Consider the following 72,089-nt stretch of genomic DNA (forward strand, 5'->3'; position numbering starts at 1 on the left):
GATTTCTGAGCAGTCATGGAGGGGGGCGTCTAGGTCTGGGGTTGGTAGCAGGGACGCCGGGTTCAAGGTTGTCAGAGGCAAGAATCCTGAGCGGATTCAGCAGCAGCCCTTGGTAATGGGTGAGCCGTGCATTGCTGATCCAACAGTCAGGCGGCTGCCTGAGAACCCCTTCAATGGCATGGGGTGTGGTGACCCGTAGCTCTTGCCCCATGACGAGTTTGTCTGCATCCTGCACCATCAGGGCAGTTGCTGCAATGATTCGGAGGCAGGGGGGCCATCCTGCGGCTACTGAGTCTAACTTTTTTGACAAATAAGCAACTGGCCTCCGCCAAGGGCCTAAATGCTGAGTCAATACCGCTTTAGCCACACCCTTACTCTCATCCATGTATAAGTGGAAGGGCTTGGTTATATCAGGGAGCCCCAGCGCGGGGGCTGATAGCAAGGCAGTTTTGATCTGTTGGAAGGCTAGCTCAGCCTCCTCCGTCCAATTAAAAGGCTGCTGCTCTTTTGTAGCTTGGTACAGGGGCTTGGCCAGCTCTGCAAACCCGGGTATCCATAGTCTACAGAATCCTGCCGACCCCGGGAATTCTCTTACTTGTCTTGTTGACTGGGGTCTAGGGATGCGTAGGACTGTTTCTTTCCGGGCACTGGTTAGCCAACGTTGCCCCCCCTTTAGCATGTACCCCAGATAGGTTACCTCCAACTTGCAGATCTGGGCCTTTGTCGCCGAGGCTCGGTAGCCAAGCTTCCCTAGGGTTTCCAGAAGGCTCTCGGTTCCCCACACACAGGCTTCCGGGGACTCGGCGGCTATTAAGAGATCATCAACATACTGCAAAAGAGTTATTTCCGAGTGTTGTCGCCTGTACTCACCCAGGTCTTCATGAAGGGCTTCGTCGAACAGAGTCGGCGAGTTCTTGAATCCTTGAGGCAGTCTAGTCCATGTTAGCTGGCCGTTTATACCCCTTTCAGGGTCCGTCCATTCGAATGCAAAGATTTCCTGACTCTTAGGAGCCAGGGGTAAGCTGAAAAATGCATCTTTGAGATCAAGGACAGTGTACCATTGCTTTTCTCGGTTTAAGCTGCTCAAGAGAGTGTATGGGTTAGGTACAGTAGAATGTATGTCCATGGTCCTCTTATTGACTTCTCTTAAATCTTGTACTGGTCTGTAGTCCCTGCTATTAGGTTTTCCGACGGGTAACAAGGGGGTGTTCCATGGTGAGTGGCAGACACGCAGAACTCCCTGGTCTAGGAGCCCGCGGATGTGGGGCATTATTCCTTCCTTTGCCTCTAGGGGCATCTGATACTGTCCGATCCGCACTGGGTCTGCCCCAGGCTTAAGTTCAACCAGTATGGCAGGACGGTGTTTTGCTAGTCCTAGGCCCCCAGTTTCTGCCCAAACCTCCGGGTAACGCTGGAGCCAGGAACAGACTTCTTGGTCGGGGGATACCGGATCCTGATGGAGCCTATATTCATCCTCTAGAGTAACAGTGAGGATGGATATAGGTCTGTCTTGGTAGTCCGTTACTTTGGGGCCTCCTGGCTGAAAGTGGATTTGGGCCCCCATTTTTGTCAATAGATCTCCCCCCAGCAAGGGGCAGGGGCTCTCAGGGATGACCAAGAAGGAGTGTGACACCTTGCCTGCCCCTAAATTCACAGTCCTCTGGGTTGTCCAGGGGCACTTCTTTACTCCTGTGGCTCCCTGTACCCATGATGAATTCTTAGATAGTTTTCCATAAGGTTTGGTCAGGACTGAATGCTGCGCCCCGGTGTCGACTAAAAATTGGACCGGGGACCCCTCCACTTGCAGAGTTACCCTAGGTTCAGGGAGGGGTTCTGAACCCCGTCTCCCCTAGTCAGAGTCCTGGGTAACTAGTATGGGGGTAGGCATTTGCAACCTGGAGTCTGGCTGTCTCTTTTTCTTTGGGCAGTCTTTGATCCAGTGACCGTGTTCCTTACAGTAAGCACACTGATCTTTTTCTAGTTTCTGTTTGGGGCCACGTGTCTGTTTTTTCGAGTTATTTCCTGCCTGAGGGAGGGCGGCCACTAGGATCTTAGTCATCTCTTTAGTTGCCTTTATCTGCCTTTCTTCTGGGGCTTCTCGGTTGTTGTACACTTTATTGGCAATGCGGAGGAGGTCCTGGACCTGTTTTCCTTCTAAATCTTCTAGCTTTTGTAGCTTCCTCTTAATATCTGGTGCTGCCTGGTTCACAAAAGACATCACTACTGCTGCCTGGTTCTCGGGTGCCTTGGGGTCCATAGGGGTGAACTGCTTAAAGGCTTCCATTAGTCTTTCTAAATATTCGGTGGGGCTTTCTGTCTTCCCCTGCAATACTGAGTACACTTTAGCTAGATTTGTGGGCTTGCGGGCCGCTGCCCGGAGACCTGCCATTAGAGTCTGGATAAATGAGCAGCTGTCCCCTACCTTCTGCCATGTTGTAGTCCCATCGCGGTCTGGTCAGGGGGAAGGCGGCCTTAACAAGATCAGGATTAGCGGTTGGCTGGCCGTCATCACCAGGAACTAATTTTCTGGCCTCGACCTGTATTCTTTCCCGTTCCTCCGTGGTAAATGGAGGAGCTGCTGACAATCATCCCAAGTGGGCTGGTGGGTAAACATAACACTGTCCAACAGAGATATTAAATCTTTTCGATTATCCGAGAACCTGGCATTTTGAGATTTCCAATTGTACAAATCACTGGTAGAAAAAGGCCAATACTGGAGTCGGGGAAGCCCAGTATCATCAGGGGGTCCTATTTCTCTAAGGGGTAGTGCTACAGTGGAATCAGGGGGCCGCAAGTTTGTCTCACGTTGGACATGTCCGCGCGTTCGTCCCATGGGTCCCCCTAGGCCGCTTTCGTTTTCCATTTCCGGCGGCGCTGCTGCTGCTTCTCGATTTTCGTGTTCCCTTGGGGGGGCAGCCAGCGGGCCTTGGAGGCGAGGACTGGGGTGTGGGTAAGGCAGGGGTTCTGGGGGTTCTAGTGACAAGGGGTCTTGGCTATCGGGTAGCACGGGGCCGGTGGTGCAGAAGGAACCTTTGGCTTCTGCGAGTGCTCTGTGGGCCACGCGACCAATGCCTTACAAGGCTCGCGTGTCTGCACAAAGGGAACTAGCCAAGGCGGGGGATTTTCTACAAGATCCTGCCACACTAAGATGTCCCGAGCGTCCTGGCAGGAAGACTTTTGCCTTTACTTTAGCTATAATAGGGAGACAAAAAGTACCCTCTGGGGGCCACCCTACACCGAAGGTGGGCCATTCTGAGCAGCAGAAGGTCACCAACTTTCCTTTCCTAAGTTCTACACCAAGGTCGTGGCCCCTGGCCTTCATGTCTTTAAAATTATTTACGAGGAGGGAGAGCGGCGTGCTTTGGGCGCCACCCATCCTTGGGGTTTCTGGAACTAAGAGAAACAAAGATAGAGGGTTGAGAGATTGGTCGGAGACAGAAACAAATTCCGCTGTGCTTTCGTCCAGCGACTCCTGTAAAGTGACAGTGATTAGCAACCAAATAACACTGAGTAACAGATCGCAAGCGCGTCTCGGGTTGTTAGTCCCCAATCAGAGGCAGACAGGCCAACTGGATACAGAGGCCCCAGATGGGCACCAGAGGACGTCTCCTACTGGCCCCCTAGGTGGCTGCCCTATAGCGCGTCCGCCAGGACTCTGCCACCCTTAGTACAGTGCCCACGGGATACAGACAGACAAAGACATAGCCGGCTTACTTACTGAGCAGCGATGATCCGTTGACCCGTGGTCTGGTGGGCTTGGGGGAATCCCAGACGAGCCCCCAGATGTTGTACTCAGTCCGTTTATTCCCCAAAGAAGTCCACCAGAGACTGCAGTCAAAGCCAAGCGGCAAGGATCTTTATTGCAGGTTCGAACCTGGACCCCCGACTGAGCGTGGAGCGAGAGCCCTGAGGAGGGTTAGGAACTGTCTTTTATAGTCAGCAGTAAACAAGTACAGAGTCATAGGGGTCTTTTTGAACGATGCAAGCTTGGGATTGGTTGATATTTGAACAGTGTGAGTTGGCTGTTCTTGATTGGTTCCCGCCATCTCCCGCCATCCGAGCTATTTCAGTTACTCTTCTGACATGTTTATGACCTCTGGCAGGGATTTTCCTAACCGGTTTGTCCTGGCTTCAGTTCCGGGAGCCAACTGTATTGTTCCTCCCACAAACACCACCTGAAGCTGCCAAGGCTTGGGGCTTCCACCCTCTGAAACCACAGCCCAAGCTGCACCTTGGCCCTTTTCAGCCATGGCTGGAGCAGCTGGGACACAGGGCACCAAATCCCTAGGCTGCACACAACACAGGAACCCTGGGCCTGCCCTACAAGACCACTTTTTTCTGCTGGACTTCTGGGCCTGTGATGGGAGGGGCTGCTGTGAAGGTCTCTGCCATGATGTGGAAACATTTCCCCATTGTTTTGGGAATTAACATTAGGTTCCTTGCTACTTATGCAAATTTCTGCAGCCAGCTTGAATTTCGCCTCAAAAAAAAGGTGAGGGGTTTCTTTTCTACTGCATGGTCAGGCTGCACATTTTCTGAATTTTTATGCTCTGTTTTCCTTTTAAAATGGAATGCTTTTAACAGCACCCAATTCAACTTTTGAATGCTTTGCTGCTTAGAAATTTCATCCACCAAATACTGTAAATCATCTCTCTCAAGCTCAAAGTTCCAAAAATCTCTAGGGCAGGGGCAAAATGCTGCTAGTCTCTTTGCTAAAACATAACAAGAGTCACCTTTGCTCCAGTTCCCAACAAGCTTCTCATCTCCATCTGAGACTAGTTCATATCACTATCAGCATTTTTGTCAAAGCGATTCAATAAGTCCCTCGGAGGTTCCAAACTTTCCCACATTTTCCTGTCTTCTGAGCCCTCCAAACTGTTCCAACCTCTGCCTGTTAACCAGTTCCAAAGTCGCTTCTACATTTTCGGATATCTTTTCAGCAACGCCCCACTCTTCTGGTACCAATTTACTGTATTAGTTTGTTTTCACACTGCTGATAAAGACATACCCGAAACTGGGAACAAAAAGAGGTTTAATTGGACTTATAGTTCCACATGGCTGGGGAGGCCTCAGAATCATAGCAGGAGGCAAAAGCCACTTTTTACATGGTGGTGGAAAGAGAAAAATGAGGAAGAAGCAAAAGCAGAGATCCCTGATAACCCCATCAGATCTCATGAGACTTATTTATTTATGATCATCAGAACAGCATGGGAAAGACCAGCCCCCATGATTCAATTACCTGTGAATCCACAATGCCTGGAGTTCTGCAAAAAAGCAAGACAAAGCAAGCACATATTGTGTTAGGCCTACAACTGGGTAAGCAGGGATATTGACAGCTTCAATAGGCAACACTTTTCCTCAACCAGAACTTGTTTAAAATGCAGAAGAAGAAGGAAACTGTGTTTCAAAAAACACAAACAATGAAAGAAACCTATATCCATATATGTCTCTCTATATCCACATAGGTTCCATATATACAGTTATATCTATAGGCCCATCACATCTATATATCCATCAAATAAATCCATATTCATTCTTCCTCCTATTATTTCTAAGTATCAACCAACCTCTTATGCTAAGAGGGAAAGAGAGGGCAGTACATAGTTCCTTTTGATTTTTTCAGTTTTCCTTACTCATCAGTAAGCTAAAGGTAGAGAGTATTGGTAGAAGGTTTGCTCATGAAAAGTGAAATAAAAATGGTTAGTTTTGTGCAGTATTTTTACTATTCTGGTAAGAACAATGTACAGATGAATGTTTGAGCTGCAAAATATAAATTGTGCATTTTGGTGATTCCGCATAACCGTTAAATGTCTTTAAAACTGGCATTTCACAATGTAAAAGTGAATGGAAAGAATCATGCTAATGACTTAAAAGTTTAATGTTTTAATGAAAAGCATTATTAAATAGCAAATAAAAAATACCGTGGCATGTCAAAAGATAGACCATGAAAGAAATAGAAAAATGTTGTATTTAGTAATTTTAATGTCATCTTGTCCTCACTTTTGGAAGAAGGGGCCCCAAATTTCATTTTACACTGAGCTCTGCAAATTATGTATTTGACCCTGGTTTCAGAGCTGTAGATGTGTAGGGAGCTGTCAGAGTTTATGACATGAAAGCTTTGAATTGGTGGTAACATTAAAGTAAGGGTCTCAAAGTATGTCTTGATGAGAAAGCTGTTCATCAGAACAGTCAGAAAAAGCAAGCTGTTAGGCTTGATACGTGAGCCAGTTTAGTTGGTTCTTAGTTCTATTTTTCTGGTACACGTATTTCCCGAAGCAAGCAGCTAAGGTATTTTTTACTGTTCTCATTATTGATGAACATAAGGATAGAAAATGTATTGCTTTTAATTCCTAATGATAATTTAGAGGGAAATGAAAAATTATGGGTTTTGCAGTGAGCATCCACAAAACAAAAATTTCTCTTTTGTGAATGTCTACTTTTACCCAGCAATAGTAACTGGAACACATGTACTCTCCATTTGTTTTTTCTGAAACCAGATCATATTCAATCATAAGCCATCTGTAAATGTTGGGGGCATTTTTTCAGTATAGTATTAGAGGACTCAACTTACAGTGAGCTGAAAGATAGAGGAAAGGTGTAGAAAACATATGTAGGCTGCCTTTCTAACAGTGAGAAGATAGATGGAAGCTAAATATTGGGGAGAAGGAAATAATCATTGAAAGAGAGGATTTCTAACAACTTAGGCCATGGTATTCAGTGGGTCTTCTCATCGATCCTTTACTTTCTAATGGTAAAGGAAATGTAAAAGGACACAATGCAATATAGTCTTTTCGGCACTATTTTTAAGTTTATTAATAGATGCTCAAGAGAAATGCTTCTTTGAATTTTCTACTGCTGTCGTGGAAAACATTGTGTCAATCATCATATGTGTTTCTTTATACCAATATGCAATGTTTTCTTGATTATTACTGGAATCAGAAACTTTCTGAAGGCCTTAAGGCCCAGAAGTTTATTTTATATTTATGCGTGCCATTAATTGTGCTCTACATTCATTGGGGAAAAATACTGAAAGATGTTCCTATTGAAAAGATGACAATTTTAATTACTTTTTATATGTGATGTTTATGAAGTTACAGTAAACACATATTTCTTACTCCTATTAATAATTGGGCATTTTCTAGGGTTAAACTAGAACAGAGAGTGAATCAGTCTTACAGAAAATCAGACAGTGGCAGACAAACTCAGTTATGCAAATTAGTCAAATATGTGAAGAACTAAAAGAGATTATACAGTGTTTACATAAAATTATGCACTAGAGCTGTATATATAATTAAAGAGATTACTTCAATATAGATGAGTGCATGTGATATTCCTTTTGATTATCTCTGCATGAAATTTTTCTAAAAATCCCTGTTTTATTGAGAAACATGAAGAATTTTATACCACACATGTTAGTTCTTTACATACTAGTGATTATACAAATAGCAAAGGAGAAAAATTGTGGTCAAATATTTCTCCCATAAATAATCATTGAATTCCATTACATTATCATTCATGCTTCTTGTGTCCTCTGTCTTTATTTTTTTAAAATAAGCAGATACATGCAGTAGAATGAATATGTGTGTATATGTATGTGTATGTTTGTACATGTGTATATATAAACAGATACATACATACATACATATATATATGTGTCCATATTGCACGGATATACAACCGGTTATTCAAGCAATATTCTCTATTGAGATTACTTTGGTTTTCATTTTGTTTTGCTCTGAAAACATGATACCACATTAATTAATTTTATGTTGATTTCTTCTCACATTATTGAAATTTTATCTTCAAAGTAAATTATTCTGTGCTAGGGTCAAATTAAGTCTCTATATGCAATTCAACACCAAATGTTTTGTGATAATTTTGCTGTTTTGCCACAATTCAGATTAAACAACAAATGTTAAAATTAGACTTACAAGTAATTCACATAATGGAATTGAAGGAGTGAAGACCCAAACAATTATCCTTGAAATTTAACAGAAGGTATTTAAGAAGTTTAAAAATAGAAAAAGATATAATAAAAGTAGGACTTTAAAAAAAAAGACAACACTTAAAAATAAATGTTTAATTAATAAAAATCAAAACTTGGTTGATGAGTTACATTACAGATGAGACAGATTTGAAAAAGTTGTGCAGAAACTAACTGGAAGACAGTCTTAAATAAGTTAAGCAAACTTACCACATAGAGGCATAGAGACAAGAAATAAACATAAGAGTTGAAAATACATGGAGAATGAAATAAGATTTAACTTGTACCTAAATATATTTCAAGATGGAGAAAGTAGATAAAGCTGGAAATAGTTAATATTTGAAGAGATAATGGTTAAGAGATTTTAAGAACTGATGAAAAAATGATTTACAGTAGAATGAATAATAATAATACATATCTTGATATTTTGTGGCCAAATACTGAATACTTAAGACAAGAAGAGACTCTTAAAAGCTGTCAAGGGAAAGATAGTTTATCAACAAAGGCATAACGATTAGAATTCTCAACAGTCAGAATAAAGAAAAAAGTAGGCCAGGTGTGGTGGCTCGTACCTGCAATCCCAGCTCTTTGGGAGGACTAGGAGGATCACTTAAACCCAGGAGTTGGAGACAAGCCTGGGCAATATAGTGAGACCTCATCTCTACAAAAAATTAAAGTAATAGCTAAGCATGATGAGTAATACCTATAGTCTAAGCGACCTGGAGGGCTGAGGTGGGAGGATCGGTTGAGCCCGGGAGGTCCAGGGTTCAATGATCCAAAATCGTACCAGGGCACTCCAGCCTGGGTGACACAGCAACTGTCTTGAAAAAAGAGAAAAAATGTAAGACACTGGAATAGAGTCTTTTAAAAAATAATTTCAACTTTTATCTTAGAATCTTTTCAATACAAGAAAAAAATATATAAACCTTGAATTTTAAATAGAACTAAGCTATCATTCAAAAATAAAAGCTAAATAATTTTACAGACAACAGAAACTTAAGAGAGTTTATCACCTAGTTACTTTCACTGAGGGAATTTTGAAATGCTGTACTTCACAAAGAAGGAAATACCTAGGAAGTAGGACTGAAATTTCAGGAATAGTGGGGGAAACTTGCCAAATATCTAGGTGTAGTTAAAGGGACATTGACTCTCTGTAAAAAAAAAACAGAAGTAATTATGATTAATTTGAAACATAAAAAAACAAAATGAGACTAAATTTCTAAATAATATATCAGAGAAAAGTAATCAGAATGAGTCTTAAGATGCTGGGTTCTGGCTCTCTTTAATAAGAATGGACCAGCCTGGGAAACATGGCAAAACATCATCTCTACAAAAAAAAAAAAAAAAAAATTAGCTAAGCATGGTGGCACACACCTGTGGTCCCAGATACCCAGGAGGCTGAGGTAGGAGGATGAATTCAGCCTGAGGGTGCAAAGCTACACAGAACAGTGATCATGCCACTGCACACCAGCCTGGGTGAGAGTGAAACCCTGTATCAAAAAAAAAAAAAGAATGGCAGGATTAAGGATTTAGTGTAGGCCTTTTAGAAACAAGCACACACATAAATATGTTAAGAGTAACAAATAAAATAGAAGAAATAAAAATTTTAAGCAATCAAAGACAAATGAAAGGAAGACTGAAATAATTTGACTAATTCAACTGAGGACAGGAAAGCAATGGCAAAGCAAAATAAATAGAAGCTAGTATTAAAAAAGCAAACAAGAAGCAAAACAAATAGAAAGTATAAAGTTGCTAGTCACTGACTAAAAGTAATTAATGTAGCATTTTACGAAACTACTATTTCAGGAGGGGGCTGGCAAGATGGCTGAAGAGGAGCAGCTCCAGTTTGCAGCTTCCAGCAAGATCAAGGCAGAAGGCGGGTGATTTCTGCATTTGCAACTGAGGTACCTGGTTCATCTCACTGGGACTGGTTAGAGTGTGTATGTGGCCCACGGAGGGCGAGCAGAAGCACGGTGGGGCACCATCTCACCCGGGAAGTGCAAGGGGTCTGGGAACTCCCTCCCCTAGCCAAGAGAACCCGTGACAGACTGTGCCGTGACAGACTGTGCCATGAGAAACCATGCACTGCAGCCCAGACACTATGCTTTCCCACGGTTTTCGCAACCCTCAGACCAGGAGATTCCCTCGGGTACCTACATGACCAGGACCCTGGGTTTCAAGCACAAAACTGAGTGGCCATTTGGGCAGTCACCAAGCTAGCTGCAGAAGTTGTTTTTTTCATTCCCCAGTGGCGCCTGGAAAGCCATTGAGACAGAACCATTTACTCCCCTGGAAAGGGGGCTGAAGCCAGGGAGACAAGTGGTCTAGCTCAATGGATCCCACCCCCATGGCACCCAGCAAGCTAAGATCCACTGGCTTGAAATTCTTGCTGCCAGCACAGCAGTCTGAAGTCGACCTGGGATGCTTGAGCTTGGTAGGAGGAGGGGAGTCCACCATTACTGAGGCTTCAGTAGGTGGTTTTGCCCTCACAGTGTAAACAAAACCACAGGGAAGTTGGAACTGGGCAGAGCCCGTCGCAGCTCACCAAAGCCACTGTAGCCAGACTGCCTCTCTAGATTCCCCCTCTCTGGGTAGGGCATCTATGAAAGAAAGGCAGCAGCCCCAGTCAGGAGCTTATAGATAAAACTCCCATCTCCCTGGGATAGATCACCTGGGGAAAGGGGCAGCTGTGGGCACAGATTCAACAGACTTAAACATTCCTGCCTGCCAGCTCTGAAGACAGCAGCAGATCTCCCAGGACAGCACTCAAGCTCTGCTAGGGGACAGACTGCCTCCTCAAGTGGGTCCCTGACTCCCATGCCTCCTGACAGGGAAACACCTCCCAGCAAGGGTCGACAGACACCTCATACAGGAGAGCTCTGACTGGCATCTGGCGGATGCCCCTCTATGACAAAGCTTCCAGAGCAAAGAACAAGCAGCAATCTTTAATTGCTTGGGTGATACCCAGGCAAACAGGGTGTGGAGTGGACCTCCAGTAAACTCCAGCAGATATGCAGCAGAGGGGATTGACTGTTAGAAGGAAAGTTAACAGAAAGGAATAACATCAACATCAACGAAAAGGATATCCACACAAAAACCCCATCCGAAGGTCACCAACATCAAAGACCAAAGGTAGATAAATCCACAAAGATGAGGAAAAACTAGTGCAAAAAGGCTAAAAATGTCAAAAACCAGAATGTCTCTTCTCCAAAAAATCACAACTCCTCGCCAGCAAAGGAACAAAATTGGATGGAGAATGAGTTTGAAAAATTGACCAAAGTAGGCTTCAGAAGGTGAGTAGTAACAAACTACTCCAAGCTAAAGGAGCATGTTCTAACCCAAAGCAAGGAAGCTAAGGACCTTGAAAAAAGGTTAGAGGAATTGCTCACTAGAATAACCAGTTTAGAGTAGAATATAAATGCCTGTATGAAGCTGAAAAACACAGCATGAGAACTTCATGAAGCATTCACAAGTATCAGTAGCCGAATCGATCAAGCAGAAGAAAGGATATCACAGATTGAAGATCAACTTCATAAAATAAAGCAGGAAGATAAGATTAGAGAAAAAAAGAATGAAAAGGAACGAACCAAGCCTCCAAGAAATATGGGACTATATGAAAAGACCAAACCTATGTTTGATTGGTGTACCTGAAAGTGACGGGGAGAATGGAACCAAGTTGGAAAACACTCTTCAGTATATTATCCTGGAGAACTTCCCCAACCTAGTAAGATAGGCCAACATTCAAATTCAGGAAATACGGAGAACATCACAAAGATACTCCTTGAGAAAAGCAACCCAAGAAACATAATCATCAGATTCACCAAGGTTGAAATGAAAAAAAAAAAAATGTTAAAGACAACCAGAGAGAAATATCGGGTTACCCACAAAGGGAAGCAGTGGATCTGTCTGCAGAAACCTTGCAAGCCAGAAGATAGTGGGAGCCAATATTCAACTCTCTTAAAGAAAATGATTTTCAACCCAGAATTTCATATCCAGCCAACCAAGCTTCATAAGCAATGGAGAAATAAAACCTTTACAGACAAGCAAATATTGAGAGATTTTGTTACCACCAGGCCTACCTTACAAGACCTCCTGAAGGAAGCACTAAATATGGAAAGGAAAAATGGGTACCAGCCACTGCAAAAACATACCAAATTGTAAAGACCATCAACACCATGAAGAAACTGCATCAAATAATGGGCAGAATAAGCAGCTAGCATCATAGTGACAGGATCCAATTCACACATAACAATATTAACCTTAAATGTAAATGTGCTAAAAGTCCCAGCTAAAAGACACAGATTGGTAAATTGGATAGTCAAGACCCATCGGTGTGCTGTATTCAAGAGACACATCTCATGTGCAAAGACACATATAGGCTCAACATAAAGGGATGGAGGAATATTTACCAAGCAAATGAAAAGCAAAAAAAAGAAAAAAAAAAAAAAAGCAAGGGTTGCAATCCTAGTCTCTGAAAAAGCAGACTTTAAACCAGCAAAGATCCAAAAAGACAAACAAAGGTATTACATAGTAGTAAAGGGATCAATGCAAACAGAAAAGCTAACTATCCTAAATATATGTGCACCCTTTACAGGAGCACCCAGATTCATAAACCAAGTTCTTAGAGACCTACAAAGAAACTTAGACTCCCACACAAAAATAGTGGGATACTTTTTAACACCCCACTGTCAATATTAGACAGATCATCAAGACAGAAAATAAACAAGGATATCCAGGACTTGAACTCAGCTCTGGACCAAGTGGACCTAAAAGAAATCTACAAAGCTCTCCACCCCAAATCAACAGAATACACATTCTTCCCAGCACCTCATCACACTTTGAATTCTAAGACTGACCACATAAATGGAAGTAAAACACTCCTCAGCAAATGCAAAATAATGGAAATTATAACAAATAGTTTCTCAGACCACAGTGCAATCAAATTAGAACTCAGGATTAAGAAACTCAGTCAAAACCGCACAGCTACATGAAAACTGTACAACCTGCTGCTGATTGACTACTGGGTAAATAACAGAATTAAGGCAAAAATAAATAAGTTATTTGAAATCAATGAGAACAAAGATACAACATAACAGAATCTGTGGGACACAGCAAAAGCAGTGTTTTCGGGGAAATTTATAGCACTAAATGCCCACAGGAGAAAGCAGGAAAGATCTAAAATTGACACCCTAACCTCACAATTAAAAGAACTAGAGAAGCAAGAGCAAACAAACTCAATGCATTAAGTTGATCTTCAAACTCTGATATCCTTTCTTCCAATTGATTAATTCAGCTATTGATACTTGGGTATGCTTCATGAAGTCCTAGTGCTGTGTTTTTAGTTCTATAACAAACCCACAGGCAATATACTGAATGGGCAAAAGTGAGAAGCATTCCCTTTGAAAACCGTCACAAGATAAGGATGTCCTCTCTCACCAGTCCTATTCAACATACTACTGGAAGTTCTGGCCAGGAAAATCAGGTAAGAGAAAATAATAATGGGTATTCAGATAGGAAAAGAGGAAGTCAAATTGTCTCTGTTTGCAGATGACATGATTGTATACTTAGAAAACCCATCATCTCATCCCAAAAATCTCCTTAAGCTGATAAGCAAATTCAGTAAAGTCTCAGGATACAAAATCAATGTGGAGAAATCACAAGCATTCCTATACACTAATAATAGACAAACAGAGAGCCAAATCATGAGTAAACTCCCATTCACAATTGCTACTAAGAAAATAAAATAGCTAGGAATACAACTTATTAGGGATGTGAAGGACTTCTTCAAGGAGAACTACAAACCACTGCTCAAGGAAATAAGAAAGGACACAAACAAATGGCAAAGCATTCCATGCTTACAGATAGGAAGAATTGATATTGTGGAAGTGGCCATACTGCCCAAAGTAATTTATAGATTCAATGCTATTCCCATCAAGCTACCATTGACTTTCTTCATAGAATTAGTGGGGGAAAGAAACTACTTTAAATTTCATTTGGATCCAAAAAAGAGACTGTATAGCCAATCCCATTACTGGGAATATACCCAAGCACAAAGAAGAAAGCCAGAGGCATCATGCTACCTGACTTCAAACTATACTACAAGGTTACAGTAACCAAAACAGCATGGTACTGGTACCAAAACAAATATATAGGCCAATGGAACAGAACAGAGGCCTCAGAAATAATGCTACACATCTACAACCATCTGCTCTTTGACAAACCTGAAAAAGAAAACATGCAATTGAGATAGGATTCCCTATTTAACAAATGTTGGGAAAACTGGCTAGTGATAAGCAGAAAATTGAAACTGGACCCTTTCCTTACACTTTATACAAAAATTAACTCGAGATGGAATAAAGACTTAAATGTAAGCCATAAAACCATAAAAACCCTAGAAGAAAATCTATGCAATACTACTTAGGACATAGGCATGGGCAAAGACTGCATGACTAAACCACTAAAAGCAATGGTAATAAAAGCCAAAATTGACAAATGGGATCTAATAAAACTAAAGAGCTTCTGCATAGCAAAAAAAAAAAAAAAAAAAAAAAAAAAAAAAGCTATCATCAGAGTGAACAGGCAACCTACAGAATAAGAGAAAATGTTTCCATCTGATAAAGGGCTAATACCCAGAATCTACAAGGAACTTAAACAAATTTAGAAGAAAAAAAGAACCCCTTCAAAAAGTGAGTGAAGAATATGAACAGACACTTCTCAAAAGAAGACATTTATTTGGCCAACAAACATATGAGAAAAAGCTCATTATCACTGGTCATTAGAGAAATGCAAATCAAAACCACAATGAGATTCCATCTCACACCAGTCAGAATGGCGATCATTGAAAAGTCAGGAAACAACAGATACTAGAGAGAATGTGAAGAAATAGGAACACTTTTATGCTGTTGGTGGAAATGTAAATTAGTTCAACCATTGTGGATGACAGTGTGGCAATTCCTCAAGGATCTAGAATCAGAAATACCATTTTACCAAGCAATCCCATTACTGGGTAAATACTCAAAGGATTACAAATCATTCTACTTTAAAGACACATGCATATGTATGTTTATTGCAGCACTATTCACAATATTGAAGACTTGGAACTGACCCAAATGCCCATCAATGATATACTGGATAAAGAAAATGTGGCACATATTCATCATGGAATACTATGCAGCCAAAAAAAAAAAAGGAGAGTTCATGTCCTTTGCAGGGACATGGATGAACCTGGAAACCATCATTCTCAGCAGGCTAACAGGAACAGAAAACCAAATGCTGCATGTTCTCACTCATAAGTGGGAGCTGAACAATGAGAACACATGGACACAGGGAAGGGAACATCACACACCAGGGCCTGTCGGGGGTTGGGGGCTAGGGGAGGGATAGCATTAGGAGAAATACCTAATGTAGATAATGGGTTGATGAGTGCAGCAAACCACCATGGCACGTGTATACCTATGTAACAAATCTGCACATTCTGCACATGTATCCCAGAACTTAAAGTACAATGAAAAAAATGTAACTTTGCATTTCAGCCTAATTTATCAAATTTCAAGGTGGCCAATTCTGATAGTTGTTAGTGTTTGAATTCAGTATGAGAATTCAGTAATAATGGAGTTGTTCTTTGGGTAGCAGTCACAAATTAATGTCACCAAGAAATAAACCACTTATATCAGTAAAGTTAAGGTTTATACTACTGTGGGTAGGTGTCTATCTTGGCTAGTATTAAGAGGTCTGTTGATGATTTGCACAGATTTTTAGATTCTACAAAATATACAAGAATTCTTGCATTAGTTCCCTGGGGCTACCATATCAAATTAGCACACACTTTGTGGATTGAAGAAAACATAAAGTTTATTTTCTTACAGTTCTAGATTCCAGAAGTCTAAAATCCAGCTGAATTGTACTCCCCACAGGGAGTCCAGGACACAATCTGTTTCTTGCCTCTGCCAGCTTCTAGTTGTTGCTAGCTTGCTTGTCCTAAGGCCAAACTCCAATTTTTGCCTTAATCTTAACGTCAACTTCTTTTCTGTGTCTGTTTATTCTTCTGTGGGTCTTTTGTAAGGACAATTGTCATCGGATTTAGGGCCTACCAAGATAATCCAGGATGATACTTTTATCTCAAGATTCTTGCTTTACTGCATCTGCAAAGACTCTTTTTCCAAGTAAGGTAACATTTGCAGGTTACATTAGAGGATTAGAACATATTTTTTTCAGAGCTACCAGTCAACCCATTGCAGTAGAATCCTGGATTTCCCTGAAGCATCTGAGGTGGCTCTTAGGGACAAGAAAGGTTATGATGCAGTTTGGTTTTAGTTTGATTCTACTTATGATAGCATGCTCATACATGGCGTAGGCAAAAGATGCTTGAGAAACACTGCTCCCTCTTTCCTCTGGTCTCCTGGTACATGATGAATTTAGTTTCAAACAAGACAAGAAATTTGCATCAGGATATAAACATTTATTGACAAAGTCTTTCTAGGAAGAAAATGTCAGCCAAACAAAATAGAATGTTTAGAGATTAAGTAATTTACATTCAGGAATGAGTTCCCTACCTTTCAGCAGGCTAGTAATGATTTACAGAGCAGAAGTTTGTATACCTTTGTTCTAGAGGTTTTCATATTAGGTTTCTTTCTAGTTTTCTTGTCCTCTGAGATATTGCAACTTTGTTTTGAGTAAAGTTGATTAAAAGTCCACATCTTTTACAGTCATTTGACTTTCGAGGTTAATTTGTAGAAAAATTATAAGTTGTGATTTAATTTTTACCTGTTGGGAACACATACACCTGAAGGCTTTGGTTTTACCATAAAAAAATGTTCATCAGTTATACCTAACTTAACATTTTTAATTCAGTATTCCTTTCCCCTTTGGATTTGTCATCCCAAATCATCAACTCCCATCTTGTCTTTCTGTGGATTCTAAATAAAAATAAAATTTTAACATGTGATTATTATTTTTATTATAATTATTTTTAACAATTTGAATATCATGCTTTTTATAGTCTTTTTAGTATGAATAACATTGTCTAAGATTATCTGGCACCATTTGGCTATAAGCTCCCCCCTTTCAAATATTAGAGATATTTTTTATTAGCAGGTTTCTCAGGAAAGGGTTTCTACTTCAAACCCTTTCAAATTCAGTAGGAATTTCTTCATTCATTCATTAAGGCAGCATTTCTTGACATTGTGGATATAAAGCCTTCTTAGGCATATTTTACTCTTAAGAATTAACAGGGCTGGGCGCGGTGGCTCAAGCCTGTAATCCCAGCACTTTGGGAGGCCCAGACCGGCAGATCACGAGGTCAGGAGATCGAGACCATCCTGGCTAACACTGTGAAACTACTAAAAATACAAAAAATTAGCTGAGACCATCCTGGCTAACACTGTGAAACTACTAAAAATACAAAAAATTAGCAGGGCGAGGTGGGGGGCGCCTGTAGTCCCAGCTACTCCGGAGGCTGAGGCAGGAGAATGGCGTAAACCCGGGAGGCGGAGCTTGCAGTGAGCCGAGATCCGGCCACTGCACCCCAGCCTGGGCGACAGAGCGAGACTCCGTCTCAAAAAAAAAAAAAAAAAAAAAAAAAGGAACGGACTGATAATGGATATAAAGAAAAACACACACAGTTATAAAAAATTTGATACTGGATAATTATAAATGTTATGAGAGAACATAGGCGGGATCTCTAATTTAAGTGAAGGATCCAATATTTCCTAGGGGAGGAGACTTCTTGAGGTAGGTACGGAAGGAAAATTAGGAATCCATTCACTGCTGAATTCTCCTCAGCCGCTGTCACTCTAAAGGAATGCTTATTATAGTTGATAAAGAAGAGATAACATTGGCACCTCAGCTTTTTCTACTAAGATCTGGTATGGATTTCGGAACAGACATAAGGCAGCATGGATAGCTCCAGAAGCTAAATAAAGGAGCTGCCAGGTCATAGAAAGAAGATACTTTAGGGTAAGTGAAAAGACACCTCAGTAAGGCTTTACCTTTTTTTATCAAGTATCTTGGTATGTGAAGGCCATTATTCCCATAGTTTCATTTTTAAAAAAAATCTCAAGTGATATTTATGACAGTGTGATTTAGACGGAAGTAGGTAACTTCTAAACTAAGATACATCAAAACTAATTATGATCATTTTTGCTCTTTTCCATTCTTTTCTGCATTTTGCCTTATGGATCACTCTTCAATCACTCTTAGGTGGTTTTCTTCCTTACCAGGGTAAGCAGTAAACTTAGCTTTGTCATATTAATAGGTTGTATTTGTGATATTTGAGAAGCAACCATTTGACAAGGTTAAGCTTGTTGCAAGTGGACAGGCATGATCAGGGCAGGAGAAGGCTGTCCTCACCCGCCCACCATGCATGTCAGGCAATCAGGTGATGATTCAAGGAGTGTCACATTGCCTCTCTGAAAAGAATAATATTTGGTAGCCGGCACCAGGGAGAGACAAGCTCCTGCTTATCCACAGCTGTTAACATTAAAGTGTTAATTGAATGCAGGCATCAGGGAGAGGCAAGAAGGGCTTCCAATAAAATCTCAGGTATTGGGTAAGTAAGTCCAAGCATGTGCATTAAGAGACAGAATGTGGAGTATGAGCTTCCAGGGGCACTCCACCAGAAAAGGGAAGAAAGCCTCAGATGGGCATGCATACGATTTCCTAAACACACTGCTCAGGCTCACTTCCCAAGGACAAGGAGTGCCCTGCCCATACAGGGAGCCCATCCTAAGGTAAGAATCATGGGGAAGGCAGGCAAGACACTGGAGGTGGGCCAGCCTATAAAGTTGTAGGATTAAGGTTAAACAGAGCACTTGCTCTTCAAGTGGACCACTTGGCTCTCTCCCAAGTGCACTTTCCTTTCTTTCCTGCCCTAAAGCCTTTTAATAAACTTCCACTCCTGCTCTGAAACTTGGCCTCAGTCTCTTTCTCTGCCGTATGCCCGTCAGTCGAATTCTTTCTTCTTTCTTCTGAAGTAGGCAAGAATTGAGGTTCTGCAGACCCAGATGGATTCACTACCAGAAACTCAAATACCTTCCACTAGTAACAAACTGATGAAGAAGAACTGACAATCATAGTTTGGCAAATTCATAAGTCAACTGACTTGAGTCTTGGTTTAGACAAAAGATGAGACTCTTTCTCTTTGACTCTTTAAAGTCTCTCTTTTTTTTTTTTTTTTTTTCAGATGGAGTCTCACTCTGTCGCCCAGGCTGGAGTGCAGTGGGGTGATCTTGGCTCACTGCAAACTCTGCCTCCCAGGTTCATGCCATTCTCCTGCCTCAGCCTCCCAAGTAGCTGGGACTACAGGCTCTGAGTCAGTTGAGTGGTGGGCTTTTCTCTGGTATAATCTTTGTGAATGTGCAAAGTAAGATTTGAAACTAATCTCAAAATATCATACAGCTTTTAAGGTTGTTGATGCTGTTATTGGCATAATGATTTACTGATTAAAAGGAGACTGTTGTTCAGGCAGCAGGACTGGCAACTCAGTATGTGGTTTGCTTATAAACCTGTGAACACAGAAATTTCTGCTCCTAATAGGTAAGAATATTATCTTTTCCTAATCATTAAAGATGTGGTTGCATTAGCATATGGAGTGAAATACAAAGGCTCTATCTTAAATAAATGAAACAATTTGTCACTGCATGTGACAAGACTTCCTCCCTGTGATAATGAATACTTGTATAGGAGAGGAAACTGCAAAGAACTGGGAATTGGAATACAAAGTAGGAGCTGAATCTCACCTTACTGAAAACAGAGCTTTTGCTTTTAAGTATAAATCTACCATGTATTATGTCTTCTGTTGAGATAATGGCATTATTCAATGTGTTTTAACTACGACCTTGAAAAATTACAAAGAAATGTATACTGCAAAAGAGAAAAAATTAATTAGGCTTAACACTAAAAGACTTTCTTTTGTTTAAATTATCTAAAGTAAAAAGAATTATTAAGCCTTTGTAAAATGAACTTTGACTCCTTTTCTAATTATCAAGTGAAAATTTCCATAACTAATTATTTGTTTTACAAAGATAAATTTCCAAATCCATATTGCACTTGGAAGAAGATTCATTAAATTACATAATTGTATGCTGAAACTACATCTTAGATTTATGGAAAGGAAATTTTCACAACTGTTTCCATAAATAAATAGCATACACTGTGAATAACCATACTTTGAAGGAATCTGATAAATGTAAAAATAGAACAATGCCTTAATTTTATATTGTACAGAATCTTGCAAACCAACATGTAAGACTCTGAGACATTCATTATTGTTTATAAAATAATTGCAACAATAGAGTTTAAATGAGAAAATGTATCTGCCATGAGAATTACAAATTATAGATTTATTGTAAGGATAAAGTCTTATGTAATTGTGGGAGAGACTGAGGAGAAAAAAATCTAAGGGAGATTTGGGAGATCAGGGAAAAGTCACAAATCAGTCCTACAAAATAATGATTTACGCAAAAAAGTCAGGAGTTGCAGGGGATTCTGGGAAGCCAGTAATGTAGAGCTGCCAAATAAAATGGAAACATCAGAGAAGTAAAGGGAAAATATTAGGAGAAATTGTCCACATTGCATAAATCCTGCTTTTAAAGGTGTTCAGCAAAACATCTGATTGTGGGCTTCGGTTTCTTTTCAGCCTCAGGGCTGGCAGTGAGAAGAGCTGAACACACGGTAACACAAGACAGTACCAACAATCTTTTTGTCTGTCACAGCATTTAATTCAATCACCTTCAAAGAGTAATGGTAGCTGCTTAACTTCTGTCTTCTAAATGTGAAACAATTTCTTATTTTGGCTAACTCTATTCACAGTGACAGGAGGCAGTGAAATGCCTAGGCAAATAGGGACGGGTCCCCAGTGAAACCCCAACTCCAAAGAAGACAGTTTAAAGCCTGAAAGCCAAGCTGTGAGTCAAATCCACAGACTGGATTAAGAATCTGTCTTGCCATTTGGCAGTCTTTCCTTTGATTGATCCCCACTCTTAGCCTCTTTTACATATACCTACCCTTTCCTAATTGGTTTTCTACAGTTGCGCCCACCTTTACACCGTGTCTTCTCTTTAACCTTTTTTGCATACTCAAATCCAATCTGCATGCCCTCCCCATTCTGAGTCCATAAAATTCCTGGATACAGCCACACTAGAGGAGAAACCCATCTGAGTATGGGGGTGAGGAAACACTCCCGTGTCCCGTCTCCACTGAGAGCTGTTCTGTCACTCAATAAAATTCTTCCCCACCCTCCTCACTCTGAATTGTCAGTGTATCCTCATTTTGCTTGGATGTGGGACATGAGCATGGGAACCACCGAATGCAAGTACAAGTTATACCACAGGCAGACCAAATGGGTGGGGTGTCTCCTGTGGCAAGGCCTGGCCTGAGGGAGGCCTGGGTAGCAGGGAGGCGTTGCTAATTGTGGAGGTTCCTGGTTGGCAAAGTGGCTGAGAAAAATCCTGCATCACTAGGCTGGAGGATATGAAATATGAAATTTAGGACAACAGTTTTAACATAACTAAGTTGACAGAGTACATACTGCTACATAGTTGAATATAAATTATATACACTTCCAAGTAATGGCTAAGAAAAATAATTGAGACAAGTGCATAGAAACTAATCTAGTAACAACCATATCAATTTTGCTTTTACCATTATAGAAAGCGTAAGTTTATAGAAGACAGAAATGTGTATTATGGTAATAAATTAAAATTGCAGAGACTTTTGGACTAAATTTAGTAGCATCTGAGAAAAAAACTCAGATAATGGTAGGTAAACATGAAAAAATTTACTCTGAGGTTGAAAAGAACAAGCTCATTGATGGTCTGAGTGTTTTTGATATGGAAAAATATTACAGTTAATAGAAAATAGAAATATTTTAAATTGTTAGCAAAATTGTTATAGAAATCTCTCCAAAAATATCTTACATAAACTTAGTGAGGTCATTCTGAATGGAAAATGAATGAGGGTAATATGAAGATTTCACCCATGCAAATCACATCTTCTTTTACATGGATAGACCTTCCTATACGGGAATTCACTGGAACCTCAAAATCAGAATTTCAGGACAGTTTTGTCTTATGTGGGAACAGGGAGCAAAAGAAGGTAAGCAGGAAAAAAAAATAAGAGGTGACAAAATATTTTTATCTTGTTTCATCTTCAATTTTTCCCAACAATACATTTTTTAAAAATTTTAATCCTATAGAACTTTATAGTACACAACCGTACACCTTTTACTCAGGTTGACAAAATGCTAAGAGTGTGCAATTGTTTTGCCTATAAATACATAGATGGATGAATATGTAGATGGATGGATGGATGGATGGATGGATGGATGGATGGATGGATAGACAGAGGTAAAGTGTGTTTAAAATACTTTCTAGCTTCTCGTATCAATGGCAAGGTTGGTATCCCAACAGCCTGAATCTGGGATGGTCTTTTGTCTTGCTTTAATCCATGGAATGCAGCAGAAGTGACATCATGTGAGTCCTCAATCTAGGTCATGAAGCTACCTCTCTCCTCCTATTGGAAATCTGCTACAATAGGAATATGCTCCAGCTAACCTTCACAAAGTCCAAGTAGAGCATAATTAAGGTGCTCAAACCAATAGCTGACAAAGCACTAGGCATGTGAATACAGTGATCCCAGATCATCCACTCCCAGAAGGACTGTCAGGTGACTGACTCCATTATGATTGAGTTCAGGAAGATGAGCAGCATCATCCATCTGAACCTTTTCCATATTGGCAACCAGAAATATGTGAGTTAATAATTGATTGTTACACTAAGCCATTAAGTTTGGGGTCTTTTGGAACAGAAAAGTCTAAGCAATACAATCGATAAATGATTACTTTAGCCATTACTCAGTGAGTAACAGACCTAAAACTTGTTTGTTGTTAAGTACTTCAGCATATAACTTCCAAGAATATATAATTTCAGTGTAATTTTCATATTCAAGTAACTTAACTGATTAATATTATCTAATATGCGTACTGAAGTTTTCTTAGTTCAGTAATGTTATTATATCATTTTCAGTTTTTATCTGGTATAATCAAGGATCAAAATTAAATTTATTAGTCATGCCTCTTTAATACCCTTTAATCTAAAAGCATATCTTTAATTTATGGTATTTTCATTTTTTAGAATCCTTGCCAATTTTTTTGCAGAATATTTCTCAATATAGATTTTTCAAATTATTTAGCTATGATTGGATGTAAGTAAAGCATTTTTGATAGATAAGACCTATATGATGCCATCTACTTCGCAGTGTATTACGTTAAAAGGCACATGATTTCAGTTTGTACTGAAATTGGTACAAAATTGATTATGCTAATTTTGATCATGGGGTTTAAGTGGAGTCCGATTTTATCATTTTTTTTTTTTGGTACATCTTGATTTTTAATTACAGTAAGAAAGTCATTACCCATTTCCAGGTCCCAGGTGAATCTACCCATGCTGTGTATATATGCATTCTTTTGATTCTTTATGATTTGAGGTACAGATCCGATTTTACATTTTCTTAAATGGCTACTCAACTGAATTATACCATTTATTAAATATTATTATAGCATTGGCTTGATATTTTATCTTTATCACAAATTAAATATCCGTATTACTGGGTGGGTCAGTCTATTTTGACTTTCTATTTTGTGCCTCTCTCTACTCTTGAAGCAATATTGCTTAATATAGAAGCTCTAGGGCAATACAATCCAGTAGACTTTCAGAGATAATAGAAATGTTTAATAGCTGCATTGTGCAAAATGAGAGCCACTTGAAATATGGCTAATATGACTGATAAACTGAGGTTTTATTTTATTTACTTTTAGTTAGTTTAAATTTTAACTTACAAAGACATTTGTGGCTAGTGGCTACTGTACCAGAGAGTATACTATCAAGGGTGTTTTATATTTGTCAGGTGTCAACTGTCCTCATTACTTTCATTTTTGATAGTTTTTCTAGAATTTATCGAATATCCATTTTCTCATACATAATTTAGAACTGACTGTTCCCTAATCCCAGATAAAGAATGTTGATATTTTATTGGCATTATATCAAAACATATAAATTAATTTAGAAAAAAATAGCATATATGTTTCCATAGTAAACAATTCAACCTTGTCCCAAAAGAGGTCTGACCTTTGCCTTCGAATTCTAGGATGTGACTTAGGGTGAGGGCATTGGGTCATGCAATATCAGGTTGAACTGCAGACGGGATAGAGACTGAGGTCAACCTTCAATAAAAATCCTGGACACCAAGATTCAGGTGAACTTCCTTGGCTGTCAACGTTTAATGCCTATTGTAACACAGTGTTAATGTCGTACATGACTTTACTGGAAAAGGACACCTGAAAACTATATTTGGAGCTTTCCTGTACTCTGCTTTGTGGGTCTCTTCCCTCAGCTGATTTTAATGCATGCCCTTTCACTGTAATAAATGATAACTATGAGTATTGACAGGTTTCTGTGAGTTTTGTGAGTCCTTCTAGTCAATTATCAAAGCTGAATGTAGTCTTGAGTACCCCAATACCTGCAACTGATGTGCGAAGTAAGAGTGGTCTTGAGGACTAACTCTTCAGTTGGTGTCTGAATTAGAGTGATCTTTTGGACTGTTTTCTAACCTCACAATATGACAATGCATTTCATCCAAAGATGCATTTTCAGTTGCTTAAAGCTATTTTTATATGATTTGAATTTTTTATGGTTTTTCTTATATAGATTTTGCACTTTTTTTTCTAATTTTATTGCTAAAAGTTTCTTTCTTTCTTTTGTTTTTGGAATACTGCTAGTGTTAGAAGAGTTTTCCCTTCTGGCTTAACTCCTAACTACTTTTTGTTTGAGTATATGAAGGCTACTATGCTAATTGTATGTTTGGTTACTTTGGGAATTATTTGCCTTTAGTTCTATGATTATCAGATATTCTTCAGGTACATTATTAGTTCTTGTGGAAATAGGGATCATTTTATTTTTTCCTAATTTCTGCCTCAAATTCTTATCTCTTTTCTAATTGTATTCGATAAATTGAATAGACACATCTGCAAACAGGGACAATTTGACTTCTTCTTTTCCTAACTGAATACCCTTGATTTCTTTCTCTTGCCTAATTGCCCTAGCCAGAACTTCCAACGCTATGTTGAATAGGAGTGGTGAGAGAGGGCATCCCTGTCTTGTGCCAGTTTTCAAAGGGAATTTTTCCAGTTTTTGCCCATTCAGTATATTGGCTGTGGGTTTGTCATAAATAGCTCTTATTATTTTGAGGTACGTTCCATCAATACTGAATTTATTGAGCGTTTTTAGCATGAAGGTCAGCCCCATTTGAATCAAACTTTGGAATGTGTGGTAAGATATAAGGGAAAGTTTTACCATTGCAGAGTCCAGATTTTGCTGACTAGAACTCTGCCACAGTACCTCCTGATTCAGAAAAGAATAAACAGTGTATAAACCAAACTCTGCTGAAATAATCATTTTCATTAGCTCGATTTTCATCTGACCCTGAATTGACCCTGGAGCTCTAATTATACTTAAACTTTAAGTATAATTGTGAACATACGGTAAATGAAGAATACGTGAACCTGAGTAAATTTACAAAGTCAGCTATGTAAAAACAGATTCTTAGAGGTCAAACTAAACTAATATGTAAATCCATAATGGTTTTCACCTCCAGAAATAGAGGTTATTCTTTCCTTCAAAATAATTACTATCATTCTAGCTTTATAAGTATGCATTGTTATTGCTTTGTAAGACAAGCTGATTTCAAATCTTACTTTTCCTCTATTTTTGAATCCTTATTATAGTATTTTTATGTTGCTCTATTCTCCTTTTAAAATGTTTCTATTTCCTTAATGCAGAAACAATTGATCTTGATGGAACAATCTTGTTTTTATATAAAATTTCAAGCTGGTGATGACACGTATAAAAGGAAAAGTGCTGCAAGCAGTAAATTCTGTTCAGTTTTCATTCCATTACATCAGCATATCTAAATGATCCTCTTTAGCCCAGTAAGTACCTATCCTGTGCTTACTCTTTCCAAAATGTTTTCCATTTCTTTAAAATCCAAGTTGATGATAATTCTTTCATAAGGCAGAATTCAAGTAAATATTGGAAAGGAAAAAAGACTTTGCAATGACCTTTTTATATGTGATTATACAATGTAATCCCAAAATATTTGAAGAGCTAAAGATTAGGCACTAAGCTGGGAGTTGAATGAGGAGACCTAAATCAACGATGATAATTTACATTTTATTTTTTAATGTAGAAAATATTTGAAGTATCATGTATATTTTTCTCTCTGTTATTATTTAATACTAACGAGACTTGGCTGTGACTAATTTATTTTTTGACTGGCAATTTAATTATGAATAAGCCAACAAGATTATCTCATACTTCAAAGAAATAGTCATTTTCCTAACAGTCTTTGTATTATCTGATGTATATTTAGGAAAATTATCACACTAACTTACCACCAATTATAGTATTATTGATATAAAAAATGAAGACCACATACAGAATGATTACAGAAAACTAACTACAAGACATTTGAGGTTAGTTTTCATGGAATTATTAAATGAAAACCAAAGAAAGCATTTGATTTAGATCAGGCAAATAGAATCTTCTCAACTCAAAGCTCCAACATCTTTTTATTTGATATTAAAGCATTAAAGTAACTAATTAGTAGTTCCAAACACGTTTGCTACAAATCCAGTCATGTTTACCTTTTAACGAAACTATGGCCTCCATGCTCTTCCAGATTTGACGTCCAAATACTTTATGCAACTCCTCAATTATCTAGCAAAGCAATGGACAACAAATCAAGACAAGGTATAGGAGACTATAACACAATTGGAGAGCACATGCAGTTTTGAGATAGAGAAATAGAATGTTAAGACTAATAAGACATCTGGCATTGTTCTTGGAACAGTGGGTGACAGATTGTTTGTTACTTGATTGTAAGATTGATGCAATGACAATGTATGAACGACTGACTCCACTTGGCTAACTAGGATAACCCCACATGTAACGCAAACACATTCAATCACAGTGTTACTATAAAGCCCAGTACCAAGGCAAAAACACAAATTAGAAAGACATATGAGCAGCATGTGAATTATAATGTTAAAGATTTCACTTTTGAGTTATTTCATTTATTGAAGAATGAATAGGTTTATTCACGTCTGGATTTATTTTGCCTACTAGCTTAGCCACAGATACCCATAATGCTTGTCAATCAACTATGCTGGTTCTCTGTGGCCATCACAGTGAATATTTTTATAAAAAGTACTGTGGAACAGATGCACACACAATAGGAATGTAACAGTAGGAAAACCATTTCTGCCACCTAAAAAGTACTCTACAGAGAGATTCTTAACTTTTAATGACATAAAGAGAAAGGATTCCATGAGCTGTAAGTCATATAGTATTTATAGCTTATTCATACTTACAAAAGGGATTATATTGAGTATTTAAAATTCTTATATAAGATTATAATGTTTCTATAAGCATTGCATTTTGAATTCTATCCTGAATAGATATTTGCAAACAGTGATGTCTCATATTAAACTGTAATTTGTATTTTTTCCAATTTTCCATTATGAATTCTCCTTGTAACTTATTCTAATGCCTTAAAATGTCCTAAGTGAAGATCATTATTATACAATGTAATAAAGATTTTCTGCTTCAGATGAAACTAGTCTCTTTTTTTTTTTCTGAATGTAGAATATCTGGTCATTATTCTTTATAATATATGCTTAAATTCTTTTGTTTGGTGAATGTTATTAAGTACCACATTAGTCCTATATCTACAGCATCTGTAAATAAATGTTTGAGAAATTAATGAGATTCTTATTTAAAGCAATTTTTTCTTTCATTTGAGTTTTGCATTTTCTACCTATAGTGTTCTTGTGCAATTATGATACTTCTCTTACTAGATTTGTTTTCTTATTTAATTTGTTTTCAGTGATCTTCTTTCTGATTTAACAATTTGGATAGAAATTAGGAGAATGATAAGATGGTGGCCTGATAATTTATGATAATTCCATATTCCTTGCGGAAAATTTAAAGAACAATTGAACATGGTTGGCACAGAGTAGGTACGTCGGGAGCGTCTAAAACTCTGCATTCTTTTTTGTTCTTGAAGTTTTTATTTTTTTAAAGTTAAAAATGAACTCTAATCACGATTTTGTGCATACTAACTTTTTAAAGTATCTAAAAAATTTATCAGTTTGCCTCACTAAGATTACACCATTACTCACCCATTCATTTATCACTCAATTTTTACTTGTCTTCAGCCTTATTCTTTTGACTGTATTTTATTACTAATAAAGTTCTTAATATTTACTCTTTATTTAAAGAGAATTCCTGTAGATAAAAAGAGCCCTGAAGTACTGAAAATAAGCAATTTCAGAAAAATATATATCAAAATTTATTAAGTTCAGCAACAGTAATACCGATTAAATTAATATTTAGGAGAAATCCTGTCAAATTGATAGAAATTATAGGTAAATATATAGCAACAAGTACTATAAAAATGCATTTTGAAAATTAACGCAATTTAAAAAATTAATGAACACTAAAACAAATTAAAAGAAAATTTAACAGCACTTAATGTTGATAAAATGAAATATTGCTTAAATTGGTCCCAAAACAAAGATGAATTTTTGGTGCTTGTTCTTTCCAAAAAAAAAGTAAAATATTACACAAATGTCGAGTAATAATAATCACGGGGAATTAAAAAAAGAAAACAAAAAAAATAGGAATAAAAAAGGAAACAAAATTATAATAGAGTAGAAATTGAAATATATGTGAAACAAAAACCAGGATAAATTGTGTGCCAATACATTCAAAGACTTAAATGTAACTGATAGTTTTACAGGATTATATTAATTAATAATTTTAACTCATGAATTTGTAGCAAACAAAATATAGTCATTAAATAAATTGAATTTGTAGTAAAACAGTTTTATAAAGGACAATTTTTATTGGTATGTTTACCAGTCCAAGAAGCAGTTAGTTCCTATTTTACACAAAATATTTTACACAAAGTAGGAAAGGTATCCAACTTGATTTTATACCAAAATTGGAAAGAATACAAGAAATTTGCAAACATTTTTTCAGTTAAAAATTTGAATACAAAATATTTTCAGACAAAATGAAGCAGAGTACCAGAATTTATATATCAGGATAAAGTAGTACAAATACCATGAATATAATGTCATTCACCATCACATAAATTTATCAATATAATTTACCTCATGAACATAAAAATTATTTTGCCAAATGCAACAACTCTTCTTAATTTAAGAAAAAAAGACAGGCAAAGCAAAAAACTTGGTGAATTAAGTGTAGATGAAATATATTATCTGCTGAAAATTGTAGCAAATATACTTTTTATATATTTGGTATATTTGTACTTACTGTTTTCTTTTTTAACTAATTTATATATTTTTAAAATTACAATATTGATTTTTAAATCACAGATTTTTAAATGATAGATGTGTTTGTGTGTCTATGTGCCCATGAGTGTCTGTATGTGCATACACATATATTTGTGGGTTTGTGTGTGTGTGACAGAAATAAAAAATAAGAGAGAGAGAAAGTACCCAAAACTGGCTACCTCTAGAATACATACTGAGATTGGCAAGAGAGAAAGGTGTGTTGGAATTTTCTTATTTTATTGTGTACAATATTTAGTGTTTGTATATTTATACAATATACGTATTTTTTTTATTTTGTTTCGGAAACTTGTGAGTTATTTCTGGACTATTTCTTTTTTCAAAACTTTTATTTTAAGTTGAAGAGTACAAGTGCAGGTTTGTTACATAGGTATCATGTGTGTTTGTTGTACAGATTATTTCATCACTCAGGGATTAAGCCTAGTACTCATTAGTTATTGTTTTGATCTTTTCCCTCCTGCTACCTTCCACTTTCCAATAGGCTACTGTGTTTGCTGTTTCCCTCTATATGTCCATGAGTTCTCATCATTTATTAGGTTGGTGCAAAATCAATTGCAGTTTTTGTCATTAAGAGTTCCCACTTATAAATGAGAACATGCGGTATTTGGCTTTCTGTTCCTGCATTTGTTTGCTAAAGATAATGGCCTCCAGCTCCATCTGTGTTCCTGAAAGGATGTGATCTCATTCATTTTTTATGGCTGCATAGTATTCCATGATATATACGTACCACAAATTTCTTTTCAAGTCCATAATTGATGGGCATGTAGGTTGATTACATGTCTTTACTATTGTGAATAGTGCAGCAATAAATATGTGCATGCATGTGTCTTTATAATAGAATGATTTATATTCCTTTGGGTATATACCTGTAATGGGATTACTGGGTCAAATAATATTTCTGTCTTTTGGTCATTGAGGAATCGCCACACTGTCTTCCACAATGGCTGAAGAAGACATTCATGTGGCCAACAATCATATGGGGGAAAAAAAGAGCAATATCACTGATTAGTAGAGAAATACAAATCAAAACCACAATGAGATACCATCTAACACCACCAGAATGCCTACTATTAAACATCAAAAAAATAAAAGATGCTGGCAAGATTGTGGAGAAGTGACACTGTTGGTGGGAGTGTAAACTAGAAAAGTCTATTTCTGATGTATTGACAAATCATTACTTAGACTATGGCAGTCAGAAAGCCAGTCCCTGTATTACAGTAAATTTATCATGGAAACGCCTTTCTAGGAAGAGTCTTGGGAGGCGACATGATAGCCTTCTCTTGGTGATATCTGACTTGACTGCTGGGTGCACATGACTTTTCTTCTGTGATTTCACATTTGATATTTGATATTTAATAAATATGACAGAATGGTGAAATTTTGCTTTGTACAATAAAATATATTGAGAAACTATGGTGTTCAGCAATAAATTAACATGTCTATTTCTCCTACATTCAAAAAACTTAATTGCTCTGAAGTGCTTAAATGTGAAAATAAATTGGCTAGATGAAAATGCATGTGAAAATTTGCCTCATCTCTGGATGAAAATCACTTTCAGGGCATAAAAGTAACAAAATAGGGTTGAGCGCGGTAGTTCACACCTGTAATCCCAGCACTTTAGGAGGGCAAGGCAGACAGATTGCTTGAGCTCAAGAGTTTGAGACAGCCTGGGCAACATAGTGAAACCCTATCACTACTAAAAATACAAGAAATTAGCTGGGCATGGTGGTGCATGGCTGTAGTCCCAGTTACTCGGGAGTTTGTGGTGGAAGAATCACCTGAGCCTGGGGAGGCAGAGGTTGCAGTGAACCTAGATCCTGTCACTGCACTCCAGTCTGGGTGACAGAAGTGAAACCCTGTCTCAATAATAATAATAATAATAAAATATTTTTTTAAAGTTAGTAGATTTTACTTCAACACATTACAATTTTATCTTAATATCAAAAAGTTAAAACTACAGCTGAAAAACAACCATTAACTATTAAAAAATAAGGAAAAAAGATAATATCTATAGTAAATTAACATTCAAAAGAAAATATCAGGTCAGGTGCTGTGGCTCAGGCTGTAATCCCAGCACTTTGGGAGGCTGAGGCAGGAGGATCACTTGAGGTCAGGAGTTTGAGACCAGCCTGGCAAACATGGTGAAGCCCTGTCTCTAATAAAAATACAAAAATTAGCCAGGTGTGGTGGCGGGCAAATGCAATGCCAACTAATTGGGAGGCAGAGGCATGAGAGTCACTTGAACCTGGAAAATGGAGATTGCAGTGAGCGAAGATTGCACCACAGCACTCCAGCCTGGGCAACAGTGTGAGACCCTGTCTCCAAAAAAAATAAAAATAAAAAGTCAAAACCCACTCTTAATAGACAAAGACTGTAAAGAGACAATTCACAAAGGAGGAAATATATAGGATTAATAAAATTATAAAAATGTGCCCAATGTAGTAGTAAAATAAACACAACACAAAAATGAAATATCTTAACTGTCAAATTAGAAACAACAACAATATTAATATTTAAAGATTGAATGACACAGGTAAAGTCTGATACTACCATTTGGAAAGTAAAATAACAAACTTTTAAAGAAGCAATTTGTTGATATTTACTTAATTCTGTTGATCCATTCTTTATAAGGAAAAAAAAAAATTGAATTATATGTCCTGCAGGAAAAACAGTTGCAATCTCAGGCAGCCATCCCAAAAAATACAAAAAATAAAGAGCAATATTAAACATGCAAATTTGTGTTGCTAATATTTTGTTGGTACTAGTACCTCTGAAGTTATCGCCAAGCTACTTTCAGAATAAGTCTGGAGGCAAATCTCACCTAATCTCCCTCTCCCTCTCCCTCTCTGTCTTTGGTGGTGATAATGATGAATGAGAGGTAAGAAACTAGTTCTCTAAGTGGAATACACACACAGGGAGTGCATGCACACACACACATGTTGCAGTTTGGATTCTTTGGGACAATTGGAGGCCATGTCTACATGTCTAGGTTTTTGAGAGTGTGCTCTAGAGAATAATTAATTTTCTTAATGACTTCTCTTATTCGTGCTCTCTTAGTTTTTTTCTTCTTTCTTCTGTTCTGATCAATTCATTGTAGCACATAGCACATTCTCATAACCAAATACCAAACAAGATTTTGGCAAGAGAAATTAAAGTATTTGAGTCTTAACATACATTATTATAATTCTTCCTTAGAGATAATTTCTTCTGGAATTACTATACTCGTGGTATTTGCCAAGGGCATGCCCATGGGGAACATGAAATAAGGCAGCAGATTTAACTTTAGGTGACTGTAGAAGTAACTAGTAACTTTTATGCTACATGAAATATCTACATGGTTAAAACAAGCTCTCTCATATCAAGTGTTAGGCCTCTGTGTGGGCATTCCTAGAACATGTGGATTCCTCATTTCTTAAGGGTTTCATCTCCCGAAAGAAAAAATATTGTACATGTTTATATAAGAATTTAGACCTATTAGCGTGCATCTTTTGGGATCCTTAAGAGGATTGGCTCCAGGACTGCTTGAAGATAGCAAAATTTACAGATGCTCAAATTTCTTATATACTTATCTCTATCCTGGGACTGCAAGAAAAATGGAGTAAGCAGAGCATTGATTGGAATGACTGTGAGACCATATGTGACAAGGCATGTACAATAAGGATACTTTTAATGTGACATTCAATCATTAAGAACTCCATCTTTGAAGACTTAATAAGTTTCAGAATCTATTCAAGGAGTTCAATATGTATTGACTTGTTTTATCCTCACAACACCACAAAGATAAAGGTAAATTTATTATCCTTATTTTAAAGCTAAGAAGATTGAGTTACAGAGAGTTTTGCTTGACAAGTTCACCCAGATCTTAAGTGACAAAGCAGGATTCAAATCCAAAAACTGTGTTTAATATACTGATCTCTGACTTCATTTCAGTGAAGGTATGTGCACATCTATCCAACTTATCCAACTGCATTTAATTTGGCATTTATTTTTAAGCAAAGATTTTGTAAAATTTATTATCTGGTTGATTATAAGAACAATTGACAAATCACTATTTTAAAATCTTCATAGGTTCCATAAATAAGCTAATTTCCTTTAGTTGCTTTATTCTGGAGATTTTATAGAAGGCAAAGAGTTGCCAGTGAAGCACCCTCTTTTATGTGTACTTAACCCAGAATGTAGGACAAGTTTGAAGATCAAGGTGCTCAGAGTGCGTTTCTGGAACTTCTTCACGGATCAGCTTCTGTGTATGGAAGTGCTGTGACCTGAAAAACAGGAGTATCTGTGATAGAGAGAGGCTGTGTAAACCTTTCCCTTTTGTGTCTGGACATAAAACCAGGCCTTGTTTGCCAGTAGATGTTGACACTGGTGAGTGAGATAACAAGGAGGGAGTCACGCCTCACTCCTGCCCTCCTCCAGTATCTCATCTGTAACGTGATTATTATAGCAGTTCTCTAAAATTCTTTCCAGCTAGAAAATTTACGCACTTAAGTAGCTGTGAACATTCTCACTAAATCTCTAACTTTCCTAGTCAGAAACTTTTAAAAGGCAATCCCTTAGCACTCCAAGATTGTTAAATTCAATAGAATGCTTACCATGAATTCTAAAAGTGTTGCCAATGTGTCATTCAGATATTTACAAAATTTTCTCTTGACTTGAATAGAAAATACCTTACTTCTAAATTGAGATCCTTTGCTTTTGCTATCAGAAAAATTATGTTAATGGGAATTAAGAAGGTAGTAAGAGGGGAGGGGAAGAGAGAAGAAGAGAGAGAGATAGGGAAAAAGGGAGCTGGAGAGATAGTGCAGGTTTGTAGCACTGCAGAACAAAGCTAAATGCTAACTATGACAGAGTAAGGTTTATATGGCTATCACTTCCCATTGAAGTTACAGGTTTCATTTATTCAAAATGTTTTTAAAGCAGTCAGTTATTTAGCTAGCCCCCCCCCCCAAAAAAAACTTATATCTTCCTCAAAGAATGTATTCAATTCTGATTAATGAATAGCAGAGAACTAGCTAATTTTATTTTTATACTAAATTGCACAGCATTGAATACTCTTGATAGAAAAATCAATCATGTAAAATACCTCCTGTCTTCAGGAATGGAATATTTAAAGTGCTTCTGAAGAGAAAGGCATTAGATTTTAAATAATTGAAAACAATTTTTTCAGGAAATTTATCTTCCTTCAGAATTGTTTACTGAATAAAGGCTTAGAATAAAAATGACATTACATGTGAGAATTACCTTTCCAGGAAAGGTTCTTTTCAGGAAAGAATCAAGGAGAGAATACAAAAGGGTAGCATAGGAGGGATTTGAAACTGTCATTATGATGACAGATAGGACAAAATTTAGATAGGAGAAAATGTGTAGTCATTGATACTGTTTGGTTTCTGTTTGTTTGAAAATATGGAGAGGTAGACATGTTTGGAAGTGATTATAATACAACTTGGAGATAATTTGATAATGAAGGAAAAAGAGCTAGGCAATAAGAATGATGGGTATGATCAAACGAACAAGAATTATTATTGTCTCAGAAAAGAAGAGGGAAGAGTGAAAAGAAAGGCAGAAAAGTAATTTGAGTGGTTTTAATATCAATTTTAAAAAATAAGTTTATATTTTCAGGAGTGAAAATAAAGGAGATACGACTTTGGGAACCTTCTCATAACTGTTCCTTCTGGTTCTGCTGTAAAATAATCATATTTAACCATATTTCTGTCTAATAGCAATAGTGAGGGCAGTGACCCATGCCTAACACCAAACTGTAAACTATGAAAGTTCAGCAAATACTTGATTAAATCACAGAAGTCTATTAGGAATACTTATTGCAAATTATTTGAAACTGGACCAGATTTTAATAAAAAGCATAAAAATAGATTATATTACTTGAATTTGTTGATTTCTAAGTATTTTAATTCCTTAAATTATTTTATATCCTAATTAATTTAAGAATATAATTTGATGTTATAATTTCTAAATTCCAACTCAGATGCACATGAAATATGGCAGTATGACAAACTTCAGTATTGTAAGAAACTCAGCTACATCTTTATGACATTTAAATTGTTCTGAGCATATTCTGGAAGCATTTTCTCTGAAAAAAATTAACATTTTAGTTATCAACAAAAACATTCATTTCAATATATAGAAAAGTAGACAATATTATTCAAGTGATTTTTTCATTCTTATTGATAGCAGGAGTATAATGATAGCTTTGTTAATAAAATCACTGTAACAAACTTATTTCTTAAAGTTGTAGAAACTACAAATAAAGTATCATATGTAAAGTTCCTGGTACAGTACTTGGTATAGCATAATTATTTAATGATTGGTTGATAAATAATTATTTAATATTAGCCTCATTGTATTCATTCATCTACTTATCTATGCACAATTTACATACATGATATACAAAGCATATATAATGTAAATATATGCATATATATGTATGTGTGTAGGCACACATATGTAGATTATTTTAATTTGAACCTGTGAAAGGGCACTGAATAATTCTGTTGCATATATTTTTTCTGTGTCAAATTTCTTTGTAGGAAAATATTTAGGTTCTAAATATCAAGGGCTGCAACCATTGGCTCTATGAGCTCTCTGTCCCAAGTGCCTGACACATAGTACATGCTCTATCGATATTTATGGATTGAATTTGAAAATGAATGCAGTGTTTTGAAAAAGCACACTTCCTTGAGGTATCTTAATATTCTTCATATGTGCTTAATACCATGGTGCCTTACTGGCTTTCCTCTGTCTTTCCCATGATCTTATCAATGCATGTCCCATATATTACAGCCACACTCATCATGTTTTTGCAGATACGGCTTTTCTGTCTGAGGTTTTGTCATCTGTTTGTTCATAGGGTCTTCATTTTCTATAAATTTTTGTCACCTAAAAGCTGCCACACTCTTTCTCATTACTTATATTGCATTAGCTTCCTTCCGTATAATTATTTAACTTTTGGGGTAATTATCTCCAATTTCTTAATAGACTTTGAAATTAAGAGCAAATACTGTGACCCATATTCCTTTATTACAATTTATATTATTATTTATTGCATTTATTTTTATTTTCTCCAACAAGAGCTCAATAAATATTTAATGTCTTGGGAAGTTTCCCAAAGCAGAAAATTATTTCTCAATAATATACAATGGTGTGGGGAAATTGTCACTCTCATGTACTGCTTGTGGAAGTAAACTTAGTTTAGTTAAATAAATATCATTAGCTAGGCCTCTGTGAAAACCTCTGCCCCTTTTCACCTCAGCCACTATGAGAAGTTCCTCCATTTGTTCTTATGGCAAAGAATGCACAATCCTAGCACTTAACTGTGTCTCTTAATACTCTGAAATTTCTTTGAAAATGAGGACAGGGAAATGTTCTTGTTGTTCAGTCCAATCCCTATATAGCACTCACTGAATTAACGTCTGTTAAATGGATTCTAAAGTTATAGAATTTTTCTGCTTTTTTTAAATTATCTGCTATTACATTAACAAGAAATATTCTAAGATCATATGATGTTATCATGGAGTGATCAAAATAGTTATTTTCTAACAAATGGATTTTTTTGTTAACCTCATTATTCCTTATTTTATGTAGTAAAAATAATCTGAATTTATATGATTTTTTCTTTGTTTTGGGGAAAAAATTCTACCCTAAATTCAACTTTCTATGTCTTCCTATGACTAGTAAGTGTAAGATAATGAACTTTTTATCCTGATTAGAAGAAATAATTTTATGCCAATCTAAATACAGCCCCCATCCAGAGGGGGCAAACTGATATCCTCACATATAGCAACACTGCCTGCCAGCAAAAAGTTTAGTTCCAATCTGTCAACATGTTTATCAAAAAACAGTATCTGTATAATTATTTGTGCATTTTGCTGCATTTTCTTAATAAAAATGATTAACAGTAGTGACAAGAAGCATATCTCATAAACTGAATGCAAATTAAACAAAAATAATTTTTTTTTTTTTGGTGCTTCTCAAAATGGCTAGCCCTAGTTAGAAGGGGCTTGAGATTTAATTCCTCCATCTGTGAAGGAAAAGAAACGAATTGTTAAATGTGTGTGAAGTATTATGCTAAAGAACTATTATCAATAATTGTGTCTAAAGTTAAGTTTAATTAAGGTGGTTGTAACATTTTAAGCTCTTTTGAAAACAAAACCATGTTCATAGCTTCCAATTCAGTTGTTCAATGTTAACTATTCTTTCAAGAAGAATTTCAAGAACCCAATAATATTGAAACTGACTATACAAATCCAGATTATTACCTTAGTCTAGCCTCGAGTTAAAAGTAAACTCTGGGCAGCACCTTAGCATACAACTAAATAATACTCAGAATATTATTCAGAATGAATAAATGTGGAGTAGACAACTAAATAAATATTTGACTATGAAAATAAATTATCGAGAAAATAAAAATAACAAATAAAAGTCTGGCTTTTCTAGAAAACATGAAGAGCTTGCTCTTATTTTGATATATACAAACTTATATGTACCCCCACTTTAGCATATATTAGCTTAAATTTAACTGTTTTCAAGTCTTTTTTTTCCCTTTTTTTCAAGACTATGGATATTTTGTGAGAAGAGCCAACTCTGTATTTCTTTTTTATTTTTCATTATAACTTTTATTTTAGGTTCAGAGGTGTACGTGCGGGTTTGTCATATACGTAAACTGCATGTCCTAGGGATTTGATGTACAGAGTATTTCATCACTCAGATAGTAAGTATGGTATCCAGCAGGTATTTTTCTAACCCTCTCCCTCTTACCTGCCTTCACCCTCAAGTAGGCCTTGTTGTCTGTTGTTCTGCTCTTCGTGTCTATGTTTTCTTGTTGTTTAGCTTCCACTTATAAGTGAGAACATGCGATATTTCATTTTCTGTTTCTGCATTAGCTTGCTTGAGACAATGGCCTCCAGTTCCATCCATGTTACTGCAAAGAACATGATCTCATTCTTTTTTTCTGGTGGTGTAGTATTCCATGGTATATATCTACCACATTTTTTTTAATCTAGTCTACCATTGATGGGTATTTAGGTTGATTCCATGTCTTTGCTGTTGTGAATAGTGCTACAATGGACATATGCTTGCATGTGTCTTTATGGCAGAGCAATATATATTCTTTTGGGTATATATCCAGTAATGTGATTGCTGGGTCAAATGGTAATTCTGTTTCAGGTTCTTTGAGAAATTGTCACACTGCTTTTCAGAGTAGCTGGACTAATTTACAGTCCCACCAGCAATGTATAAGGGTTCCCTTTTCTCTGCAACCTTACCAGCATCTGCTATTTTTTGACTTTTTAACAGCAGTCATTCTAACTGTTATGAGATGGTGTCTCACTGTGGTTTTGATTTGCAGTTCTCTAATAATTAGTGATATCCAGCATTTTTCATAACTTTGCATTTCTTTATGAATTCTTATCACCTAAAAGATACCACACATTTAGCAGGTGTTCAGAAAAAATGTGTATTGAAAGAGAGAGATAAAAGAAAAAAGTTAAAGCAAATAAAGGAAGATCCAAGAAGCTTATTAACGGTAATATTTTCACATATTTGCTGTGAAGTATGAGACAAAGGTTAGGGAATAAAAACAGCTCTTACTACGCAGCAAAAGTATGTATAGATGTTGATACTTTTTCCTTCACCTCTGTCGGTATAATTGCAAAACTTTTAAGTAGTTCGATAGGGAATTCAGGTTTACTATATACTTTGTTGGGAGAAAAAAATATGAGATAGTTTATTTGTAGCTTTGTCTGGATAAATTATATATTCTACTCTTGATACTGATTATTGCAAAATAATCCTTATGCTATAGTGTGCTAAAATATTAGTTGGAAACTAATTGCTGTGAACTTTTTATCTGCAACCGATGAGCTTCCTACGAATTATTAAAAGGCTAATCAGGGCAAAATTGTTTCGTTAGCAAATTAATCTATAATGCATAAAACGCAAGCTTCTGCAAAGCTCAACCTTTTGGCTAAAGATTTTAGGTCACCACATTCCATATTTTGATCTCCATGACATTCAGATAACTGGTTTAAATGTTAAAAATTCAGTCAATGCTGAAGTTGTTTATGCCTACCTCATGCCAAACATCTAGTTTGACATTTTGTACTGAATTGCTAGAATTGATCATTTGTCTTGACATCAGGTGATTACAGTGATACACCTCAGATACACACATGCATGTAACACACACGCACAAACACGTACACAAACAGTGATGGCTTTTCTGCTTTATAGTAAGTTTTATTCATTGTAGGAAGTTACAAAATCCAGGTAATTGTGAATGTAACTGGTTTTTGGCATGAGTCGGCCTTCTTAGGTTGCAGGCAGAAAGTAATTTTATAGTTTTCTGTTAATTTCAGTTTCTGAAATAAAATGCTAGGGTAATCCCATGTTTTTAAGATAATGTTTAGTAAGTACAAATTATTTTGGTCACTATTAGTTGCAAAAACATGCTCCTTTCACTAAGTAAATCCCCATCTACCACAAAAATGAAAATTCCAAATTCACATCTTTCTTGGAACGTTCTCATCCCCCATGTGCCAGCCTGCCTCTGAGTGGACAGTGAATCCTGAAGCAAAGGCAGAACTGGCTTCTGTCTTGCTCCGACTTCTCTCCTAGCTTGCAACTGCTTCTGACACCTACATAATTAGGCTAGAACAGCAAGTGAAAAAAACAAGCTTTTCATTAGTTGAATCATTTGCAGTCTGGGATCTGGTTTGTGTGTGTGTCAAATGGACAATTCCTAGCTCTTTGTTTCATGGGAAAGGGACTGCTGTGATGTCTTTGATGTGGGTCTGCCTCCCCTGAGGGCGGTAGCTTAGCCCTCTCCTCGCAGAGCTACTTCTGTTGTGCTCTCTTTAGTACCAGTAGTCATTGTTGTTAGTGTCACTTATAAAGTGATTACAGACAGCCTGTCTGTTGCTGGGTCCACATTTGGACCCTGGAAAACATTGGCCATTGTCTACACATCAGTGGAAGTGCAACACTCATCTAGGTCAGCACTTCACAGTTGTTTCTTCCCAGACACGAGAAGTGCCAGCCACGTAACCTTTCCTCCTGCTTGCTAAAGGGTGAGTCAAATGGCAGTCCCTATGTCCTGCAAATTCTAGGATCACTGATCAAACTCTCTGAGTGATCTTGTTGAAATTCCCTTCACCTGAGGCAAAAGGAAGCCACCTCCATGTGCGGAGCACACAAAGTCTCTCAAAATATTTCCTTTTCCCTGCCTCCTAAACGTCAATCTCTTTCATGAGCCATATCTCAATGACAGGCCAGTTCTAGCTGAACTCGATTTGGACTACATCTTTTGCAAATCCTGGAAAAGAGGTGCAGCAACTCCTCAAGATGCAAGGTTTGTAGAATTGATTGGTTGTTCATTTTAGACTCTAGAGTCTCTCTGAAAACGCTGAACAAAGAAGACAATTCACATTTAGTATCCAATTGCATAAAGAATAACACAAAAATTACTATCCAAGTACAAATGTTACTTATTTTTCATTCTTTTTCTCTCCTTTAATATAAACAGAATTGAATTCATATTGTAGGTAGGGTTATATATATCATTTGTTGTTACTCATTATTGTTTATGAGGTCATGAGCATTTCTCCACGTTGCTAAATACTCATCCAAAATGGAAATATTTAAATAATTGAATAGAATTATTGGATAGAGTTATTGAATAGAGTTATTGGATAACTTCTTTCTAGTTCATAATTGCTGGGCTGCATGGAGCCATGTCTTGACCTGTTAAAGAGGATATGTCTACAATCTGAAGTTCCTGAGCGTTGACTGAGCTGGGCCAGTGACTGCTGGCTCTCTGCATTGGCTCACTTGGGAAGGAAATGAGTGGTTTTTAAGTATAGTTGGGAGAATGAAATGGAAATGTAGGCTATTTCTCTTTTCTTCTGATAAGAAACAAAATTACATTTTTGAGCCTCTTTAAAAGGTAGATACAGCCATGGGAGTAAGACGTGGGTAACAGATGTAGGCAGTGTGTCCCATAAAAACCTCCTCAATGATCTCTACTCTCTTGTTTTCTCCACTCATGTTAGAGTTCCAAGCTTAGAGCTGTATTAGATGACTTTGTGTTGAGGATAGTAGATTTTTTTTAAACCTTTTTATAGCAGGCTCCTGTTACAGACCAAATAGGCTCATAGCCCAGTGCTCACAGAAATTAATACCTATGGTTCTGGCTTTTGAGAAAAGAAAAGGTGTATTGCAGAAACAGCCTGTTGAAAGGCTATTGTTGAGCTTAAATATATCTATCCAATTTGAAGTGTGGGGCACATTTTAAGATATCAGAGGGCAAGAGAAAGGATTTAGGAATGTTGACTTGGCAGGGTCTGATTGGAGGGCTTCAAATTTGACCACTTACAGTAAGGTATGTTGAAGCAGATTTTACCTCAGATCTTCTGGTCCAACAGACTCCTCACTTCTGAGAAAGTTCTGCCATTCTGGCTCCAGTTGTGCATCAATCTTCTTGGCTCTGAGAGGAAGAATCATTTATTCCAGGTGTTGTTAGAAGTCAAAGCTTTTGCTATTGTGCATGCCCAGGCTGTATAACACAGTTTTTGGGTCTGTCTTATTGAATGATAATTTTTTTTTTTTTTTTGTATTTGAAAATAATCCAACCCTAAATCAACAGAGATCTCCAAATGAAGAAAGCAATAGTTTTCCATCAATTTACCTTTGCACTACTTCTTAGTAGACTTCGTTTCCTAGAATTCTTATAAATAAGCAGGAATATATTGTGACATACTGGCACTGTGAATTACCAATCATTATAGTTAAGAGCATATTCTAACAATAAAATGTAAAAATAATTGGTCGGGTAAAATAAATGTAGGATTTTTTTAAACTAAAGTAAAAAAGTAAGACATTTGTTTTAGAGATTTATCTATGTTAAAAAACCAAGGGTGGCATATAATATAATTTTGGAATAATAACTTTTAAAATTTGAATGTGGCACTTAAAAATAGGTATGTTAGCAATATTTGAACTTTTGCCAATCTCCAATGATGATTTTGTAAGTCTAATTTTTTAAAATTAAGAAATTTACTTAAAAAGAATTTATTTTGTTTTATGTGGAAGCTACAAGAATTTTTATTTGAATCCAAATTTAGCCTAGTAGATTGTCATTCAGTTAATTGTTGGAATACATTTGTGAGCTATGGGAGAGTTCTTGGATTAAAATAGAGATTCTATACTACTGACCTACTGACTGAACAATTATAACTCTTGGTTGGGGGTCAGAGATCTAACAAGAAGTGAACTTAACTTTATCAACAATTTAAAGCTAAGTTAAATAGTAACAATTTATATTTTTCAAAATTCTTATTGTCTTGCTGATAAAAATTATAGAACTATCAGAATGAATTTTCCATGTCAGCCATAAGAATGACCTTCTGGCATATAAGACACTTCTTACCATGTAATGCTAGGGAAAAAAAAGTTCAGGTAAGGGGGTTCTCCCTAGAAACCACATAATCTCTGTCACTTCCACTTTCTGTTTTGAAGGAGTTCTTATATGTAAATTACCTGGTATTTCGCAATGTGACATTGCCACATCTCATTGGTATGGGCGGCCAAGTCTACTCTGACAGGTGAACAAAGATTCTATACTAGCTAGTGACTGAAATAACTAAATTGCCTCTGTTGGGGGTCAGGGATTGAATGTTGACATAGAGATCTAACCAGAAGTGAACTAACACAGACTTAAAGAAACCAAGAGACAGAGGGTAAAAATGGAAGCTGTGAAACCATAGAAACCATGGGTAAGCAAAAGTCACAAAGGGGATCAATAGGGGAGAGAAAGTAGGTGATCATTGAAAGTGTCAGTAGACATAAAAGCAGAAACAGAATAATTGAATCACCGTAATGGGAACTATAGAGCTCTAAGCATTGAACACCTGCTGGTGAGGTGAGAACATGATTACTAGGTGGTTAGAACTGAATACAACCTGAGAAGAATTATAACTTCATTACACATGAAGCCATGCAGCCATTGAGGCTTTATAGTTCTTTCTTACTTCTCTGGTGGTGCGGAGGTGGCTTTAAAACAATGCCTCATTAGCTGCATTTATGTACACATATCTCTTTTACTCAGAACCCATCTTACAATTCTAACACAAATGGCTAGAATGCTATTGAGTAGTCGTTTTTTATTTCATGATAAAGAATTGTAATTATACTCATTCGTTCTTGATTATAACAAGTCAGAACATTTGTGTTGTTTCAATTGTTTTATTATTCTGTCTTGTGAAAATTTTTATATTTCTTTCATAGATGAGATAATAGAGATAGAGAAGTCAAATACCTTGCCCAAATAGCTCTGACGAGTAAATGGAGAATAAGGATAAATGCGTGAATATAAGTGCATATGATTTTTGCAAAAAATGAGAACATACCCCACAATTTGTTCCATAAATTGCTATTTTACCAATTATGTTAGATAGTTATTCCTCCGTGTAAGCATACATATTTCTTCCTCAATCTTGTTAACTATTGAATAGTATTTCATAGCATTGGAATGCTGGAATTTGTTTAATCATTTCTCTACTTATGGCTTATTTATTTCCAGTTTTTTATTCCTAGAAATGTAGCAAGATATCAAGTGATGGCTTATTTATTTGCTGTTTTTCATTCATGGAAATGTAGCATGATATCAAGTGAGACTTTTCTCATGCCTGGATACAAATCTGAGGACAACAGAGCTAAGTAAGTCACAATCTATGGAAAACTACAGAAACCTGAGACTAGTCTTCCTCTTAAAATGATTTAGAGGTGGCCCAGTCCTTCCTTAGAATGAGTACTAAATAGGAGGAGAAGGAAAGAATATTGTAATGTGAGTTGTCAGCCTGCCAGAGAATACTGAAACTTTTCCTTCATAAATTGGGAGTATGCTTGTATGCTTCTGCTTACCCATGGTTTCTGTGATTTCACACCTTCCATTTCGCCCCCTCTCTTTGGTGTCTTTGAATCAGCATTAGTTCACTTGCTGTTAGATCTCTATGTCAACATTCAATCCAAGTTGAGTAAGAAAAGTCCAACATTTGATCCACGTTGAGGGAAAAAAAGGTCCAAAAGTCCAGGTTGATTCTCTGAATTTGAAGATGCCTGAGGAAGGGAAAATCAGCATCCCATTCACAGCTATACATCTGCAAACATTCAGGTCCTCAAGCCCACTCCTTGCCAGTATCCCTCTTCTTTATAAACCAGGATGGTAAAAAGAGTTTGCCCTGACAAACATACTTGGCAACAGTGGTTGATTTAAAGATTCCAATGGCCATCCAGGATAAGAAAGAAAATAACCAATAAGGAGGGATGAGTAAATGCCAATAAAATACAAATATTTTATCAATATTTTGTCTTTTTCAATAGTTTACCCTGCTACATTACCAGAAAAGAGGACTGTAAAGGGGACTTAAAGAGTAGTTCATTCCCCTCCACCATCTGAGTACCTCAAGCCATAATTTAACCTGTTCTGAGAGAGGGAAGGACATAGTCTTATAATTGGATTTGAGATATTGACATTCAGTGTGATAATATAACCCCTCATTCAGATCATCTTTCCCACTGAGAGCAACTACAAACTCCAGATAAAACAAGACAAAAACAGCTACCTAAGTGTTCAGTGATTCAGTGGAGTCAAACTTAGAAAAATGACAAAAAACAAGTTGTCAGTTTCCCATTTTCTTGTAGTTTTTCCCTGCAGGCTGCCCACGGACGCAGAGCAGCTCATCACAGGCAACTAATTTTGATAAAAACCTCACTTACTTTCTGATATAGAAAAAAGGAAAAGGATCCAGGACAACCATGGCCAGCTGTCAGAAAGTGAGGGGAATTCTCGCAGGGGAGAAAAAATGGAGGATGAGATCCCATGATTCTGGGTATGCACTCAATCTCCGATTGATCCATAAACCACGTCAGTGGGGATGAACTCAAATCACTTCAGCAAAGGCTTAAGTAATAGGATGGAGATTTGAACAAGCATCCACAGAAGATGAGACTGAGCTAACAGAATAACTTGAAAAGATGAATTATTAGCTAAAACAAAAGCATCAATATAGAGGAATATAAGAGATCCTGGATTGAACACAACATACTATCCACAGTGCCACAGTCCAAAATTATCAACATTAAAACAAAATGAAAGCATATGTCATGACAAAGATTTGGAAACAAGTGTTTATAGCCCTTTCATGTACAATAACAAAAATTGGAGATAACCCAAATATCTATCAACATGTGAACATAAAATCAAAGAATATTCAATAGAATGCTGAAAAAGTCTGACTGTGCCAAGTGTTGGTAAAGATGTAGAGCAACTGGAACTCTTGTATACGGCTGGTGGGAATGTAAAAGAGCCCAGCTACTTTGGAAAACAGCTTGGCAATTTTATGTAAATTTAAACATATGCTTATTATATGTTTATATGAAACCCAGGCATTCCACTGCTAGGAATTTATCCAAGAGAGATGAAGTCATATATCTCCATCAATATTTGTAGATAAATGTTTACAGCTACATTATTTGTAAAAGCTCAGAACTGGAAATAACCCAAACATTGATCCACAAATAAATGTATCAAAACGTTTTCCATAGAATGAAATACTACTTGGCAATAAAAAATGAATTATCAACACATGTTGAATCACAAAATAATTATGCTAAATGAAATAAGTCAGACACAGAAAGCACACATGATATATGATTGCATTTACAAGAATTTCTAGAAAATGCAATCTAACCTGTGTAGATCGGTAATTGGCTGGGGATGGGAGCGATGGGAAGATCAGTTTGATTGCAAAGAAAAACGTGGAAAATTTGGGGGAATGAAAGAAGTGTACACTGTCTTGATTGCAGTTATTTCACAAGTGTATCACATATTCCAAAACTTACCCAATTATGTGCTTGACATATATAGTTTATTGTACATAAAATATAGTTCAATTGAATAATATAAAAATATAGATTTGAGATAAAATTTAAACTGTAACTGGAAAGTTCTGGACATGTCCTGGTTGTAATGAAAGGGACTGCTACTCAGCTGGCAAAAGAAATTCAGTGCAGTGTGATTAGAAGTAGTAAAGAAAAATAATACTGTTTGATGATAGTAGCCCACAAATTTCAAACTGCTACATGCCCTAGATATCCAAATAATTCATTCATGACCTTTATTCATTTTGTATCTTGATAAATACTGCCAAATAGCCCTTCCAAACAGTTAAACTAATTTTAAAGTCTGACAAGAAATGCTTGTGACTGCTCATTTCCCCCTCTGCATCATCATTAATACTAAATAGCTACAATCTCTTTATGGAGTGAGATGATCAATGAAAACCTTAAAATAAAATGCAATGCAGGAGCCAAAAGGACTAGAGAAATCCAAAACTTGAAAGGTCCTAAGAGAGGGAGGAAAAGTGGGGGAGAGACGCTTTCCAAAGGATCAGTGTGAATAATGTCAAATGCTGTAGAGAAGTCAAAGTTTCTATTTTATTTAAGAACACGTAAGCTGTCAATGGTTTAGTTGAAAGCAATTTCAGGTTATCATGGTGAGAACAGAAAGTGATTATCATTGTTGAGGGGTAAATGAGGTGAATGAGAGAAAACATAATCAGTTTTACTGTTTTTTTGTTTCTGGAGGATTTTTTTAAAAAGAATTTTACTGTGAAGGGAGAAGATAGTCACTATAGCATAAATGTTATTTTTTTGTTTATTTAAATTTTTGGAAGTGGTTTTACTTTGCATATGACAGATACTTGAGTATGTTACAACATTCACTAGAAACTTAATGGCAAGGTCATTTTCGTAAGAGGCAATAAGAGAAATTTGATATAATGAGATTCCAAGTGAATGAGATTCAATATGATTATATGTATAATGTTAGGATAAATGCTGTGGCTATTTTAGTATTTGAGAGGAAGGCAAGCATTTATGTAAATGCAATAAATTCTGTAAATCTGGAATTCTGATGCTCCTTATGAATGGATCTTTTCTCTGAGAATTATCAGGCTATTGTAGGTGCTCGATATTGTGAGGTTGAAAAAAATGATTCTTGAGAATGGGAGAAAGAAACAATTTGGCTTGGCAAGTATGAAAATTCAGCTCAGCACTGCTAGGGGTTTCAATAATCAGATAGGATATCCCCAGTCCAGGTATCTGGAAGTAACCACAGGGTTTATCTAATTCCTTCTAAAGATACAGTAGGATTTATTTTCTTTTAATCTGCACTAAGGAATACAAAACATTTAAATGTAATGACATGGCAAATGTATGCCATCTATACTCATAAGTACAAACAAAATATACTTTATTTTATTTCCTATGATGGAGCTAAACTTTTCCTTCACATATTCCATTTTATCTACTAGGACAAATAAGAGAAAAATATTTTAAATTTGCCAATTACTGGTATCAGAGTCTTGAGTGTAAATAATCTAATTTAAATGGCTCTTTATTTTAGATAATTGTTAGTCATGTTCTTTTTTACATCCTTGCCCTTCAGCTTTCCTTTACTTCTTCACTCCTTTCCAAAAATTTGTGAGTATATAGGTGATTTTTATGGCAGTCACAGATGTTGTTCAATCATCAAATTGATAATACCCGGGGTGTGAACAGACTCAGTTGCCCTTTTGAATCACTGTACTGGCACACAGCTATGCAGTCTTGGTCCTTTTGGTCCTTTTCTTCAGTTAAAAAGTATCTACATATCACTGAAACCCACTTGCTATCATTTCATCTTCTTTGCAGCACTGACAAGGCACACGTGAATTTTTGGACACAATCTAGATAACTCACTACTCATGGGAGTCTCTCTTGGGTTAATCTAACTGGGACCTTCCTTCTGCTAAAGTAGTGCTATCCTCCTCCCTCAGTAATGAGTAGGACACCCATGTGGATGCAACCTCCTCTTAGCATCCTACAGTCTCCCTCAGGCAAGGCCAGAGGAAGCAAGCTACTAGCCCACTGTTCTTGGAATCCTCCATGCACATTTTGATATTTTCTAGTTGTGATTGGCACCAGGGCAAGACAATAGGTAGAGGTAGATGAGGATGTCTACAACAGGTAAAGATAGATGAGGATGTCAAATAAATAAATTAATTTAAGATCCAACATACTGCTCCCCTTATTTTTATTTTCTATAAATTTAATTTAATCCTAAATTTTACATAATAAAACATAAAGACTACATGAGGTATTAGAAAAATGAATTTTCAATTCTTTCTCAGTAAGTAGCAGGTAACAGTATTTAGTCCAGTAGAGATATTTAGAAACTAGTGTCTTTCGCGGTTCACTCTAGATTCCTCTTCTTCCACTTTTGTTATTCCTATCCTTTGTCTCACAGGTTTTGGCCCAGTACTCACATTTGTCAACATAATTTTATTCCCAGCCTGTACTTTTAATCAGAACCTTAGTACTGTTTTGTTAAGTAGACTGTCCCATCCAGCATAATATTCAAAATACTATCTGCTTTCACTGATAGCGCAAGAACAGCTGTAAAACCTTTCAGCTCTCCTCTCTTGGTCTTTCTCTCTAATTTGTGAACTTCACTTTCATAATCAAATGCATCTTCTTCAAATACAAATATTCTGTTTTTTTTTAATGGTGACTTTAATTGATCCTAGGCTGGAGATAGTTTTTGTTTGGATTCAGACTCACAATAAATTCTCCTATTAGTTAAATATTGAAGGAATTGATGCTGCTGTACATTATCTCTCAATCATGATTTCAGCCAGGTAAGGCATGTTACCATCTAACCATTTCACTCTGCCATGGATGTTTGTCCCATATTTGCCTAATCAGCATCCACCCCTGCTTTCTATATCTGTCAGTCATAGTTTAGGACATGACTCCAAGTACAGCCACTGAGAGAAGCCCTGTTCCCACCACATGACACCTAGAGCATAAGCATGGGAGCTGGGATGCTGAATCTGGCCTGAGTGGAGGCAAGAATAATGGAGCAAAAATGCACTCATAGTGGCTGGCCTAAGCAATGTGGTATCCACCAATCGCGCTCAATGCTAGCAGCTATGGATTACTGCCAAATCATGGATTTTAGTTTTCAATTTTCTGTATTTAAATCTTACTCTAAAAAATAACATTGTTCTCTTACACAAAATTCTTTCCATATATTCATATTTGCTCCTCATTCTTTTTAATTTTTTTAGATATTTAGGTTGTTTTTATTGCTTCTTTTTTTTTTTTTTAATTATACTTTAAGTTCTGGGGTACATGTGCAGAACGTGGAGTTTTGTTACATAGGTGTATACGTGCTAAGGTGGTTTGCTGTACCCATCAACCCATAACCTACATTAGGTATTTCTCCTAATGTTATCCCTCCCCAGCCCCCCACCCCCCAACAGGCCCCGGTATGTGATGTTTACCTCCCAGTGACCATGTGTTCTCACTGATCAACTCCTACTTATGAGTGAGAAACATGCAGGGTTTGGTTTTCTGTTCTTGTGATAACTTGTGAGAAATATGGAATATGGTTTATAGCTTCATCCATATCCCTGCAAAGGTCATGAACTCATTATTTTTTATGGCTACATAGTATTCTATGATGTACATGTGCCACATTTTCTTTATCCAGTCTATTATTGATGGACATTTGGGTTGGTTCCAAGTCTTTGCTATTGTGAATAGTGCCGCAATACACATACGTGTGCATGTGTCTTATAGTAGAATGATTTATAATCCTTTGGGTATATACCCAGTAATGGGATTGCTGGATCAAATGGTATTTCTAGTTCTAGATCCTTCATGAATTGCCACACTATCTTCCACAATGGTTGAACTAATTTACATTCCCACCAACAGTGTAAAAGCATTCCTATTTCTCCACATCATTTCCAGTATCTATAGTTTCCTGACTTTTGAATGATGGCCATTCTAACTGGCATGAGATTGTATCTCATTGTGGTTTTGATTTGCATTTCTCTAATGACCAGTGACCATAAGCATTTTTTCATATGTCTATTGACTGCATAAATGTCTACTTTTGAGAAGTGTCTGTTCATATCCTTTGCCCATTTTTTTATTATACTTTAAGTTCTAGGGTACATGTGCAGAATGTGCAGGTTTGTTACATATATATACATGTGCCATGTTGGTGTGCTGCACCCATTAACTCGTCATTTACATTAGGTATATCTCCTAATGCTATCCCTCCTCCCCCCACCCCATGACAGGCCCTGGTGTGTGATGTTCCCCTTCCTGTACATTTATTGCTGCACTATTCACAATAGCAAAGACTTGGAACCAACCCAAATGGCCATCAACGACAGACTGGATTAAGAAAATGTGGCACATATACACTATGGAATACTGTGCAGCCATAAAAAGGGGTGAGCTCATGTCCTTTGTAGAGACATGGATGCAGCTGGAAACCATCATTCTCAGCCAACTATCACAAGAACAGAAAACCTTTGCCGAATTTTTCATGTTTTTTTTTTGTTGTAAATTTGTTTAAGTTCTTTGTAGATTCTGGATATTAGCCCTTTGTCAGGTGATAGATTGCAAACATTTTCTCCCATTCTGTGGGTTGCCTATTCACTCTGATGATAGTTTCTTTTGCTATGCAGAAGTTCTTTAGCTTAATTAGAGCCCATTTGTCAGCTTTGGCTTTTGTTGCCATGCTTTTGGTGCTTTAGAAATGAAGTCTTTGCCCATGCCTATGAACTGAATGGTATTGCCCAGGTTTTCTTCCAGAATTTTTATGGTCCTAGGTCTTACATTTAAGTCTTTGATCAATTTTGAGTTGATTTTTGTATAAGGTGTAAGGAAGGTGTCCAGTTTCAGTTTTCTGCATACGGCTAGCCAGTTTTCCCAACAACATTTATTAAATAGGGAATCTTTTCCCCATTGCTTTTTTGTGTCAGGTTAGTCAAAGATCAGATGGTTGTAGATGTGTGGTGCTATTTCTGAGGCCTCTGCTCTGTTTCATTGGTCTATATATCTGTTTTGGTACTAGTACCATGCTGTTTTGTTTCTGTAGCCTTGTAGTATAGTTTGAAGTCAGGTAGCATGATGCCTCCGGCTTTGTTCTTCTTGCCCAGGATTGTCTTGGCTATGTGGGCTCTTTTTTGGTTCCATATGAAGTTTAAAGTAGTTTTTTCCAATTCTGTGAAGGAAATCATTGGTAGCTTGATGGGGATCGTACTGAATCTACAAATTACTTTGAGCAGTATGGCCATTGTCAAGATATCGATTCTTCCTATCCATGAGCATGGAATATTTTTCCATTTGTTTGTTTCCTCTCTTATTTTGTTGAGCAGTGGTTTGTAGTTCTCCTTGTAGAGGTCCTTCACATCCCTCGTAAGTTGTATTCCTAGGTATTTTATTCTCTTAGTAGCCATTTTGAATGGGAGTTCACTCATGATTTGGCTCTCTGTTTGTCTGTTATTGGTGTATAGGAATGCTTGTAATTTTTGTACATTGATTTTGTATCCTGAGGCTTTGCTGAAGTTGCTTATCAGCTTAAGGAGATTTTGGGCTGAAACAATGCTGTTTTCTAAATACACAATCATGTCATCAGCAAAGAGAGACAATTTGACTTACTCTCTTCCTATTTGAATATCTTTTATTTATTTCTCTTGCCTGATTGCCCTGGCCAGAACTTCCAATACTATGTTGAATAGGAGTGCTGAGACAGGGCACTCTTGTCTTGTGCTGGTTTTCCAAGGGAATGCTTCCAGCTTTTGCCCATTCTGTATGATATTGGCTGTGGGTTTGTCATAAATAGCTCTTATTATTTTAAGATACATTCTGTCGATACCTAGTTTATTGAGAGTTGTTAGCATGAAGGGGGTGTTGAATTGTGTCAAAGGCCTTTTCTGCATCTATTGAGATAATCATGTGGTTTTTGTGATTGGTTCTGTTTATGTGATGGATTACATTTATTGATTGCATATGTTGAACCAGCCTTGCGTCCCATTTTGTTGGAGCGTAAACTTAGGGATGAACTTCCTCATTCTCTTTCTTAAATAAAGTCAGTTCCTTGGGGTGAGCTGCAGTGCATTCTGTTCCTGTATTCTTTCCCTGAGGAAAAATTCTGATTTATTGCTTCAGAGTTATGATCAAGACAACAAAGTTATGATCCAGATCCTCTTGGAGTTACATACCTGTTTTATGAGCAGAGTTTTGAGCATAAGTGGTATCCTCTTGTCTTCCCAGCTTGCCTCTCCTCTGTGGAATTTCCATATTATGAGAGAGTTGGGTCAATGGCTATTGCGGTATTAGTGTTCTTGGTCTGTGGTGCCTGAGTTAGAGCCTCTGCTTTAAGGATGGGTGCCAGGTCAAAGACTGTAGTCTGAGATATCTTGGCTAAACTAATCTGGAATTTAGCCTCTGCAAAACAGAGCTCAAAGAGATGAAAAATGATGGCAATCTACTTTTTCTGGTGAGATATAGTAGCCTTTGATGGGGAGCTGGGACAAAAAGAATTCTTGTCTTCTTGTCCACACCTGCCTGGTGGAAAGTCTGTCATGCTGAGGTGGAGGGGTCGCGGCAGAAGGATGAGGCTGTAACTCAAGTCTGACAGACTAGCTTTTCTTACAGAGATTTACTAAATTTCCATGACTAAATGTTTCTTGGTTTGCTCTATTCCCTTGTGGCAATTTTTAGAGACTTTGAATGTTTCTTTGTGTTTTTTAAGTAATTTTCACCACTTAATGGTTTTGCACTGGGAATAGGTTAAATTATTATTTATGATGTATATTAAATTTCTATTTCTAGTCTAACAGTGTCATTGAAAGCCTGTTTTATTTTTTCATGCACATAACAAATCTATTTATCTGTGGAAGGCTAGATTATATGAAGAAAATAGTTTCTGGTATTATTTCCAAGACATATATACTTCTTTTTATGATTTAGTTTTTTTTTATTTTTTAATGTAACAGTCCTATTGTGTGAAAGGCTTTTAGAGGCGTATTAAATTATGTGTTACATATCATAACATGCTAATTCTGAAGAACAGAATTTTTGGCAGTAAATTACCAAAAGAATATAGCTCAGAAATTTCTAGGATAAATGTCCATTGCTCTGTCTCTTTTTGGGTAAAATGGATATAATTGTTCAGTGTTGTTTTGAGGATTAAATTAATACATGCAAAATAGTTAAAAAGAGTACCTGGCACATGGTATGCACCCAGTAAATGTTGACAATTGTTGCTGTAATTGTTGTAGTTGTTATTCTCGTGAATGAAGATGGCTTGGTGGTGAAACATAGGTTTAACAATAAAACATTTTTGTCAGAATAGATTTTGATTTAAAAATATAAAGAAAGTTTCATTTTCTTTTTACTCTAAACATTAGTAAGTTTTCTGAGAGGATAGAGATATAAAATTAGCATTGGCTCATATTCAATCTTTCACAAAGAACAGTTTTTGATACACTCACCCTCTGATTTAAAAGCTCACTTAAATTCAAAGGAATGTAGTAATTTCTTTGATTCCAGTTCACATCATGAAGCCATCTTTTGAGAAATGCTATTGCTTAGCTTTGGAGCTGAATAGAGATTCTTTTTGAATTCCACTTCATCCATGTTTCTAATCTGTTTTCTATACTGATCTCTTTGAGATTAAACAATCTTAAGTCAAAGCTTTATTTGTTTGAGCTATAGAATGTGCTGCAATTATTTAAAAATCACAGGCTTCTTCTGTACTCAGCAGCTGGTACAGATTTTCAGAAAAAGAACTCGTGAGTACAAAGGGACAACACAAACATCAAATATGATAATAAATTTGACTTATTCACTACCCTGAGATTAAATTTCTAACAACTTAACTTATATCAAGTATAATATTTGTATTTTTTCCAAAAAATTATTTCAATACAAGCTCAAGAATACTGGTTGAAATTATGAGTACTGTAATATTGAAATTATTATTTGCATATGTGAAACTAACATAAACCTTTGTCATTTTTCATCAGGTAGTTCAATAGGATGTTGGAAAAGAAGACTTCCACTCTAATAGGAGGTAATAATGATCATCTATTTACCTCATTCTGATTTCTTTTAATTGCTTCACAATCCACTATAAAGATTTGCTCTGACCCTAATATTTTAAATTTTCTACATTTTTTCTATTTTTCTCTCACATAAATTAGATGTTTCATTCTTTTTCCTACTTATTATTTCATTCACACAATTCTCTGTTGAGCACATAAAGGTGGAAGTATACAGCCTTGTTCTCTGTTTTTAACGCTCTGTATCTTTTTGTTTCCTTTTCTGTGGAATCAGTTTTTCATTATCCTTATAAGGAGATGCCATTTTTTTCCAATTCTTCCTTAAAAATATAACTTCTTTAGCAAGTCATTTCTGTTCCTTATAGAATAGTGAATGGGACTGTTCTTAGTGTATTGACTGGTCCCTTTACATCAACATTATAACTTTTAGGTATTAGTTTACTTTCATGTGATTGTTATTTCATATATCATTGTGAACATATTTTTTCCAAAAATAAAATACATATTGACCTAAAAGAAATTTCATCTAAAAGAAAACCTGCCTAATGTGCTACATTTTGATATTTCAGAGTAATTACTTTTAGTCTAATTATTATAATTTATTATAATCTCATAATCTTTTTATATGGTGGCCTATGCACTAGTTTGTGAACTGATTGCAACTGGTGTGGGAGGTAAGGTGCTCACAAAAATATGTAAAATATGTGGGTTTTTTTTTTTTTTTGTAGAAAGGCATTTTCTATGAAGGATAGAGTGTGTTTATTTCCATTCTAGACTAAGCTCTCTATCGCCTAAAAGACTGGTAACAGTCTGTAGACTGGCACTGGTTCACAGACCTCATTTTGAGGTCTATAGCATTGCTATAGAGAATTTTAATCCTCCCTTTAAACCCATGTACCTGAGAAAAATCTTTATGTTGCCTATTCCTGTAGAAAAAAATTATAAATTTACTTTCTGTGGGTATTTTTTGGCATTCTTAAAATTATAAAATACGTTGATTTTGTCAACTACAAATGTACTGATTATAAAATTGTTCTTTTCCTTCATAGAAATAAACATGGCTTTATGGTTGAGAAATTTTATCTTCAGGGTACAGCATGGAAAATAGAAATATGCTAACTTTTCTAAGGGGATATCAAACAGATAATTGATTAAAAAGTGTTAGAAGGCCTGGTGTAGCAAAAGGGAGAGTTGTTGGCAGAATAGAGAGAATAAGTGTGTTTTCCAGAAAACTACAAATGCCACTGGACTAGAATCCAGGAACCAGTGCCTACTGCTGGTCTGCAGTAGGGCAGCTGCTCAGGGACTGAAACTGCTAAAAATGGATACCAGAGCTATGTTGGTGCTTACTTACCAAGCAAACCCTAAGGAAGTTTAGCCCCTGATGGGGCTGCTGGAATTCTCAGTCACCTAATCTCATCTGAGCTATAGCAACATCAGCAATTTCCAGCACCTACCAGCAATTGCCACTGCTGTCTATACTAAAAGCTTCTCAGTTCTAACAGCCTTCAAATTACCTTCCAGAGGCAAAGAGGGAGCATGGTGAAAGCAACAGCAAGAGAGAGGAGAGAGGAGCCACATACTTTTAAACAAGCAGATCTCACTATCACAAGGACACTATCTTACCAACGGGACGATACTAAACCATTCATGAGAAACCACGCCCCATAATCCAATCACCTCCCGCTAGGTCCCACCTCCAACACTGGGGATTAGAGTTCAACATGAGATTTGGGTGGGGACACAGACCCTTATCACAGGCCAAGGTCAAGGCTTGGTTTAGAAGAAGGCTCACCGCAACCTCCGCCTCCCAGGCTCAAGCACCTCTCCTGCCTCAGTCTTCTGAGTAGCTTGGATTGCAGGCTCACCCCCACTACCACTAGGCAAATTTTTGTATTTTTAGTAGAGCCTGGGTTTCGCCTTGTTGGCCAAACTAGTCTCAAACTCCTGACCTCAAATGATCCACCCACCTCGGCTTCCCAAAATGCTGGAATTATAGGGGTGAGCCACCATGCCTGGCTCGAGTTTTTTAATATATTAAAATATAGACTAGAAACCAAAGTTTTCTCAAATAAAATTAAGAAAGATGTATAGCAAGAAGAGCAAAAGGAAGTACAAACTTTGAAATCATAGTTTTGAATCTTTATTTCAACATTTGTTCTGTTAACTTTGAAAAGCTGTTTTCTTCCCTAAGGTTCCTCACCTATGGAAATGAAAGTGCCATTTTATCAGGATTATGATGAGAATTGTCTGAGATACTGAACAAAAATCATGAAATTATCTTTGACAGGAGTTTGTAATATAAATTTTTTGAAAGTGCTGAATTTCAAATTAATAATAAATAGCAATATATACAGTGAAAGGGTAAAACCTCATTTTGACATACTTAGTAAGAATAGATTAGATAAAATAGTATGATATATAGCTAAATATATGGCCTAATATAAAAAAATATTATTGCCATAAGCCATTATATTTATATGTGTGTATAAGTGGCTGCTAATGACAAAATTTATACACACACACACACACATATTCTCAATAGCCACGTATGTTAAGTGACTACTGTTTTGGACAGTGCAAGTATAGATTCCAAGTTTCACGTGGAATCCTAATTTTGTTCACTTTTCTTGTTCTGTGTTCTTGGACAGTTATTTAGCACATGTGCTTTAGTTTGCTCCCTGGGAAGAAGAAGACGAGGAAGAAGGGGAGGAAACTGTTTCATAATTTATCATGAGAGCTAAATGAATTATGACATTTAAGGAACTTAGAACAGCACCTAGCATATGTTAAGCACTATGTAAGATTTTTCCATTAATTGCAACGTAGTTTTCTGTAAGGAGGTGATACATACCTGTGTTTAAGAGGATCAGTTTAATTCCTGTGGGGAAAATTTGGGAGCATGTTACAATATTTGGGTTGATGCATGATGGCATGAAATATAATAAAAGCCACAGGGATGAAGATAAATGGGACATATTTGAGAACTATTTATGACATGCAGTTACAAAACTTGTTGATTGATTATACATAGCTGACAAGGGAGAGATGAGACAAGGTTGAAACCCAGGTTTTTGACTTGAGCAAAATGTAGGAAGATAAAGGACAGAAAGGGCAGGATAAATAAAAATATACCTAATTTAGCTTTGATAAACTCTTTGAGATTTCTGTGGGTTGTTAAGTGGAGATGTCTTAGAGATATGTTTGGAAATCTCTAGCATACGATAGGTAATTGAAGCCTTGAGAGTAAATGAGATGACACTGGAATGGTAAAATAAAAAACTTAGAGGAACCAAGAACCTTATAAAATAATAGTATAAACATCTCTATGCTGTACAGGCTACAAACCATCTTTATCTCTAACTCTTATAGCCACCATGTAAATAAAATACACTTCTAATTGTTCAAATTAGATAAATGGGATTTGGAGATTAAGCTTTTTGCTAGTGGCTGCTCAAGAATTTCTGCAGGGGAGTGAACTACAAGTACTCTGGTTAGAAGGTAAACACTGAAGCTGGAGTAAAAGGGTATTTTACATAATGTGAAAAGTATCAAACAAATGGAAGGTGTTAGAGATTGTACAAGATGTAATAAGATAACCCCACTCCCACCTCCCTTAGCATCGCTATCAGCTGTTTTGCAAGATCCTCATATGAATAAGTTATGAACTGAGGGGTTATGTGTTGAAAACAAAAACAGTATGATTCACAAGAGATGACTTATTTCAATAGGCCTTGCCATTCATGCTTCAAGCAACGTTTTAAAATTTTCAAGAGGATTAAAATAGTGATGCCATGAATTACTCATTTTAATTATCTAGAGGCATCTGAGATAAACTTCATAATTCAATTTATAAAAAATGCTTACCTATTTATACTCAGTTAAATAAAAAGAAACTGAGGCCCAAATGGAACACATAAAACAGTTGTTAAGAATATGTTTACCTTTATTTTAAGCAAGCTTCAAATGTAAAATTCACTTTATATCTTATAAGGATTATAGGGAAACACAAAAGGGTCTCTGAATTATGACTGGTCACTAACCTCTTTATAAATTTAATGAAGCTCCACTCCAGCCTGGGTGACAGAGCAAGACTCCGTCTCAAAAAATAAAAAAATAAAAAAATCATGAAGCTCAACTGATAAGAACCACTACATATTGAAATTCTTTTAGACTATGTTCCCTGGGAAACACAGTCTGAAAAACATACATGCTGAGGTAGAGGATAGAAAGCAAATACAAGGTGCTGAATTCCTAAGCTGGCGAGAGTATCACAAGAAAATGCAGCTGCCTCCTCAAGCATATATGGCTTCTTCCAGTCAGTTTATATGAAACTGTTGTTTTTTGGAACAGTCCATCACAGAGAAGGAAGGAAAGCATATCTGTCAGTTCCTTCCTATCTTCATATCTTACTCCGAGAGGCAGTAGTCTTATCCTTCAAGTACATTTGCAGTTGCTATTATCTGGTATCTTTGAACACATATTTGAGAATCCCATTTTTTTATTCCCCATGTTGGGACAATTCATCAGGGCTCAGAAGTGGTTAAAAAAATAAAAAGCCAGTGAGTCCAGTGTGGTTAGACTTCCTACTGATGTCCTCTCACTTGGAAAGGGCTGAGTGCCAGCAGTGAGAGGAGATAAGACAATAAGGACAGTGGCCCAATGTCTCCTATGAAGAAGCTGCTAGGGCCAAGGAAGAAAACAGCTGGAGCAGATCTGGAATGGTTTATGAACAGAGTCTGATACATAAGTTAGTTTGAATAATTACAGATGTAGAAATTTAGAAGTCTTTATCTAATCCTAGATCTCTACTCCAATTTTCAAAAGTAAATGCCACATGCAAGCAAATAGCGATAGAGTAAACTCAGGGAATCAGAATCTAGTGGTAGCGCTTCATAGTTCACTGTTTGCTTTTCTCCTGCTGAGAGGAAATTCAACTAATCACTAAGTGAACAAAAGCATAATATACTTCAAAAATCTTGTTCACTTACTATGGGTAAGGTATGATATTGGACTCTGGCAAAATCAAAGATAAATAACATCAAATGGAACTCAATAAACTTACAACCTTTTGAAAATGAAAGATATCTATTTTATCTGAGGTCTGGTTCCAAGATGGCTGAATAGGAACAGCTCCAGTCTACAGCTCCCAGCGTTAGCGAAGCAGAAGACGTGTGATTTCTGCATTTCCAACTGAGGTACTGGGTTCATCTCAATGGAGCTTGTCGGATAGTGGGCGCAGCCCATGGAGTGTGAGCCGAAGCAGGGCAGGGCATTGCCTCACCCAAGAAGTGAAAGGGGTTGGGGAATTCCCTTTCCTAGCCAAGGGAAGCCATGACAGAGGGTACCTGGAAAATCGGGACACTCCCACCTTAATACTGCACTTTCCCAACAGTCTTAGCAAACTGCACACCAGAAGATTATATCCCGCGTCTGGCTTGGAGGATCCCACACCCACAGAACCTTGCTCACTGCTAGCACAGCAGTCTGAGATCAAACTGCAAGGCGGCAGTGAGAATGGGGAAGGGGCATCTGACATTGCTGAGGCTTGAGTAGGTAAACAAAGTGGCCAGGAAGCTCAAACTGAGTGGAGCCCACCACAGCTCGAGGAGGCCTGCCTGACTTTGTAGGCTCCACCTCTGGGAGCAGGGCATAGCTGAACAAAAGGCAGCAGAAACTTAAATGTCCCTGTCTGACAGCTTTGAAGAGAGTAGTGGTTCTCCCAGCACAGAGTTTGAGATCTGAGAGCGGACAGACTGCCTCCTAAAGTGGGTCCCTGACCCCCGAGTAGCCTAATTGGGAGACACCTCCCAGTAGGGGCTGACCGACACCTCATACAGCTGTGTGCCCCTCTGAGATGAAGTTTCCAGAGGAAGGATCAGGCAGTGGCATTTGCTGTTCTGCAATATTTGCTGTTCTGCAACCTCTGCTGGTGATACCCAGGCAACAGGGTCTGGAGTGGACCTCCAGCAAACTCCAATAGACCTGCAGCTGAGAGTCCTCACTGTTAGAAGGAAAACTAACAAACAGAAAGGACATCCATACAAAAGCCCCATCTGTATGTCACCATCATCAAAGACCAAAGGTAGATAAAACCACAAAGATGGGGAGACACCAGAGCAGAAAAGCTGAAAATTCTAAAAATCAGAGCACCTCTTCTCCTCCAAAGGAACAAAGCTCCTCACCAGCAATGGAACAAAGCTGGATGGAGAATGACTTTGATGAGTTGAGAGAAGAAAGCTTCAGACAATCAGTAATAACAGACATCTCCGAGCTAAAGGAGGATGTTTGAACCCATCACAAAGAAGCTAAAAACCATAAAAAAAGATTAGACAAATGGCTAACTAGAATAAATAGCATAGAGAAGACCTTAAATGACCTGACGAAGCTGAAAACCATGGCACGAGAACTACGTGGCGTATGCACAAGCTTCAGTAGCCAATTCGATCAAGAGGAAGAAAGGGTATCAGTGATTGAAGATCAAATGAATGAAATGAAGTGATAAGAGAAGTAAAAAGAAATAAATAAAGCCTCCCAGAAATATGGGACTATGTGAAAAGACCAAATCTACATCTGATTGGTGTACCTGAAAGTGACGGGGAGAATGCAACCAAGTTGGAAAACACTCTTCAGTGTATTATCCAGGAGAACTTCCCCAACCTAGCAAGGCAGACCAATATTCAAATTCAAGAAATACAGAGAAAACCATAAAGATACACCTTGAGAAGAGCAACTCCAAGACACATGATTGTCAGATTCACTGAAGTTGAAATGAAGAAAAAAATGTTAAGGGCAGCCAGAGAGAAAAGTCAGGTTACCCACAAAGGGAAGCCCATCAGACTAATAGTGGATCTCTCGATCCAAGCCAGAAGAGAGTGGGAGCCAATATTCTACAAGCCAGAAGAGAGTGGGAGCCAGTATTCAACATTCTTAAAGAAGAATTTTCAGCCCAGAATTTCATATCCAGTCAAACTAAGCTTCATAAGTGAAGGAGAAATAAAAACCTTTACAGACAAGCAGATGCTGAGAGATTTTATCACCACCAGGCCTGCCTTACAAGAGCTCCTGAAGGAAGCACTAAACACGGAAAGGAACAACCGATACCAGCCACTGCAAAAACATGCCAAATTGTAAAGACCATTGATGCTAGGAAGAAATTACATCAAGTAATGAGTAAAATAACCAGCTAACATCATAATGACAGGCTCAAATTCACACATAACAATATTAACCTTAAATGTAAATGGGCTAAATGCTCCAATTAAATGACACAGACTGGCAAATTGGATAAAGAGTCAAGAACCATCAGTGTGCTGTATTCAGGAGATCCATCTGATGTGCAGACACACATAGGCTCAAAATAAAGGGATGGAGGAAGATCTACCAAGCAAATGGAAAACAAAACAAAACAAAAAAAGCAAGGGTTGCAATCTTAGTCTCTGATAAAACAGACTTTAAACCAACAAAGATCAAAAGAGACAAAGAAGGGCATTACATAATGATAAAGGGATCGATTCAACAAGAAGAGCTAACTATCCTAAATACATATGCACCCAATGCAGGAGCACTCAGATTCATAAAGCAAGTCCTTAGAGACTTACAAAGAGACTTAGACTCCCATACAATAATAATGGGAGACTTTAACAACCCACTGTCAACATTAGATCAATGAGACAGAAAGTTAACAAGGATACCCAGGACTTGAATTCAGCTCTGCACCAAGCGGACCTAATAGACCTCTACAGAACTCTCCACCCCAAATCAACAGAATATACATTCTTCTCAGTACCACATCATACCTATTCCAAGATTGACCACATAGTTGGAAGTAAAACACTCCTCAACAAATGTTAAAGAACAGAAATTTTAACAAACTGCCTCTCAGACCACAGTGCAATCAAACTAGAACCCAGGATTAAGAAACTCACTCAAAACCACTCAACTACATGGATATGGAACAACCTGCTCCTGAATGACTACTGGGTACAAAACAAAATGAAGGCAGAAATAAAGATGTTCTTTGAAACCAGTGAGAACAAAGACACAACATAACAGAATCTCTGGGACACATTTAAAGCAGTGTGTAGAGGGAAATTTATAGCACTAAATGCCCACAAGAGAAAGCTGGAAAGATCTAAAATGACACCCTAACATCACAATTAAAAGAACTAGAGAAGCAAGAGCAAATACATTCAAAAGCTAGCAGAAGGCAAGAAATAACTAAGATCAGAGCAGAACTGAAGAAGATAGAGACACAAAAAACCCTTCAAAAAATTAATGAATCCGGGAGCTGGTTTTTTTGAAAAGATCAACAAAATTGATAGACTGCCAGCAAGACTAATAAAGATGAAAAGAGAGAAGAATCAAATATCCAGAGTAAAAAATGACAAAGGGGATATTACCACCCATCCCACAGAAATACAAACTACCATCAGAGAATACTATAAACACCTCTGTGCAAATAAACTAAAAAATCTAGAAAAGTGGATAAATTCCTGGACATAAACACCCTCTCAAGACTAAACTAGGAAGAAGTTGAATCCCTGAATAGACCAATAACAGCCTCTGAAATTGAGGTAATAATTAATAGCCTAACCACCAAAAAAGTCCAGCACCAGATGTATTCACAGCCAAATTCTACCAGTGGTACAAAGAGGAGCTGATATCATTCCTTCTGAAACAATTCCAATCAACAGAAAAAGAGGGAATCCTCCCTAACTCATTTTATGAGGCCAGCATCCTCCTGATACCAAAGCCTGGCAGAGACACAACAAAAAAAGAGAATTTTAGACCAATATCCCTGATGAACATCGATGCAAAAATCCTCAATAAAATGCTGGCAAACCAAATCCAGCAGCACATCCAAAAGCTTATCCACCATGATCACGTGGGATTCATCCCTGAGAGGCAAGGCTGGTTTACCATACACAAATCAGTAAATGTAATCCATCATATAAGCAGAACCAATGACAAAAACCACATGATTATCTCAATAGATGCAGAAAAGGCCTTCAACAAAATTCAACAGCTCTTCATGCTAAAAATTCCCAATAAATGAGGCATTGATGGGACATATCTCAAAATAATAAGAGCTATTTATGACAAACTCACAGCCAATATCATACTGAATGGGCAAAAACTGAAGCTTTTGAAAACTGGCACAAGATAGGGATGCCCTCTCTCACCACTCCTATTCAACACAGTGTTGGAAGTTCTGGCCAAGGCAATCAGGAAGACGAAAGAAATAAAGGGTATTCAATTAGGAAAAGAGGAAGTCAAATTGTCCTTGTTTGCAGATGACATGGTTGTATATTTAGAAAACCTCCTCGTCTCAGTCCAAAATCTCCTTAAGCTGATAAGCAACTTCAGCAAAGTCTCAGGATACAAAATCAATTCGCAAAAATCACAAGCATTCTTACACACCAATAACAGACAAGCAGAGAGCCAAATCATGAGTGAACTCCCATTCATAATTGCTTCAAAGAGAATAAAACACCAAGGGATACAACTTACAAGGGATCTGAAGGATCTCTTCAAAGAGAACTACAAACCACTGCTCAATGAAATAAAAGAGGACACAAACAAATGGAAAAACATTCCATGCTCATGGATAGGAAGAATCAATATCGTGAAAATGGCCATACTGCCCAAGGTAATTTATAGATTCAATGCCGTCCCCATCAAACTACCAATGACTTTCTTCACAGAGTTGGAAAAACTACTTTAAAGTTCATATGGAACCAAAAAAGAGCCCACATTTCCAAGACAATCCTAAGCCAAAAGAACAAAGTTGGAGACATCATGCTACCCGACTTCAAACCATACTACAAGACTACGGTAACCAAAACAGCATGCTACTGGTACAAATACAGAGATATAGACCAATAGAACAGAACAGAGCCCTCAAAAATAATGCCACACATCTACAACCATCTGATCTTTGACAAACCTGACAGAAACAAGAAATGGGGAAAGGATTCCCTATTTAATAACTGGTGCTGGGAAAACTGGTTAGCCATACGTAGAAGACTAAAACTGGACTCCCCTCCTTACTCCTTATACAAAAATTACTTCCAGATGGATTAAAGACTTAAATGTTAGGCCTTTAAATCATAAAACCCTCAAAGAAAACCTAGGCAATACCATTCAGGCCATAGGTATGGGCAAGGGCTTCATGACTAAAACACCAAAAGCAATGGCAACAAACGCCAAAATTGACAAATGGGATCTAATTAAACTAAAGAGCTTCAGCACAGCAAAATAAACTACCATCAGAGTGAATACACAACCTACAGAATGGGAGAAAATTTTTACAGTCTACCCATCTGACAAAGGGCTAATATCCAGAATCTACAAAGAACTTAAACAAATTTACAAGAAAAAAATCAAACAACCCCATCAAAAAGTGGGCAAAGGATATGAACAGACACTTCTCAAAAGAAGACATTCATGTAGCCAACAGACACATGAAAACATGCTCATCATCACTGGCCATCAGAGAAATGCAAATCAAAACCACAATGAGATACCATCTCACACCAGTTAGAATGGCAATCATTAAAAGTCAGGAAACAACAGGTGCTGGAGAGGATGTGGAGAAATAGGAATGCTTTTACACTGTTGGTAGGACTGTAAACTAGTTCAATCATTGTGGAAGATAGTGCAGTGATTCCTCAAGGATCTAGAACTAGAAATACCATTTGACCCAGCTATCCCATTACTGGGTATATACCTAAAGGATTATAAATCATGCTGCTATAAAGACACATGCACACGTATGTTTATTGTGGCACTATTCACAATAGCAAAGACTTGGAACCAACCCAAATGTCCATCAATGATAGCCTGGATTAAGAAAATGTGGCACATATACACTATGGAATACTATGCAGCCATAAAAAAGAATGAGTTCATGTCCTTTGTAGGGACATGGATGAAGCTGGAAACCATCATTCTAAGCAAACTATCACAAGGACAGAAAACCAAACACTGCATGTTCTCACTCATAGGTGGGAATTGAACAATGAGAACACTTGGACACAGGGTGGGAAACATCACACACCGGGGCCTGTTGTGTGGTTGGGGGAGAGGGGAGGGATAGCATTAGGAGATATACCTAATGTAAATGACGAGTTAATGGGTGCAAGCACGCCAACATGGCATATGTATACATATGTAACAAACTTGCACGTTGTGCACATGTACCCTAGAACTTAAAAGTATAATTTAAAAAAGGAAAAGAAAGCCATCTAATCAACCAAGTTCCAAGCAATATTAGAAGCCAGAAAACAAAAATGTTCTACTTAGTCATGTCAAAATGGTTTATTTAGTTCTCAAAGAAGATAAAATGTCTAATATTTCTCAAAAAGGATATTTACTAATGTTCTATGTTGAAAAGTATGACAGGAATAACACAATATTACAGATTCACATGGGTTCTATGCTTGGTTTTATTATATTTTAGTTCTAGGGCTTCAGGGAATGGGTTACTCTCTCAAAGATTTGTTGCCTTTGTCTGTAAAATAAAGATATCAGAACAGACTATATCTAAAGCAAATATAACCACATATGACAAACCCACTCCTAGTACATTGAACAGAGAAAAATGGAGAGCCTTTTCTCCAAGATCTGAAATAAGATAAGGATGCTGCTCACTTTCACTATCTTTATTCAACATAGTTCTAGAAGTTCTAGCCAGAGCAATTAAACAAGAGAAGGAAATAAAGGACACCAAAATTGGAAAGGAAGAAATCAAATTTTCCTTGTTTGCAAATGAAATTATCTTAAATTTGGGAAAATGTAAAGACTCCACCAAAAACTATTAGAACTGACAAATTCTGTAAAGTTTTAGGATACAAAATAAACATACAAAAATCAGTAGCATTTATATATTAAAACAGTCAACAGTCTGAAAAAGAAACCAAGAATATAATCCCACTTACAATAGCTACAAATAAAACAAAATGCCTAGAAATAAACTTCATTAAAAAAATGAAAGATCTCTATAATGAACACCATGAAACACTGATGAAAGTAATTGAAAAGGAAGAGGACACAAAAAAAGGAAAGTTATTCAATGTTCATGGATTAGATGAATCAATATTGTTAAAATTCCCATACTATCCAAAGCAATCTAATGATTCAATAGAACTCCTATCAAAATACCAATGATATTTTTCACAGAAATAGAAAACAATAATGCTAACATTTACATGGAACCACAAAAGACCCAGAATAACCAAAGCTATCTTGAGCAAAAGAACAAAACTGAAGGAATCACATTACCTGACTTCAAATTATACTATAGAGCAATAGTAACCAAGACAGCATAGGACGGGCATAAAAACAAACACATAAGACCAATGAGACAGGACAGAAAACCTAGAAATAAATCCACACATTTACAGTCAGCTGATTTTTATCGAAAGTGCCAAGAAAATACATTGGGAAAGGATGATCTCTTTAATAAATGGTGCTGAGAAAACTGGAGATCCATATACAGAAGATTGAAATTAGACCCCTATCTCTCACCATATAAATAGTCAAATTAAAATGGATTAAAGACTTAAATTTAAGACTTGAAAATATGAAACTACTATAAGAAAACATTGGAGAAACACCCCAGGATATTGGTCTGGGCAAAGATTTCTTAAGACTGCTAAAGATTTCTTGAGTAAGATCTAGGCAACCAAAGTGAAAAAGGACAAATGGGGTCACTTCAAGCAAAAAAAAAAAAAAAAAAGCTTTGCACAGCAAAGGAAACAATCAACACAATAAAGAAACAACTCACAGAATGGGAGAAAATATTTACAAACTACCCATGTGTCGTCAAGGAATTAATAACCAGCATATATAAAGAGCTCGGACAACTCAGTAACACTAAAAATAATGCAAATTAAAAATGAGCAAAAGATCTGAATAGACATTTCTCAAAAGAAGGCATAAAAATGACAAAGAAGCATAAAAAAAGTTCAATGTCACTAATCATCAGGCAACTGCAAATTGAAACTACATTGTGATATCATCTCACACCCTTTAAAATGGCTTTTACCAAAAAGTCAGGAAATAAAGGAGGCTGGCAAGGATACAGAGAAAAGGGAACCTTTGTACACTGTTGGCAGGAATGTAAATTAGTGCAGACACTATAAAAGACAGTATGGAAGTTGCTCAAAAAACTAAAAATAGAACTTCCATATGCTCCAGCAATCCCACTGCTGGTATACATAAAAAAAATCAATGTATTGAAGAGAGATCTGCACTCCCATGTTTATTAAAGCAATATTCACAATAGCCAAAATATGGAATCAACCAAGGTGTCCATCAGTGAATGAAGGGATAAAGAAAGTGTCATGCATATGCATGATGGAATGCCGTTTAGCCATAAAAAAGTAAAATCCTGTCATTTGCAACAGCATGGTTGGAACTAGAGAAGATTATGTTGACTGAAATAAGCCTGGTACAGAAAGGCAAATATCACATATTCTCACTTATATGTGGGAGCTAAAAAATATTGGACTAATGGAGATAGAGAGTAGAATGATGATTACAGAGGCTTGAAAGGGTAGTGGGGAGGGAGAGATGAAAAGGGGTTGGTCAATGGGTACAAAAATACAGTTAGAAAGAATATCTAGTGTTCAGTAGCACAATATGGCTACTAAGGTTCACAATAATTTAGGGTATATTTCAAAATAAGTAAAAGAGTCGAATTGGAATGTTCCTAACACAAAGAAATGGCAGATGATTGAGGTTAAGGATAGTCCATTTACCCTGATTTGATGATTATACATTGTATGCTTGTATCAAAATATCACATGTACCCCATAAATATGTAAAACTAGTATATATCCATAACAACTAAAAATAAAACATTAAAAAAAATAGTTGATTTATCCCTAAAATTATAAATTTTTTTTTGTGTTTTAGGAATACCTGTCTATATAATCTAAGATCTTGAGTTGCAGCTTCTAAATCATATCTCACATTTATATTTTCCCCATTTATTTTACTTTTGAAAATATGGTAACTTTTAAAAAGAAAATGTTTTTCCTCCCTCCTTTTTTAATGTTATAGTTCATAATTTTTTTACCATTACCGTTACTTGCCATGAATGTTTAATACTAAGTCAGTTTTTCTCCCTTGAATCAAGGCATTTGCTTACCTGGCATTTGATTAGTGTCTAGATGAGCTCCTAATGCTTTTCAAATAAACTGCACTTTACTATATTGCCTTGTTAGGCTTTCTTATAAATAACCTTTTACTCTTTTATTATCTTCATCTTTTAAATTATATTTTCAGATATTGCACAGCTCTTCAGAAAGTAGAATTTTGTTTTCCCTTTGAGAAGTTGCTGCCTTGGTGATGATTTAGTTGCACATTAGATTAGTGATTGTTATAAATAATATAATATTAAGATAGAGTAGCATCTATATAGGCTGTCATGCCTTGAAGTGGTTTCCTGACAACTTGATATTTTTAATCGATTCTTGAAGTTGAGACACCTGGTTTTCAAAGAGAGCTACATGTAACATCCATGGTGGGAGCCAACATGAAATTGCCACATATGACATTTAATTATAAGATCTTTATATATAACAAGTCTGGCATATGTATGTCCATATTCTAAGCAATACTGAGCATCTGTGATCTATAAATAAATTTCTCTTAAAGATCCCAAAGTCTCTCTAGGAATGAGGCATTTGACAAGTGAAGTGTGGGAACTTTTTCTCAGGTTATACTTGGTGAACTATTTCATAAAACTCATTTAGTGATTGGTTGAATTCCTCTTGGCAGGAGAAAAACAAATACTGAATTATAAAATGGTAACACTAGATTCTGGTTCCCTGAGCTTACTCTGTTGGAAGCTATTTTCTTTCATATGGCATTAAGTTTGAAAAAGTTAGGAGTACAGATCTAGTATTTAGGTTAAAATTTCTGGTTCTATTTTCCACAATGTATCCAGGACAAGAACAATAGAATTATATACCTTGTCACATTAGATATCTAGTTGCTGGTGATAAATATTGACAGATACAACATAGTGCCTAGTATAAAGTAGGTTTTAGCAAACAATAATAAAATTGTTATAGGGAAGGCAAAATTCCACCTCCATCCTTTTAGGGTTTCCAGTTCAAGAAATAAATTGACATAAGATAGATCAAAATGAAGAAGGGCATACAAATTTACTTAATACAAGTTTTACAGGTCATGGAAGCCCTCACAAGAAAATAAAGACCCAAAGAAGGAATTAGAATCAATCACTTACATACCAAATTTGACAAAGAATAATAAATTATGAAAATGTGATAAGGCAAAGGGGCTTGAGCCAGGATAGTTAACTGGGTAGAAAAGTGGCCAGGAAGATAGGAATTAAGTGTAACAAGGTTTGCACAAATTTTCTTTGGCTTCAGTTTTACATTTTTGATGATAATAATGCGATTTTTCTTCTAAGATAGGGAGAACATCTTTCACATGAGACTTTCATCTCTTGCTTTTAAGAATGCACAAAGGTCAAAGTCATCTTCTTATAATTGCTATTTTTCAATTGCCTTTAACTTAAATAATTAATATGCAAGAATTACTGATTGTGGATGGCATATTCTTAACTCCTTCACTTTAAAACTGAATTAGAAAAATGCCTTATTTTGGCAAGAATCTTGTTGTTTCACTCATTACTATAACTTTTGTGCATAGTATGGTTCCTGGCCCCATAAAAGTTGCTCAGTAAGTATTTTGCTTATAAATATTAAAATGAATTTTAGTCTCTATGTATAACCATAGCTATATATATATATATATATATATATATATATCCATAGCTTTAAAACCTCTGAGTCAGTTTCAAAATATTTGAAGGCACTTTTTGTAAAGATATGAGGACTGGCCTAATAGAACAGACTTCAAGTATTGGCTCTGCTAAAAATAAGATGTGTGACTTTGAATAAATTACTTATTTTTGTTGGTATTCAATTTCGTGATGAGTAAGATGAGTGAGTTGAAAAAGAAAAGTTAATATTACATTGATAGCAAACATTCTTCAATTTGTATTGACTTTTAAAAACAATAGCAAATGATATAAAATATAAACCACATGAGAAAGTAAAATATATGAAAAAACATGCAGTATGCAGTCATGAATAAATGGAATTAAATTGTTGTATGATTCTAGTGTCTTTAGAAAAATATTAGGTTGGTGCAAAAGCAACTGCGTTTCTTGCCATTGAAAGTAATGGCAAAAACCACAATAACTTTTGCACCAATTTAATGGTAAAATAATAAAAGTGCTATGGTAAATGAAGAGTGTATATTTGTAGTTCATAGGTTAACCATTAAAGAATAATACAATATATGACTAAAACATCTTGTGTGTGTGTGTGCGTGTGTGTATGTGTGTGTGTGTGTTTGTTAAACACTATAACAAATATTTTCAGTCTGGATAAGAAAAAATAAGAAACTTATGCAGTTATATATATAAGCCATACTATAAATATTAAGGACACAGAAATATTGAAAATAAGAGGACAGAAAAAAAATACCACACAAACACCAAATAAAAGGAAAGCTAGTCTACTAAAAGAAGAGAGAGTACTTTGAGACAAGAAATACAATTAGTAAAAAAGAGGAACATTTTATAATGATGAATGTATTGATTCAAAAGGAAGACATAACAATGCTAAATTTGGAAGCACCCGAAAAACAAAAGAACAAAATATGAAACAATAAAGGGAGGTACAAACAAATCCACAGTTGTATTTGATATTTTAACACAATGACCTCAGTATCTGGTAGAATGAGCAGATCAAACAAGTAAGGATTATGTATTATTATTATCGCTAACAACTTGATTCAGTTGGAATACGTAAAACATTACTTCCAACAAATATATAACACATTCAAGTGGACATAGAAAGTTATTAAAATATATCATATGTTGAAATGTAATAAAATTTTAAATGATGTTCTATGTATGTAAACTTAAAATAGAAATTAAGTTGTGAAGATAGACAACTCCTAAACATTTGGACAACACTATGCTAAAAAAACTTAGGGGTCAAAGAAGAAATCACAATGAAATTGAGAAAATATATTGAACTGAATGTTAATGAAAACAGGTCTTCTCTAATGGTAGCAGTTAAACAGGATTTGACTGTTAAAGATTCACAGGACCCCAAATGACAATGCATATAAATCTATGATTTATTGTAAGGAAATACTACAAAATAGGAACAAGTAAAAATAAACACAGTAGCCAAAGACTGCTTCACAGTTAGAAGTCTACAGAGGATAGGCACAATCTCCAATTCTTCTCCTTATGTAGGGTCATAATTGACATTCTTCTCTCTCAGATCTTAAAGCACTGACATGTGAATGGAACACCCTTGAAACCAGGGAGCCCAAAATAGCGTGCAAAACCTGTTTCCTTCTGATCACGTAGGCATTTTCATACTGCATAGACATCCTCAATGGTAGAGCCCTCCAAGGTTTTACCTAAGATCAGGCACAAATAATCAGTCTCCCTGTTATCAATAAACAATGTTGACAAACCGTTATAAAGTATCCCAGACTTCACCTTGGACACATGGTTACAAAAAAACACTAATCAGTATACTCATCTCTTGACCAGTAATGACTACCATTTAAGCACATTTATTACTTCAACATAGCCCACAACAATTCAAGGCCTAGTAAAATTAACCCT

At 36.6% G+C, this 72,089-nt stretch overlaps 1 long non-coding RNA gene across 1 annotated transcript; it reads left to right on the forward strand.

Annotated features, from left to right (window-relative positions):
- Window positions 1-25,811: 25,811 nt before the first annotated feature.
- On the forward strand, window positions 25,812-54,931 carry LOC106999416 (uncharacterized). Its single transcript, XR_001446231.3, has 3 exons — window positions 25,812-25,964; window positions 42,786-42,881; window positions 54,359-54,931. It is a non-coding gene; the product is annotated as an uncharacterized LOC106999416 (long non-coding RNA).
- Window positions 54,932-72,089: the final 17,158 nt, after the last annotated feature.

Source organism: Macaca mulatta, chromosome 7 (assembly GCF_049350105.2).
Source record: "Macaca mulatta isolate MMU2019108-1 chromosome 7, T2T-MMU8v2.0, whole genome shotgun sequence".
Lineage (NCBI taxonomy): Eukaryota > Metazoa > Chordata > Mammalia > Primates > Cercopithecidae > Macaca > Macaca mulatta.